A 71,191-nucleotide genomic window follows, 5' to 3' on the forward strand; every position below is an offset into this window, starting at 1 on the left:
TTTACTTGCAAATGCTTTATACCAACTCGCTTTATAGAGGAGGCTTGTTATGTAAATCATAATCAACCGTTCTTTTTTTTTTCTTAATGGCATATTCATCAACAATATCAAGCTACAAAAGCACAATGTAGATATAAAATGGTAAAATCCATAACTGTCACTGTTATGTATAATCTCCATTACTTATGTCCTGGACTCCCTAATTTCAATATTTGTGTTTAAATGTCTAGATTGAAAGTGTAAGTAAATCGAGATAAAATAGCCTTGGAAATTCTGAGAATTGTGGTTTCACTTTCAGATTAAAGTATTTGGGTGGTACTCCCAATCTTTAATCGGATAAGACTCAGAGAGACAAGAACAAAGAATGTTTGATGTTATTTTCGTATGTACCAGAAATGAGACCAAAAACCAACTTTAAGATCTTTGTCTGAAAACTGTCATATGACAGTTTTAAACTGTCATAAAACTATAAAAACTGTCATAAAACGGATATATGGATAAGGGTCAAACCAATGGTCAATTATCTGAAAAATCAATTTTCTGATGCATTTTTAATATAGCAACATACCCTATATAAAGGCCCAAACCCCCTCGTTCTGGGAGTTCAAGGCGGACGGGGCGTCGGAGTTCTTTGGGATCAGGGACCCCATAGTTAGCCGAAGCTGGGTGGCAGACATAGAGAACACCCAGCACACGAGTTCTTGCCCTGATGCGGAAAATGTGGGGTTTGCTTCATGTATGCTGAGGGATCGAGCCCGGGACTAGTGGGGAGAGGTGACTAGCCAGGTGGGGGCAGCCAGTGTGGCAGAGATGACATGGGTCGAGTTTTTCAGACAATTTTATTTGGAGTTTGCACCACCTATTGAGGTGAAACGGATAGTGAGGGAGTTTCATGAGCTTCAGCAGACCATCGAGACTGTGGCGGAGATCACCGCCAAGTTTCGGGAACGAGCACTATCGATCCCGCAGTATGTTGCAGATGAGGATATGAGGAGGACGAGGTATCATTCCATGCTAAGGGATGATATTTGTGAGTTTGAGAGATTTACAGGGTGCAAGACCCTGAACGAGATGGTAGAGAAGGCCCGTGAGCGGGAGATGGAGTTGGAGTTCCGCACCAAGCGGAAACCAAAGCAGGCACAGACAGCAGTAGGTCAGGCTAAAAAGCCTAAGACCTCTCATTCTTCTAGTAGGGGACAGCAGGGTTGTGGACGGTGTGCCAAGTGTGGGAAATCTCATGGTGAGGATTGCTGAGGGACGGGCGCGGTATGTTATACGTGTGGCCAGCCAGGCCACGTGAGTAGGGATTTCCCCAAGAAGGGCTTGATTTGTTTCCACTGCAACCAGACCGGCCACAAACGGGTCGATTGTCCGAGGTTGCAGGGAGGGGGAGGAGTAGTGGCGGTGCATGCGCCCGCCACATTGAGGATCACTGATGGCCGCCCTGCTAAGGCGGATGCTCCAACAATGAAGAGTTGCGCGTTTCAATTGACTACCGAGGAGGCTCGGGCTGCGCCAGACGTCGTGGTTGGTACGTGTCTTATCTTTCCTTCTTGATATTGATTTGTATTGTTTATGTATGTATGTATGTATGTATGTATATATATATATATATATATATATATATATATATATATATATGTGTGTGTGTGTGTATGTTTATGTATAGGGACCTTTTTGTTCAATGGTATGTCGGATCACGTCCTATTTGACTCGGGTGCTACCCGATCGTTTGTATCTCTTGCGCTTAGCAAGAAGTTCTGGGATGCGCCGGGGACCTTGGAGTCCCTGCTTGAGGTTGAGATTGTGGATGACCGCACTGTGAGTGCTGCGAGGGTGTATCGGGACTTTGTCCTGAATGTGCTTGGGGAGACGTTTCGTGTTGATCTAGTTCTGATACCGTTGCGAGGGCTGAAGGTGATCGTCGAGATGGACTTGTTGGGGGCCAATAGGGCCATGATCGATTGCGAGCGCCAGCTGGTGAGGGTTCAAACCCCAAGTGGGGGAGAACTGGTTATTCATGGAGAGAGGGCCTTGCAAGGGCCAGCCCTCTGTTCAGTTGCGAGGGCCAGGAGACTTCTGCAGCAGGGTTGTTCGGGATTTTTGGCATATATCTCTGATACGAGGGTTAAGGCCTCGACAGATTTGGGAAGTGTGCCAGTTGTACGAGATTTTCGGGATGTCTTCCCTGAGGAGTTACCTGGAGTGCCTCCGGAGAGGCAAGTGGAGTTTCACATTGATTTGGTGTCGGGTGCCGCTCCGAGCAAGGCATCGTACCGGCTAGCTCTGCCCGTGATGCAGGAGCTATCTACGCAGCTTCAGGAGCTACTAGACCGAGGTTTTATCCGTCCGAGCAGTTCCCTGTGGGGAGCACCGATCATGTTCATAAAAAAGAAGGACGAGTCACTCATGATGTGTATAGATTATCGAGAGCTGAACAAGCTAACAGTTAAAAAATCGTTATCCGCTTCTAAGGATCGATGATTTGTTCGATCAACTGCAGGGTGCGTCTTGGTTTTCCAAGATTGATCTTCGGTTGGGGTACCATCAGATGAGGATTCGGGATGAGGATATACCAAAGACAGCTTTCAGGACTCTATACGGGCACTATGAATTTGTGGTGATGCCATTCGGGATCACCAATGCCCCAACAACGTTCATGGATCTCATGAACAGGGTGTGTAGACCGATGTTGGATCGGTCGGTGATCGTTTTCATTGATGATATCCTGGTCTATTCTAAGACCAAGGAGCAGCACGATCAGCATCTGAGGGAGGTATAGGAGACACTAAGAACGGAAAGGATTTATTCCAAGTTCTCAAAGTGTATTTTTGGTTGCGAGAGGTGCAATTTTTGGGGCACATCATCAACCAAGATGGTATTTTGGTTGATCCAGCCAAGGTTGAGGCAATGATGCGATGGGAATTACCGAAGAATGCATATGATATTCGTAGCTTCTTGGGTCTAGCGGGGTACTATCGGAGATTCATCCAGGATTTCTCCAAGATTGCGGTGCCCTTGACCCGATTGACTAAGAAGAATGTGACATTTCGATAGGGCCCGGATCAGCAGTTGGCTTTCGAGAACTTGAGACAGAGGTTATGTGAGGCCCCGATTTTCGCGCTACCCGATAAATTACATGATTTGGTGGTGTATTGTGATGCTTCTATCACGGGGTTAGGCGTTGTACCGATGCAGAGAGGACATGTGATCGCGTATGCTTCGAGGCAGTTGAAGCCTCACGAGGCGAACTACCCCACTCACAACCTGGAATTGGGGGCAGTAGTGTTCGCCCTCAAGATTTGGAGACACTACTTGTATGGAGTTCAGTGCACCATCTTCATTGATCAGAAAAGTTTGAAGTATTTGATGGATCAGCAGAACCTGAACATGTGGCAGAGGAGGTGGTTGGATGTATTGAAGGACTGTGATTGCGAGATCTTGCGTCATCCAGGGAAGGCCTGTCACACCCCCAAACCGAGTAAAACAGCGGAAACATCTGGGGATGGATGACTTTCATGTACAATATCATAACAATTGAATAATAGAGATCAAAGCATTCCAAACACTATATTGATAATTTATAAGTTTTTACATTGTATTCGAATCATTGTTTGACTACAAAAAAACATACGATAAAATATAAGACGTGACACTGCTACGCTCCGTCTTCACAACACCTGTGTGGGTACCTGTTTACTGATTTCCTGAGAATACAAGTGGTTTTGAAAAAGTGTCAACATTTAAGTTGGTGAGTTCATAAGCATTTTGTATGAAAAAGGTATTCCATTATTCCTTGAAAATGATAGTTTGTTCTTCCAGAAAATCCAATATTTTCTTTTAAAGTGAATTGTAGTCTTAAACACCTTAAGACTGAAAATGTATAAGTATTGTTGTACTCTGAAGTAGTATAATGTAGTTTTATATCTTTATAAAACCATTTATATGCATGTTTCCAGAAATGTAAATTGTATTGTACTGAAAATAGTGTAATGAAATTTTATCTAAATAAAATCATTCGAATGTATACTAGCCCATAAACCAAATGTTTGTTAATAACCCTTGTGAGTTATTATAACCATGCTAATGACCTGATGGCCTGCTAAGATGTTCTTCAAGCGTTGGAATGGTATGATATTTGTCACCCCAGACCTATCGGTCCAACTGTAGCTAACAATTTAGGTTTGGGATTGTCAGTCATGTATAGATCTATACACAAGTGTCACGCTCTCCCTCCAGGAGACTCTGGTTATATACAGGACTTTTGTTGGCACTTAGATAAGTACTTGAAGACGTGTCTCACAAAGCCATATTGGCTGTTTATGTGTAGTATGATGAAAACTCATTTTCTTGTAAATGTATGTATCATCCTTTTAGAGTGTTTACATGTTATAAAATAATTATGCCTTTAAATAATTATTTTTGTATTGTATCTTGAAATGGTAAAAACAGTGTGTATGTCTCATAAACTATACCTATTATAGTTTATAAAAATGTTTCACTGAAATGATGAATCCTTTGTATATACGTTATCATTTTTACTATGATAATAAAATGGATGGAAATAATTATATATTTATTTTTATATAATTATACCCTTTTGCTCAACATGTTACAAAAGGGTTATAGTTTTATAAACTATATTTATATAGTTTATTTTTATAACCAAATTTGTACCCAATATATATATATATATATATATATATATATATATATATATATATACTAGTGGTGTACCCGCGCAAAGCGGTGGCAGCGAATAACTTCTTTAGGTGTTATTTTTCTTTTACAAAATTATTATTTTCCAAAGATTGTACATGTCTAAGACAATAAAATCCAACATAGGCATTAGTTGTGACAAAATTATTATGTTCCAAAGATTGTACATGTCTAAGACAATAGAATCCAACATAGGCCTTAGTTGTAACATGATACATCTAATAATCGATAAAAAGAAACGGTTTAACAACGCACAAGTTGTACTTAAAAGTAGCCAAAAAATCACAACATAAAAAGATATACATTGATTTAATTGAATTATATACCAACGGTACAAATTGTAGATTGACAAAAAGTTAATAAATAATAAAGTCTAATATTTTATTGCCATTAGCTTGTACTTAATGCAGCAAAAGTTTTAGATTACTAAAAGGTTTAAAATAGAGCCTAATCTTTTATCATTGTCGTATACCAAAAAAATTGTTGATGTCTACAAAGTTAGATCATTGTACAAATCTTAAGTTATGATATCCAACTTATAGCATGGTGGTTTAGAAAAAAAAATTGGTTTGCCCTTCTTTTAAGATTTTTAGAGAGAATTAAACACAAAGGACTTTATGATATAAAAGATCACTATCTTGCAAGAGTATAATAATTGGACAAGAGAACCATATAGTCTATTTATTCATGACAACTATAAGAAAACTACAACAAAATATTAATACTTTCACTTGAAAATGACTAAAAGACTCCAAGGGTAAAATCGTCCAAAATATAAGTTCAACAACATGTCCAGCCAAGCATACAACCTCTACTATCACTTTCAACATCTCTTCATCATATGCTCTAGTAAGGGATGTGTTTTTCTAGAACAAATATGTTGAAATTCCAACTCTTGTAACACCTGTGACATATATCATCCATTATTTAGATTAATCGTCAAAATTAGCCAATAAAACAAAAATGCTAAACAGAGTCAGATAGAGAAAATGCAATGCAGAACACCAACAGTGTGTATCCTGATATCATAAACAAATCACTTTTAAATCAACATTTAACAGAGATACTTATTAATAATAAAAATAAATTAATAAATACTAATATGAAGAACAATTGATCATTTCATGTTTGTGTGTATCCCTGATATCATAAACAAATCACAACCCTTTTCTTTCAAAATTGTAGATGGGTGATTTAATCCTTTATTAGTTTCCTGCAAGCAAGAAAATAATCAATTAACAAAACCAACAACATTTAGGGTGTTGATCCAATTAAAGTAAAATAACAAACTCATAATTTCTCACTATATTCAGCCATATTGAATTGTAATACCTCATTTATTATTGGAGCTTTCCCATATTAATAGTATATTGCACATCTTGGCAATACAATTCATTGGCTTTTAAAGCACCTGTAACAAATATGCAAAACCTTGAGGTGATAGCAAAGGTCATTTTGGGAAGAAATCATTCGTCTACTCTCGTTTTCAAATTGATTCAAGGATATCTACCTTACCAATCCAGCTACGTTTTCTACAGTCTCTTTAGTAACTACAACCCACACCATATAGAAAGAATAATTTTTTTTATCAAAAAAAAGGCATGACCCAACACCCAATTTTTTAAATAAAAAGAAAAAGAGGACATACAACTCTAGGGTGAAGCCAAACGTCTCCCTCTGTATCAGTAGCCTCTGGAGCATGTGAGCAGTGGCGGATCCAGCCCGGAAGTCAAGTGGGGTGCACAAATGACCATTGACCATTGACCAGTTCGTTGACCATTGACAATCCCAAATGGACCGATAACGATTACCCCAAAATCGATTTCGAAAACATTTTTTACGATTACCCCAAAATGAAAAAATGGAGTACATTTCATGTTGAATCGAAGCAACTCTTCTCTTTAACCATTCTAGCATAAGTAGTAGCTACGAAGCAATTTTGTTATAATCTTGATGTGAGTCGTATGAAAGGGGTAAGATGTCTTGATTTGCAGCCTGCGTGTGTGCCTGTGCGACTTGCCACACAACATTCACAACCTTGACTTCGTGAGCAGAAGCTTCCGCCAGCCTCTCCATGCGTTCTCTACTGAAAAACATAAACATAAATATGCATATTAAGGCTTTGTTCCTATGATGGAATGGAATCACAGAGAAATGGAATCTGTAAGGTAAAGAAATGGATGATTACCTATAATATCATGTTTGGTTGGCTTGTAATAAATAAAGAAAACACTAAGCATAGAGATCTTGTTAACACCTGTTCTCAACTTCACATTACCATTAAATATTAACTTTGGATTTTTCAATGATCCCCGTACAGTTCCTATAGTTTGACCACACAATAAAAAGTCAAGCTTTTTTCTGTATAATATTTATTACACATAAAATATGGTATATTTAGTTATTTACCTGAGAGTTGATTGTTGATAAACACATGCAAAGCATGCCCTGCTGACATAACTGTAAGCACAGGGAACTGTCTGTTCTTTAAAAATTGTTCATTCGGTGATACATGCACTCTGGAAAATAAAATAATCAAATTTAATTTATAGATATTAAATATTAATATATAATTAGACTTGAAATTATAATACCCACTCTGTAAGGTACCATAAATAATCAGATTCATCTCTAGTAACATTTAGTTGTTCATATAACCCCTCCATTGATTAAGTATCACTACTATCTGAAGATGGAGATTCTTCATTGTATGATTGGCATGAATATAATCCAACAGTGTGCTTGGAGCATTAACCTGAAAATTAAGTTACCAGTTTGAGTTTATTGGACAAAAAAAGGTAGAGGGTAGCATAGTAGTTTTATTATTACCTTTGCAGTGTTGCAAACTTCCGTCTTGTAGTCTTGGAGGATTCTAATAGACAAAGGAGGGAGGTCATATTGGGAATTTCTAAATGTCATTTTTGATGGGTTTTATGCATAAGAACAATCCTATGTGCTCATACAAACCCTAATGCTTGGATCTAGGTTTCTCTATTGTACATGCAATGAATCCAAGACTTATAAACCCTAACTAGCATACATAATTTCGAAATTAACATATAACATTAGATCTAGATGTTTACCTCTTCAATGGAAGCTTGAATATTCTTCTCTTGAGCTTAGAGTCACAATTGTAACTCCTCTAATGGATCACAAACACCACACAAGCAAGAAGGCAACTTGAGAGAGGAGGGAGGATGCTTAATTTTGGCCTAGGGTTTCTCTTGGGAAGCAAGTGGCCGAAAATTGAAGCCTATGGGTCTTATTTATACTGTAGGCTGCTAGGGTTTCAGTCTAAACCCTAATGGACAGCTTAATGACCAAGCAGCCCAAGGAACCTTCTGGAATAAGGCCCTTGGACGAAAATATGATGATCCCTCATCATAATTTCGTTCCCCCTTAGTCCATTAGGTTTCCAAGCCCAAAACTCAACTATCACACACTTGACAGTTTAAGCCCCTCTATTTAATTAATCTCTTTTAGTCACCAAATTAATTCCTAATTAATTTATGACTAATACTAATTAAATAAATATGATTTCTCCTTTAATATATTATTCTTATAATATATTAATAAACCATAATATCCTCTCTCTATCCTTAAATTACCTTGTCAAGTTGCTTTGGTGAAGGCAACCCAAAAGGACAATGCACAATCGGGTCAAGTACATACCAAATATAGTTACGGGCTTAGACACTAATCCAACAGTCTCCCACTTGGATAAGTCTAGTAACTATATCTCAAATACGACTTCAGGATCCGGTTGGCAATCGTAGCTCTTATACGCTTCTGTCAACTCTGATCAAAATCCTGTCCTTCAGATAAGGGATCATATAATCCTATGTTCTAGATATCATGCCGACAATACTTATTGTCCAGCATTTTGTTTCTCGATCTCTGATTTGTTCGACATAGAATTTAGTTGAACACATCAACTTCATCCTGACCGGACCCGACACATAAGTCAAACCAAATCATCGAGTGACCAAGATATCGCTTTTATCCTCTTAGAATAAAAGGAACAGATAAACTTCGACTTATATGCTTTTATTATCTACTAGCTAAGTTACACACAATAATACGTTTTATAACATCAAGTTACTGATGCGTTTTCGTATTATCAATATATAATCAACTAGCAAACAATAACCATATCTCTAGGTTTTAAGATTATATGATATTATCATCTTGCAATCACTTATGATAACTTTCAAGAAGTGATACTAGCAAGTGCGGGTTTATTCCAATGCTCAAAACATATTTCATAAGCACTCATAAACTTCGTAGCAAACCTTTGCTATGTCTAAAACCTTTTAGACAATCTACAAACAAATTTATGACAATCTTCATTCATATCTACTTCCAACATATGAGTGATTGTGGACCGTTCGAATAATCTTATTATTCAGGAAGTCAAAACATGCAAAATCGAAACAATAGATAAGTAATCAACACAAGATAATAACTTTCTTATAAATAACACACCTTTATTTAATCATCAAATGTTGAATACAAAATTATCCATTACAAGTTTCATACCTATCTAATCTAAACTAATATCGTCCTTTAGCCCAACGCTCCTAGCGTGCTTCAAATGCTTGACCCTACTCGGTCCCTTCGTAAGGGGATCTGCTGGGTTATCTTCTGACGATACCCTCTTCACAACGAGGAGTTCCTCTTCTACCCGATGTCTAATAAAATGGTATTTCTTGTCGATATGTCGAGATCTGCCATGATCCCTTGGTTCCTTGGTCAAGGAAACCGCTCCTTCATTATCACAGAAAATTTCCATGGGCTCCTTTATGGATGGCATAACTCCAAGGTCTCCTATGAAGTTCTTCAACCATATAGCCTCCTTTGACGCTTCGCTTGCCGCAATGTACTCTGATTCGCATGTTGAATCAGCTACGGTCTCTTGCTTGGAACTTTTCCAAGTCACTGCTCCTCCATTCAGGGTAAAGACCCAGCCTGACTGCGATCGGTAATTATCCCGATCCGTCTGAAAACTAGCGTCACTGTACCCTCGCACCCTTAAGTCATCACTCCCACCGAGGACTAGAAACCATTCCTTGGTCCTTCGTAGGTACTTAAGAATATTCTTGACAACAATCCAATGTGCTCTACCAGGGTTCCCTTGATATCTGCTGACCATGCTCAAAGCGAAGGCCACATCAGGGCGAGTACAGGTCATAGCGTACATAATCGAGCCAACTGCGGAAGCGTAAGGTACTCGGCTCATATCAGCTATCTCTGCCTCTGTACTTGGGCTCTGAGTCTTACTCAGCTTGGTATTGCATTGAATTGGCAACTCCCCTTTCTTGGAATTTTCCATACTAAAACGTTTTGGTACCTTTTACAAGTACGTATCCTGACTGTGTCCTATCAGTCTTTTACTTCTGTCTCTCACTATCCTTATTCCCAGAATATACGAAGCCTCTCCGAGGTCCTTCATAGCGAAACACTTCCCAAGCCAGGACTTGACCTCCTGCAAGGTTGGGATGTCGTTTCCTATGAGTAGTATGTCATCGACATACAATACGAGGAAGCTTACTATACTCTCACTGGCCTTGACATACACACATGACTCATCTTCGCTTCGCAGAAAACCAAACTCTTTGACTTTCTCATCAAAACAAAGATTCCATCTGCGAGATGCTTGCTTCAATCCATAAATGGATTTCTCAAGCTTGCACACCCTACTTGGGTGCTTCGCATCGACAAAACCCTTTGGCTGATTCATGTAAACATCCTCAGCCAACTTCCCATTTAGGAAAGCGGTTTTTACATCCATCTGCCGAATTTCATAATCATGAAACGCAGCTATTGCGAGCATTACCCTAATAGACTTTATTTTAGCAACTGGCGAGAAGGTCTCATCATAGTCAACTCCAGGAGTTTGAGTAAAGCCCTTCGCGACCAATCGCGCTTTATAAGTGTGCACTTTCCCATCCATGTTTGTCTTCTTCTTGAAGATTCACTTGCACCCGACTGTCTTACGACCTGGTACATTATCAACCAAATTCCAAACTTGGTTGTCATACATGGACTGAATCTCGCTGTCCATTGCCTCTTTCCATTTAGCAGACTCTGGGCCTGCCATGGCTTCCTTATAGCTATTAGGTTTGTCCAGATTTATTAGTGTACTATCACTAATAAACGTATCCCCGTCAGTAGTAATATGGAAACCATAAAACTAGGGTGGAACACTAACTCTATCTGAACGTCTAAGAGGTAAGGACCGGTCAATTGGTTCAACAAGAGTTTCCTCCTCAGGTTGCATGCCAGTGTTATAGGTTCCTTCATCTCCTGACTCTTGAAGCTTTTCAAGGTCAATCTGACTCCCACTGTCTCCTTGACTTATGAGTTCTCTCTCTCTGAAAACCCCTCTCCTAGCAACAAAGACAACATTGTCACTTGGTCTATAGAAGAGATAGCCAAAAGACTTCTGTGGATAGCCGATGAAATAACACTTCTCACTACGAGGTTCTAGCTTGTCGTGAGTCTCTCGTCTTACGAAAGCTTCACAACCCCAAACCTTGATATGTGCTAACGAGGGAGCTTTCCCAGTCCACATCTCGTGAGGTGTTTTGGCAACCTTCTTGGTGGGAACTAAGTTAAGGATATGGGCGGCAGTCTCTAAGGCATACCCCCAGAATGAGATTGGTAACGAAGCACGACTCATCATAGAACGAACCATGTCCAACAAGGTTCGATTACGTCTCTCAGCCACACCATTCAATTGTGGCGTTCTAGGAGGCGTCAATTGCGAAACTATTCCACATTCTTTCAGATAATCGTGAAACTCAAGACTTAGGTACTCTCCCCCTCGATCAGATCGAAGCATCTTGATTTTCCTGCCTAACTGATTCTCCACTTCATTCTTGAACTCTTTGAACTTTTCAAAGGTTTCTGACTTTTGCTTGATTAAGTAGATATATCCATATCTGCTATAATCATCTGTAAAAGTCACGTAGAAGCGACAAGCGTCCCTTGTGGTGGATCTAAAGGGTCCACATACATCAGTATGTATGAGATCCAATACACCCTCACCCCTTTCACATGTGCCAGTAAAGGGTGACTTGGTCATCTTCCCAAGCAAACAAGACTCACACACGTCATCATCCCTAAGGTCGAATGACTCCAAGACTCCATCCTTTTGGAGTTGGGCTATGCGTTTCTTGTTAACATGGCCAAGGCGACAATGCCACAAGCATTCTTTGTCCAAACTTGTGGACGAATCAATATTCAAAACATCATTTCCTAAATTATCTATAATTAACACAGATTCATAAATCCCATTACAAGGTAATGCATTGAAATAAAAAACACCATTCAAATAAGCATTGATAGAACCATTACTATTATCAAACGAATATCTGAAACCTTGTCTAAACAATCCATGAAAAGAAATGATGTTCCTTGCCATATCTGGCGAATAGCAACAATTATTTAATTCTAGTCCTAACCCATTACTCAACACTAAGGAATAAACTCCGATCTTGGTTACTGGTGAAGACTTCTTGTTTCCCATGATCAAGTTTATCCTTCCATGCTCCACTTCCCTACTTTCTCTTAGCCCTTGCAAATCAAAACAAATGTGGTAACCACATCCAGTATCAAGGACCCATGAAGTAGCAAGTGATGAGTTATTAGATTTAATTAAATACATACCTGCAAAGGTGGGCTTTATCTTCCCATCCTTAATATCCTGCAGATATTTAGGGCAGCTTCGTTTCCAGTGGCCCTTCTGGTGGCAATAGAAGCACTCTGCTTCCTTGGGGTTAGAAGAGGGCTTAACAGAACCTGCTTTGGTCCCACTAGAAGAGGAACCATCTTGGGTCTTACCCTTATGGTGGCTCTTAGAAGGAGCCTTCCTCTTCTTACCCTTTCCTTGGCCGATTGCCAACACAGGAGCAGCTACAGTAGAGGATGATGCAACATATTTGTCCTTGAGGTTGCTCTCAGCTGTCCTCAGGAGCCCTTGAAGTTTACTCAGGGTGACCTCTTCTTTGTTCATATGGTAGGTCATTCTGAACTGGTTGTAGCAGGAAGGCAAGGAGCGGAGGATGATGTCGATGGCCAAATCCTCATTAAACTTAACATTAAGTTTGAGAAGACGATCAACATACCTTTGCATTCTTTGCAAATGAGCAGTTAGGGATTCTCCACTCCCCATCCTAGCGGTGATCATGTTGGTAATGATCTCATAGCGCTCTTGCCTCGCGCTTTGGTGGTATCTGTCCAGCAAATCTTGATGCATCTCATATGGATACATGTCCTCATAGGACTTTTGGAGTTCGAGGTTCATGGTGGCCAGCATGATGCAATGAACTTTCGTAGCATCACGCTCGTGGGCCTCAAAGGCGGCCATCTCTTCAGGAGTAGCTTCTTCTGGGTTGATCTTTTCTAGTTTCTCATCGAGGACATATTCTTTGTCCTCGTAGTGAGTTATCATGCGAATGTATCTCATCCACTCGTTGAAGTTCGACCCATCAAATGTCACTTTTTGACACATGTTCATCAACGAGAATGACCCAGAAGTGTTGTTGTTTGCGTTTGCGTTAGACATCTGAAATAGAAAGAAAACAAAGTTTGATTAGAAATGAATCCCCAATTAAACACCCAAATGAGAAATTAGGGCTAGGATCCAACAACATTATTTACAACTTAGAAAAGGGATGCCGTAATCTAAAAGTAAATAATTTGAAGGTAAGTGAATGACGATTCACTAATTTTCACCATGAAAAACGAAAAGAGATTAAGTTTTAAATGTATTTGAAAATTCCTAGATTTCTTTTGAGATTCATTGAACATTTCAATGGCATGTTTAAATCTCGATATGCACTTCAAATTTGCGACTGGGATGCCGAGGATCGCAAACAAGTTGTGAATAACCATGCGAATCAACATGGTGCACTCAATGTCTTTATCACCTAATCAATGTGTCGGTTAGCCACGCACGCTCCATTGATCTATGATAAACATCGAGCCACCCTTTGTCACCAATGTCAATCCCAAATTAGTGTGTCGGTTAGCCACGCACGCTCCACTAACGTTTGACAAGGGTACAAAGTGTAATTCCATGGAATGGCATCAATTTTCACATTTTACCCTAAAGTAACTAAGATTGGGAATTTAAAAAACATTATAGTTACTTTGCAATATTCATTATACTTATAATGAGGAATTAAGTGCCCTATCCTATCCGTTCGGCTAACGACCCTCCACCAGTTAAGCAAGCGGTGGATGTGAGTGTATATCCATTAAGCGCCATTTTATAGGCAACAACCTTATACCCACCTTATAGACTGGCTTCGTGAATGAGGCCTACTAGCGATAAGACTAGCTTATTCTTATACATATATATTAATTAATCTTGTAATAATATAATAGTATAGGGTTGAATTTTAAACTTGTAAAATTCTAAGGGTTTGAAATTTAAATCATTCAAAATTAAACTTTTAATCACAAATTTAAATTTCAAAACTTGAGGACAAGTTTTGAACTTTTCAAAACACAAGAGATCAAATAACAAATAATATAAATCAAACAATTAATTTTGTGATCATCTATATTTGACCTAATTCAATTTCTTGCAAGATAAGTTATCCAATTAATTCAAATAATCAATTTTAATCATATAAGGAATTTATTATCTAATCAATTGGTAAATATCTTTTGTTTTTGGCAAGGATAGTCTCACAAAATCATTAAAATTCGAATTTTATCAGTAAAAACAGATTAGGCAACTATTCCATAGCAAAAACAGCAAGAAATCCCGATATTGCCTTTGTCAGACGATCCGACTCGCCGAGTCACTCATGGACTCGCCGAGTTGGGCCGACTCGCCGAGTCCATGAAGTGACTCGCCGAGTCCAGTCAAACAGAAGCTAGAAAAACGATTTTTAGCATGTTAAACACACAAAGCATCCATACAACAGAAACCAATCAAGGCTCTGATACCACTGATGGGTTTTATGCATAAGAACAATCCTATGTGCTCATACAAACCCTAATGCTTGGATCTAGGTTTCTCTATTGTACATGCAATGAATCCAAGACTTATAAACCCTAAATAGCATACATAATTTCAAAATTAACATATAACATCAGATCTAGATGTTTACCTCTTCAATGGAAGCTTGAATCTTCTTCTTTTGAGCTTAGAGTCACAATTGTAACTCCTCTAATGGATCACAAACACCACACAAGCAAGAAGGCAACTTAAGAGAGGAGGGAGGATGCTTAATTTCGGCCTAGGGTTTCTCTTGGGAAGCAAGTGGCCAAAAATTGAAGCCTATTGGTCTTATTTATACTGTAGGCTGCTAGGGTTTCAGTCTAAACCCTAATGGACAGCTTAATGACCAAGCAGCCCAAGGAACCTTCTGGAATAAGGCCCTTGGACGAAAATATGATGATCCCTCATCATAATTTCGTTCCCCCTTAGTCCATTAGGTTTCCCAGCCCAAAACTCAACTATCACACACTTGACAGTTTAAGCCCCTTTATTTAATTAATCTCTTTTAGTCACCAAATTAATTCCTAATTAATTTATGACTAATACTAATTAAATAAATATGATTTCTCCTTTAATATATTATTCTTATAATATATTAATAAACCATAATATCCTCTCTCTATCCTTAAATTACCTTGTCAAGTTGCTTTGGTGAAGGCAACCCAAAAGGACCATGCACAACCGGGTCAAGTACATACCAAATATAGTTACGGGCTTAGACACTAATCCAACAATTTTTGCTGAATATTAACACAAAAAACATTTTTCTATGAAATGTTATACATCTGTAACAATCAATAGAGTCCACAATCACGCTTCCGACTGGAAGTTGGTGGATGTACATCACCAAACGAACATAATACAACATACACAAACATCACCATACAAACACAACAAAACATACACACATAGGTGACTACCAGAGGCTGTTTCACCTCCTTTTGTTACATGAGTAGAAGATCCAAACTCAAAATCATATTTTTGTAAAGGTGAACTCATATAGGCTGCACAATAATAAGTCCAATATTTTGACAACAGTTTTACAAGTTGGTAAGCAGAGTAATACCTGAGATTTGACCACAGACCAGTACCATATGACTTTATTTCTACTATGTTCTCCGATTCCAACTATTTATGTGTGTTCCTTTGGAACCATAAATGCATCATGTTCCTTAACCGAAACATCTAATGGCATGCATTCTAGGTAAATAAACATGAAATGGGGAAAATGAAATTAAACCAACGGAAACCAATTTACACCCAAATCCAACCATAGCTTCGTTTATATATAAAAACAACATATATTGAAACAAATCAAACCATTTTCCTTTAAAACACAAAAAGAAAAACACTGAAATTCAAAAGATAAAAACTCGAGGAAATATGAGATCCAAAAACTTCAGTGAACAAGCCAGATGATTCTTTTTTGTGTTGAATCCATCAAAACCGAATATGGTGGAAGCAACAAACCCCTTCATTGAAGGGGAAAATGTGTCAATCAATCGTGAAAGTTACCGACAGAAGGATTGAATAAGGAGAGGGTGGTGGCATAGGAGGTGGTGGTGGAGAGAAAGATGAGGGGGTGATGGCGATGACGATGATAGAGACAGTAATGGGTGGTGGTACGCTCTCGATGTTATGTGCGACAAAGGGTGAGTGAGAAATAAGTTCGTTTGTGATGCCTGGTGACGATGGTGGAGCCACTTAAGGGTTAGGGCTTCCAGTAAACAGTGTGTGACGGTGGCATTGATGGTGACAACGAGATAGAGTTAGGGTTTCTCATTTCGACTTGAGGTAGAAGCGGGGCAGTAGAGACGCGCTGGTGGAGGTAACAATGACATCATGGGGGTGGAGGTAACGATGAGGTAGCGACGACGTCAGGAGGCTGGTGGTTACGGAGGCCTGCCGGAGATCGAAGAGAGCAAGGAAGGAGACAGAAGAGATTTGGAGAAACGGCGGTTGAACATGTGTAGAGGGTTTTAGGGTTTTCCACGTAAGGAAATCTAAGACCGTAAATTACAAATTATATATTTGCATTGCAAATATTGATTGTATATGGTGTTATAATAGTTGTACCTCTTAATTTTCAAGAAACATCTAATATGATTTATATAATAGTAAAGATGAAGATATATATATATATATATATATATATATATATATATATATATATATTGTAAAAACAACAAATGTAACGGTTTGTATAATAACACCAATATATATATATATATATATATATATATATATATATATATATATATATATATATATATATATATATATATATATATATAAGTGATTTGACATTTGCATTGAAATGTGTAATTTATCATATTGGTAAAAGTGCCACCATTTAAATCTGGAGATTTCGGCCTATCTTCTTTGATTTCGGTCCAATGTGCAACCGAGAACCAAGTCTTCGGTTTAGGGGATTTCGGTCTAGGTGGGACCTCGGCCCAATGATGATCTCGGTCTAAAGGTTCTCGGCTAAGGGGTTCTCAGTCAAGGGAGTTCTCGGTCAAGGGAGTTCTCGATTAAGAGGGTTCTCGGTCAAGAGGGTTCTCGGTCAAGAAAGTGATTTTGATTCTCAAAACCGAAAACCTCAAAAAGTAATGTGAATTTTCAGTATTAAATTTTAGTTTTAATTATTTGACTTTTGTTTGACTCGTTTAACTTTGGTTTGACTTGTTTGACTTTTATTGACCAGAAATAACCTGTTGTTACAATGCCAATGTGGTGGCCGATTCTTTGAGCTGCAAAGCGGCAAGTGCACCGATCGGGGATGTTTGTTTGAGGATGACGGTGATCTTTCCATTGTTGGATATGATCAAGCAAGCTCAGTTCGAGGGTGTAAAGAAACATAATTGGAAGATAGAGCGGATTCGGGGTCAGTATCCCTTGTTAGTTCAGGATAGCCGAGGTCTTCTGACACAGTGTAGTCGGGTGTGGGTACCGGTAACTGGGGGTGTGAGGCAGAAGATTTTGGAGGAGGCACACAAATCCAAGTTCTCTATTCAACCGGGGGCCACAAAGATGTACAGGGATCTGAGGTTGAGTTACTGGTGACCCTGCATGAAGCGGGAGATTGCATGGTTCTTGGAGCGGTGCTTGACCTGCAGGAAGGTCAAGGCCGAGCATCAGAGACCTCACGACAAGGTTCAGCCGTTACCCATTCCTATGTGGAAGTGGGAAGAGATCACTATGGACTTCATTACGAAGTTACCGAGGACATCGAGGGGTGTGGATGCGATATGGGTTATTGTGGATAGACTGACAAAGAGTGCCTACTTTATTCCGATCTCCGAGAGCATCTCCGCTGAGAAATATCCGCTGAGAAATTAGCGGATATTTACAGAAAAGCTATGCTGACTGGCGCCGATCGGATCTTGAGTTTCAGGTGGGGGATTTCGTCTTGCTGAAAGTGTCACCATGGAAGGGTGTCATTAGATTCCGGAAGAGGAGCAAGCTAGGTTCTGGAAGGGTGTCATTAGGATTATTGCCCGTGTGGGCAAGGTGGCCTATCGCTTGGATCTGCCGGACGAGCTTAGCCAGATACACAACACCTTCCATGTGTCCCAGCTTCGGAAGTGTGTCACAGACGAGGCCGCGGTTGTTTCTCTGGACGACATTCAGGTGGACGAGAGCCTGAACTACATTGAGAGGCCTGTTGCGATTTTGGATAGGAAGACCAAGGTTCTTCGGAACAAGGAGGTGAAGTTAGTAAAGGTGCAATGGCAGCATCGAAGAGGCCCCGAATGGACATAGGAGCCGGAAATGGAGATGCGAGATCACTACCCGGATTTGTTTGCATCAGCAGACTTCAAGGATGAAGTATAGTTCAAGTGGGGGATATTTGTAACGCCTGTTCCAGGTATCATTTGATTTTCTAAGTTATTTTTAGGGTTTTAGACTGGAACTCGACGAGTTGGGGAGCTCCAACTCGTTGAGTAGAAATCATTTTTGGACAAGGGACTTAGGATCTACTCGATGAGTTGGAAGGCCTAACTCGACGAGTAGACGTTGTAAAGGGAAACCCTAATTTTCAGGGATTTGTACTCTATTTAAAGAACTTATGGCTCATTTCTAGCCTCTCTCATCGTCCTTACAGCCCAGAGAAACCCTAGTTCGAGCCTTATACCTTCTTGAGTGTGTGAGAGAGCTTTGGAGAGTGATTTTGGTTTGGTTGTGAAGGATTTTGAAGCTTGAAGAATGTGGAGTAAAGAGAGAAGCAGTAGATCCGACATCTACTCTATTTTGGCAACCATCTTGAGGTATAAAGTTGCTACCTTGACCTTTATTTTCTTAGATCTCATCTCATGAAAGTAAATGGTCACTTTTGGTGCATAAAGGTGTCATTTTCGGATTTGAACTTGTCATGAGGATATGGTTTCAAATCTAGACACCTCTAGGCCTCCATGGACATAAAGTTGCTCACTTTATCTAGTTTTAGCCCTCCTCCATGCCTAAACCTTGTATAAACCTTAGTTTTGAGTGTTTTAGCCTCTTAAGGCCTTGCATGCACGTAAAGTTGGCAACTTTACGTGGTAACTACACCCTAGGGGACTGGATATGTAGTTTAGAGCCTTGAATCTCACTGGAAAGGACTGGACATGAAAAGGGCTGAAGGGACTCGATGAGTTGCTTAGCCAACTCGAGGAGTCGGGCAAGGTTTACCCGTTTTCGGGATCCGCAGTGATCTCGATGAGTTGATTAGGGATTTTGATCTAGAGATTTCGGTTTAGAGTTTTCAACCCTTGCACACTGAAGAACTCAACGAGTTACTCGGGTAACTCGGCGAGTTGACTCGAGATTTTAGTTTTATGGACCTTGAAGGAACTCGACGAGTTGCTAGATGCACTTGAAGAGTTGGGGTCAACATGGACTGTTGACCTTGACTTTGACCAGGGTTGACTAAGTTTGACTTTGAGGGTATTTATGGTATTTCGGGATTTTGACAAGTTAATCACACGATGGTTATAGGCAGTTGAGTTGGAGTTGCGCGTTGGGACTTATTTGATCTTATCTTATCAGTTCAACATTCATGAGAGGTGAGTCTCCTCACCATACCAATGGGTCGAAGGCACCAAGGCCGACCCATTAGTTGTTATGGGACATGCTAGTTGGTTATGAGATATGTGGTATGCTAGTTGTAATTGTAGTACTTGCATGAAAGATATTGGGGGGTTCCCGAGGCACTTGGGTGTAAGACCTTGAAGGGTTTCCATGACATCCTTAGTAAAGACGGGGGGGGGGGGGAGGGGTCCCGAGACACTTGGGTGTAAGACCTTGGAGGGTTTCCATGGCATCCTTGGGCTAAGACCATGTGGGGGTTCCCATGGCTCGCAGAGTAAGACCATGGAGGGTTTCCAGGGCATCCTTATATGTTTGTATGTCTGATTTATATAGTAAGGGGCTAAGACCATGTGGGGGTTCTCATGGCACCCGGAGTAAGACCCTGGAGGGTTTCCAGGGCATCCCTATATGTTGTATGCATGGCTTATGTGGTTTATGTAGCTTCTATAGTTAATATGGTATATGTGATTATGTGGATTGTGTGGGTATGCTCTGGGGAACTCACTAAGCATTATCTTACAGTTTGTTGATTTGTTTCAGGTACTTCTGAGCCTAAGGGCAAGGGCAAGGGCAAGGGCAATGCTTGATGGCGCGGCACACACTCTCTTACGCAGTTTTATGGGGACACTCTGATATTTAAAGTAAAATGTTGATGTTATGAATTTGAAAAATAATTGCCATTGAGATTTTATGGTTTATGGAAGTGTTTTGATTGCTTTAAAAATGAAAATTTTCTTTTGAAAATTTGGGTTGTTACATGTCAATGTAGCTAATAGTTTTTCATTATAGCATTTCAATTTGATTTTGTATGGATCGTTGGTGTTTGACTTTATTTGTGTTATTTATCTTTTGAACATGTTATTTAATTATTATTTGTACACTTTCTAAGTATGTACTTTTTATGTTATCAATGTATGGTTCGTTTATTTATGTTGCTACGCATGTGATAATGATCAAGGAAGAACAAGTTGGTAAGAAAAAACAAATAAAATGGACAGATAGAATGGATTATTGTTTTATTCAAGCTATGTTGGCACACCAAGATAACGGAAGAAGGATTAGTGGGACATTCACCCCACAAGCGTACACCAACATGGTGGAGGAGCTTAATGCACTGTTTGGGAAGAGTTTAACAAAAAATCATTTAGAGAATCATCTGAAAACTATAAAATCAGGTTTTTCGTAATGGTGTGACATGTTTCACGAAACTTCATTGAGTGGGTTCGGTTGGAATTATGAAATACGACGAATTAAAGTGGACGAGGAAGTGTGGTCCAACCTGATTAATGTAAGTTTTCGTATTGCATTTTACTTAGTTCTATATACATTTATGTTGTTTTTTCTTAACAATAATTATATTTGGGATTGTGTGTTACAGTCAAAGCCCGATGCAATTTTGTTAAAGACCAAAAAAATGCAAAATACAATGAAATGATAGCTTTATTTGCGAGAGATAGAGCTTCGGGGGAGCATGCTGAAATCTTGAAAGAGAAGAATGCTCGGTTGAACAGGATCAGAGATATAAAAGTAGAAACGATTGAAGAAGTTGATGAGTTACTGGAAATAAATGACATAACACTTGAGAAACAACAGAAAAATGATCATGATGGTGATGATGATGATGATGATGATGATGTTCAAATTTTATCTCTTACATTCTTTTCACTGGTGCAAAATTCAAGTGCAAAGAAGTGCAAAAGTAAAAAACAAAAAAAAGGAAACATGAAATTAAAGATGAAGATGAACCTGAAGCTGAATCTGAATCGTTGGAAAAGGTTAGTATGAGTGCAGTTAAAGATGTGGCTTTTGCTATGAGGGAAGGTAACAAAATATTCGAAAACTCTCATCATCGGGTGTATACTGGTGATGAAATTTATAAAGAATTAAAGTCAATGGATTTGGAACCCAATGAATTTGTAGAAGCCCTCATGTTTTTGTCACGAAATCAAGCTGATGCGGGGACATTATTTAGATTTCCATTTAAAATACGAAAAAGTTTGCTAAAAAATGATGGGTGCAACCGTGCAAGTAAATGACTTACTTAGGATGATAGTTTTTGATTTATTATCAGTTTTACTTTATACTTTTTGGTTTTTGGTTTGACTTCATACATTGGAATTTGTTTATTATTCTTGACTTCAAATTGGTTTCTTATTGATTTGTCTTTAACCGGTCATCTTCTTGTTATGCTCTATATATACTTCATGTTATGTATCAGGTTATGCATTTTGGGGTTTTTTTTTTGTCTTTTTTTCCATTTTGTATTGGTTTTGTTTGAAAGAGTAATACAAATGAAGAACATACTTGAAGTTTGATTAATAATGACTGAAGCGTTGATGATTCTTGTATAAATAATCATGTGAAAAAAAAGTAAAGAAGTCGAGAAGCAGGCAGACAACAGGTGGCAAAAAAAGTTTAGGCATAATTTTGTTTTCAAGAGAATCGTGTGGTATATATTTGAAATTGTGGTAAAAATGTGACAAGGGTAAAATTGTCCGCTTTTAGTTTTCATTTCTTTTCCCCACAACTCGGAAACACAAAAGAAAAATAAATATTGTTTCCTTTCTCTCGAACTCGGGAACAAAAAAATGCACTTCACTTTCCTTTCCTTTCCTTTCCTTTCCCTTCCTTTCTTTTCTTTCCTTTAATGAAACTCGGGAACAGGGTGTAAAAGAAACGACACTTCTCTCCATGTTCTCCCTTCGTTCTTTAACATAGAGCTGCTTGATGCAGCTCCTCTCTCAGGCCACTTCGATCCATCTCTCTCCACAGGTAATTGGTTCGACTTTTTTTTTTTTTGTTTTTTTTCTGAAATTAGTGAGTTTATGTATCAACTTTGTCAGTAGTTATTAGAAGAACAATTTTTTTTCAAGTTGTAGTTGTAAGCTTAATTCTCTAAAATCGATGTTATTATGTTTCTCAGTAATTCGTGGTCAATTTTTTGTGCTCAATTATTAGATGTTTTATGTTACCATTTGGATATTTTTCATATTATTGTTTGTTATTGATGAAACTCTTGGTGTTTGTGTTTGTGTTTGTTATTGATGAAACTCTTGGTGTTTTGCAGTTTAAGAGATTATATGGTTATCATACAGTTCTATATAAGGCTTACAATCAAGCTTTTAAGGCCTTTTGATACAATGTAGTGAATTGTTTTGTGGCCCCTTTGATGTTAATGTACCTCATGTCTATACTTCAATTAAGTTTGAAGTGAAACTGTGGAATAGAGGTCTACTAGGTTTCTTTATCATTGGATGACACATCTCATGTCTCTAGGTTCTGATGGTGTAAGAGAAGGGTGGAAAAAAAGTTAAAATGGAATTTATGATGCAAAAAGGCTATTAAAGGCTCTTAAAGATGGAATTATGGAGCAAATGGTCTATGGATGTGTTATGTAGGTTATTGCAAATAAACTTTTAAAGATGCAATGTCCTTTTCTTTCTTTTTCATACATGCATTACATAGCAATGTACTTTAGTTTTATGGTTAGTTTCTTTTTAAAACCTACACTAAATGGCAATATACTTTTTCTTGGTGTTCGACTATAATATTTAAAAATAATTTTTAATTCCACCTAGTGAGGTTAAAAGAAAATGCCTCTAGGCACAATTCCGTTCTTTTAAACCTTCATTATAATACTTCCTACAAATCTATGGTCATCGATTGATCGATCTTGCATAAAAAAGTTTCTGTTCTGATACATTTGTTGGTATATCAAAATTTGCAAATAGAAAGTGAACCACGACTTTTTTCAAATCCAAAAAAGATAATATAAGAAGTTTTTTTCAATAAATACCAAAACCACTACTCTATTCGAAAGACAAATCTTTATCTTTTCAATCTCACTTTTTCTTCTCAGCACCTCCACCAGACCTACAAAAAGATGACCCAATATTACATCAAATCTATGTCAATATCAGTATTTGTAAAGCTTTAAAGAATGGAGTTACCTCATCTTGCGAAGAACACTGGACATCTCCTCACGCTTCTTCTTTGCTCTCTTGTGGGTCCCCAACTTCCTCTTTGCCACTTTGAGGGCACTTTTGTCCTTTCCAACCTTGAGAAGCTCAGTGATTCTCTTCTCATAAGGAGCAAATCCAGAAACCTCTCTGATAAGGTTTCTCAAAAAGTGTGATCTCTTGCTTGTTTTCTATATATAATTCAAAGAAGCACAACCATTAATTTAACCAAAAGAAACTCAACACAAATTAGATATCATGATTTGTTACTTACCCCTTTCCTGTCAGAAGGACGAGGTGCTAATTCCTTCTTGGTGACAATTTGCCCTTTGTTTAGACCCACAAAGAGTCCTGTATTTGGCTGTTTTGGAGCCATTGGATCCTGAAACATAACTCATATCAGCGCAAAGCAGCATACACTTACAACAGATCATCAACTTAGCATATGCAGTTTTGATTCAATATGCCCTGAAAAACTTACAAGCCTCAGACTACAAGCAAAATGCGCAGTATATTCTTATTAAACATGAAGCTAATTACAAGATATAAACGAGTTTATGCGTGCCAATAAGTTCGTAAACACGAGTAAGCTTATAAGAACATGGAAAGCATCTCGGAACTAAAAGTAAAACGAAGTGATAAGCAATTTACAGCACTCCTGCTTAAACAAACATACGATTCATTCAGAAAGCTCGAAATGTACAGAACTTAAAATTTGCTACAAGCATATCACATCAGGTTTACATTGAAACACGCATGAATTCGTGCAATGAATTGTTAGAGAACAAACCGTATAGTTTCTTCCCTCCGGCTGTCGCGTTTTACCGATGCGGCTGAGGAAAAATGAATCCCTATTTCAAGTTTTATATGGGAGGTTGGACTTTTTATTATAGCAGACTCTTATTAATGGGCCATTGCTCTATTCATGGGCCTTTTAAGAATCATCTATTCACAGTCCAATTGATTATCGAGTATCGAACTACCGAAGGAACTTAAGATCAACATCTGAACTCACTGTTATTCCAAATTGCAATTCAACGATCGATCGCCAACAACGTATCCATCGTCTTCGACGACGAATCTCGTCAAGAACTCTCAAATTGCTGGCATCATTACTGTACGAAACTCTAGAATCACAAGTCTCCATCTCTCGATACCTATTAATTTTGCTTAGCAAAATCCCTATCCTAATCCAAGTAATTAGTTGTTACTATTATTAACACAATCTTTCATTAATTTTACTTAACTTTAGTCTCGAATCTTATTCGGTAAAGGTATAGCAGTTTTTGATGCGAATTGATGTTGCTTTGGAGATTTTAAGTAGGAGAAAGCTTTGAATTTCTAAAAATATTATGAGCACTTTGTTATCTAATATGTATCTGTTCTTGAATCTCTAAATTGTATGCGCACTCCATGAGTTTTTATTGTAATTCCATCCTGGTTATCACTGATAACAAAGTAACCCAATTGAGTAGAAGAAAGCTTTGAATTTCTTTGATATCGATATTCCAGCATTCTTATTCAAATTTGTGCTTACACGACATGTTTCAGAGTTTTTCACTTGGAGTCTTGGAGTAATGATATTTGGTATTTGTGACTGACGAGTAGAAAAGGCAATAATGGAAGATCAATGTTCTTTTAATAGCCCTAGAAGGACTCTTTGTTATTCTAGAAACAGGGGAACAACTTTCTCTGTTTTTGAAGCAGACAACAAAAGGGCTTCAGGTGTTGGTGTTTAAGGAGACCATGGTCCTAACCCTTCTGAAGTTTATGGGTTTGTAGGAGCCATTTCAATTGTTGTTGCCACAGGTATTCTTCCTTCTGTACAATTTTTACTAAATCTTTTTATCAAATATTTTTGAATGATGACAAACTAAAAGATTCTTGAAAGGTCCTCCCTTTTCTCAAAATTTTGGTTAGGTTTCATTTTGTGTTCAGAGAATCCTAATATTATGTTGCTTTGTTGTTCCAACAGTTATTTTCATGGTATGGGCATATGTTCCTGATCCTTGGTTACATTCCATTGGTATCTTCTACTATCCTAGCAAGTAAGTAAGTGTGCATTGGATAAATGATGTTACATTTTCGTTTTTACATAAAACTTATTATGAAATTTTGTATAATTAATGTGCTTCTTTTTTTTTATTTAAACTTTTCAGGTACTGGGCATTGGCACTTCCTGATTATGCCATGGTGATCATTGCAACAATCTTCATATTCTACATCGGCCTCAACTTTATGGCAACTCCACCTCCATCATCATTCAACTCAATAATCGGTGAGTTAATCTCCCATAAGGCTTCTTATTTATGCAACCATGTTTCACGAGTTCTCAATTTATGCAACAAAGTGGTCTTTAGATGAAATATTTAACCATGTTAATTGTTTTAGTGGTTAAAACATGGTTGCATATTTTGTGTCAGTTTCTTAAATTGGTAAAAGAAAGTATAATTTTGTAAGTATATTTATGACAGATGAAAACAACAGAGAACCTGTGTGTTTTGATCCTGTGTTAGAGGAAGATGATCGACCCATTGAGCCTTACTCTGATATTGGAATTGATCAGATCAATGAACTCATGTTCAAAGACTGGAGATAATAGTTACCAAAAAGATAAGATGATTGATTGTTCTTAAATGTATGCAATTATAATTATTGAATTTCTAATGTATTTGAAGGTTCCTTTCCTATATTATGGAAATGGTTATTTTCATCATACAAGTGGATTGATTGCCCATATTTTTACATGTTATATGATTATTTTATGGAGAATTTGAATATAATTTTTTTCGGGACATTGCAGGTGTAATAAATAGGTAATTTTACTTATACATCAACGGAAACTTCTCATTACAACTTTCATTGTTACATTTGTATTATACCCTTTGCTTTGGTTTATGGGTTCATGTACCCTTTGTCTTAAAGTATGGATTTATACCCTTTGCTTTGTGATTTTGAAGATGTACGAGTTTATACATTTGTATATATATTGAGCGTTCATTTGTCTAATATTTATTAAGACTAATCGTGGGGTTGTACTCACTAGGCTTCTTAAAATCTAATCCACTATGTTGACATTCTTTTTTAGGTTAATAGTTGTTTGTAGAAGCGTAGAAGATTATGAAGCTAGTATTTGACATTTAGAAGAGGATTAGTTGTGTATGAAATACTATTTTTATTTGAACCATTATTTTAATGTCTACATACATTCACACATGTTTTTCTGAACTAAATTTGGAAGTTAAATTTTGGATCGTATTCCACACTTAGATTTGAAGTTTATTTACTATTTTGATGATTGAAATTTTGGGACTTTTTTCCTGTAAAATTTAGAACTCAAGAGATATTTTGAAATTATTTAATAAAGGTTATTTAAAATAATATATGACATATGTTTCAAAGGTGGGTGGGATTCATTTATTTAAATAATAATATTAATAATTGTTTTAAAAGTTTAAATCAGAAAAAAATAATAATATTAATAATTGTTTTAAAAGTTTAAATGAGAAAAGAACCTTCTAAGGAAATATATTCATTTCATGTACCAAAACCTCGATAAAAAAAACATCACAGGAACTAGGGGTGAGCAAACCCAAACCAAGAAACCGAGAAACTGACTAAAACCGACGAAACTGAAACCGAAAAAACCGAAACCGTAGCAAAACCGACGGTTAGGGTTTGAACTTTTTAAAAACCGGAAAATCGGGTTCGGTTTCGGTGTTTACCTAGAAACCGACCCATCCAACCCGAGAAACCGATCCATCCAACCCAAGAAACCGACTCATACTTAAAACCGACAAACTACCCCAAGAAACCACTCCATCCAACCCGAGAAACCGACCTATAATTGATTGTGTTTTGGTTGTAATGGACTATTTCGGGCTTTGGTTGTAACTTGTAATAGACTGTTTGTTGTAAGACTCATGTTTTTTGAAGTATTTAACTTAAATTTGGTGTTTTTTGAAGTATTTAACTTGTTGCTTCATTTATGGAAAATGGGTTAAAACCCAAAACCCGTGAGTGTATGGGTTGAACCCAAGAAACCGAAAAACCGACCTCAGAACCCGAGAAACCGAACCGATCTGAAACCAATCCTATTAGGTTCTGAAAACTAGAAACCGACCATTTATGGGTTGGGTTGAGTTTGGGTCCAAAACCGACCCATGCACAGCCCTAACAGGAACAATCCGAATTAAAAAAAAAAAAAAAAAAAAAAAAAAAGTTAAAGGACGAAAGACATATTAAACTATATGACAGGACGATTCGTGTAATTTATTCAAAAGTACAACAGCCTAAATATCTTATGGCTTGTGTCATTCTCACCCCACAGGAATGTATAACTCAAAAAGTGACCCTAACGTACCAATACTCATCGATCCGTTTTCATTTTTACATAATCAGAAAAGGGATCAGGGTTCCGAAAAACTCGATTTTGGAAGAATCAATCCGAATTGATCAGTTCCAAGTCAACGCGCACCTGATTGTAAGGTTTTGCTTTCTAATCTCTATCTCATTTTGATATAATTTGTTCATATCGAACTGCGATTCGTGTTTTTGTAACCTAGGACTTAATCTGATCTAGATACTCGTTCATTTCACTGATCGTAAATTGGAACATATGCCTTTGGTTGAAAGGCGTTTCTCATTCAATTGATGCAGATATTATGCCCCAGTGGATGAAATTTAAGGTTATATCACCACGAAACGAATGAATTTTGATAGGACACGCAAATGTGTCGTTGCAATTATGCAGTTATGGTACTTGATGTTATCTCAAAATCGGTGTAATCTAATGATTTTGAAATGGACATGAATTTTGTTGTTGCAAAACTTTCTCTGCTCTTGAAGCAAATTTATTCAATTTGTATGATGTAAATTGAATGAAATTCCATAAGTAAAATACAAAAAAATTATGTGTTATATAGAATTGATCTATATAAACAAATTTGCCTGTGACCAAGTTAGGCTTCAAATTGATCAATGATCTAGACATTCTTTGCATTTTACAGGGATTTAAATTGTCGCAAGGGTATGAAACATTTTGAAAGTGAATCAGAGGGATCAAATCAAACTGTTTCTACACAATCATCATTGATCAATGGTCTCCCAGATGACATTGCTCTAACCTGTTTAGCAAGAATTCCTCGTAGATATCATTCACTTCTCAAATGTGTCTCAAGAACATGGCGTGATTTGGTTTGCAGTAAACAATGGCAATCCTATCGTGAAAAGCATAATTTGACTGAAACTTGGATTTATGCTTTGTGTAAAGACAAAATGGAGCAACTTTGTTGTTATGTGTTAGACCCAAACTTACCCAAAAAAGGTTGGAAGCGTATCCCTGATCTTCCACCTCATTGTTTGAAAAGAAAAGGCGTAGGGTTTGAGGTTTTGGGGAAAAATATTTACTTTTTGGGTGGATGTGGTTGGATTGAAGATGCTACAGATGAAGTTTACTCATATGATGCTAGCAGGAATGCATGGACAGAAGCTTCTCCTTTGTCAACTGCAAGGTATTATTTTCATAGCAATTTACTTGTATTTCTTTATCAATAAGAGCAACATACTTTTATTCAGGTGTTATTTTGCTTGTGAATCAATGGATGATAAAATGTATGCAATTGGTGGACTCGGGTCAAAATCAAGCGACCCACATTCATGGGACACATTCGATTCCAACACAAACACATGGACATCTCACATGGATCCCAACGTTGTTCCCGAAATAGAAGATTCTGTAATCCTAAACGGAAAAATCTATATAAAATGCGGCTCTTCTGCTGTGTCTTCACATGTTTATGCAGTGGTGTATGATCCATTAAATGGCACGTGGCAGCATGCAGATTCTGACATGGTGTGTGGGTGGCGGGGCCCAGCTATTGTAGTGGAGGACACGCTGTATGTGTTGGATCAGAGTTCAGGGACTAGAGTGATGACGTGGCGGAAAGATAGGAGGGAGTGGGAAGCTTTTGGGAGGCTGTCGGCTGTACTTACTAGACCACCTTGTCGGGTTGTTGGAATTGGTAAGAAGATATTTGTGGTCGGAAAGGGGCTGAGCACGGTGGTTTTTGATGTGGATAAGGCGGCGAATGTGGATGGGGTGTTGGTTACGACTTCTGTGCCTAAATTGCCGGCGTCTGATGATGATGTAATTAGCTGCAAGTCTCTTTCTTTATGACCTTTTTATTTTTTTTCTCCTTGTATGAATTCAATTGAAGTTAAATGTTTATTTTAATTAATTGGGACATGTCTTTATAATTAATACAAAAAGAACGGAGAAAGATGACCATGTTGCATTATTATGGATTTGTCAAATCGTTGATCAAAGTCGGAGAGATGCTTTTACATGAGGAAGTAGATGCTTGCTAAAATATTTTATCGGATTAACCTATAAGGCTATAACTGAATGTATTTTTTTAATAAACATTTTTAGATAATTATTATTACTATGAAATGATGCCTAATAATCTAAGATTAAGCGGTTTAGTTTAGGATAACGAATTAGTTATATTTGATAGGATTTGTAAAATTATCATTTAATATTATCCATGTACATGATAAATTTTAACAACAGAAATTAATAAAATAGAATTTCAATTTAACAATTCCACACGCCAGCTAATTGAATCTCTAATTCCAAGTTCGTAGAATAAAGTCGAATTGCGTCAAAATTCTCCCCCAATTTTCCCACCAAAATATCAATTTCATTTGCTCGTGAGAATGTTCCCCACCAATCAACCATGGCGAAACACACTATGTTTTTCTTCTTACCCTTTTCCATTTCTTGGTAAATCAGTATTTTATTTGTTCTTATTTGTCTATTCCTTAATCTCATCGGCCATAAAATTATGTGGGTTTATAAATCTTGATAGCAAATCGTCACACAGTTTCGTTCCAAACTTCAACAACAGAATCTTGGAACCAGAGTTGCCATGGATGCTTCATCATCACCTAGTTATGTGAGTTATTAGTGTTTTAATTTGATTTTAGTATCTATCCACTTATGATATGTGTTTTGTGTATGTAAGCGATTGAACCTATAAAACGTGTGTTCTAGTGAAAATTTGGTAAAGATATGATCTGGGTATTGTAATATGCATTTTATTTCCTATGTCATCAAGCTTTGAGATAAAGTTTGAATCTAGTGGTGAAGCATTTCATTTTTTTTGATCCCAAATGATATGTTCAAAAAAATTTATTTATTTTATTTAATCAGATTGTCAATCTCTATTTGCATAATTCAAGACAGCATTTTTGCTTTTATCCATTTCTACATTCTATTTTTTAGGATTTCTGATGGTTACTCATTTGACCAATTAAAGTCAAAGCAAGTCCACAATATTGACTTTTTGGTTAATTTTTAAATGTCTTATTTGTTTGAAGAAATGTTTAATTCTACAAGAGTATGCAAACCTACAATTTGTGCAAGTTGGGAGATTTAGGGGAAAATATGACTTCGATTTTTGTTGTAGTGCATTTTACTACCTCCATTGTTGAGCTCTGAGAAAAGATTGCATATCCAAAAATGGCATGTTTTTATTAATAAATTTTGAAGTTTAAATGAGTTTTCTTAGCAATAGTTATTGCATAATTGAAAGTAATAAACTTCTTTTTCTCTATATCCAAATTTACATCTCTATTGATCGATCTTAATTGTGACTAATTTGACCCAAAAAAAAGTCAAAACATGTCTCCACCTTTCACGTTTCAATCAAGTTTTGAATTTTTCATCTCTCTTATGAAATGTGTACAAATTAAAGTAGATGATACTAGTTTCTACATATAATTTGTGCAAAACTTAGATCATCACATGTTAAAAGGATTATGATATTTTACAATGGACTAAAGTTGCATTCATTTGTGTATTAAAGAATCATACTTTAATTTCATTCTATTACAACATTGTACTTTCCAAAAACAGAAAAGTCTTATTGAGATGGGGTACTTTAAAAGATCTACCTAATTATCGTAGTGAAAATTTCCTTGTATTTGGATAGCATTACTATAATTGGGTAGATTTGTCAAAGCATGATGCTATAACAGTAAGAAATCAAAGTAGGATGCTATAATAAACAAATCAATGAAAGTACATTGCTATTTTTTTCCATAGGTTTGATGAATTTCATATTCATGTAGGAGCAAATGCAAGTGCAAAAGTCGGACTCAGATGGGCCATATCGGCTTCTATATTGTTCGGGTAAAGGCAACAAATGGGGTGTGATGCAAGAGCTTGAAAAAGGAGTAGAACCGAATGTAGGAGATTATGATAGAAGAACAGCACTTCACTTAGCTGCTTGTGAAGGCTGCACTGAAATCATTCTTTTACTTCTTGAAAAAGGAGCTGATGTCAACTCTACTGACCGTTGGGGTCGCACAGTAAGTTTCATATTTTTAATATGTATATACACAGTGTGCCTGATACATACTATATATATATATATATATATATATATATATATATATATATATATATATATATATATATATTGTATGTATGTATCAGGCACACTGCTAAAATTCACGGTTGTTTCAAGGTTTGTTCCTTTTGGTTTGCAGCCACTTTCGGATGCACGTAGCTTAGGTCACTTGGAAATATGTAAAATCCTCGAGGCACATGGAGGACTTGATCCGGTAATCTATGTTTGACCCTCAAGCCAAACCTATTACTTTTACAAATTTAATATTAATTCATTTCACATAAAGTATCTTTTCTATAGGTTGGACTCGATTCCCAAACTCCATGTTACCAAATTCATTACACAGAAGTTCGCATGAAGGAATCAATTCTTATTGGCGAAGTAAATACTTTATATTTTATAAGAAAAAAAAAAAAATCTTTATTAAAGGAACTTCATAACCCGCGTGTCAACCATGTCACATGACAGCAGGGTGCGTATGGTGAAGTTTATAAAGTAAAATGGCGTGGCACAGAAGTCGCTGCTAAAACAATCCGGTCTTCAATTGCGTCAAGCGAAACTGTGAGGTGAGCTTTGACCAACAAAAGTCAAACCTAGTACTTTTCGAATCAAGAATGTAGTCTGTTTGAGTTTGACCCTTGAAAGTCAAACATGTTACAGGAAAGCGTTTTTGAAAGAACTTGAGTTGTGGCAAACGCTGCGACACCCAAACATAGTGCAGTTTCTTGGTGTCTTGAAGGACTCGGATCGCTTGATTTTCCTAACCGAGTATTTAAAAAATGTTAGTCTTTTTGTTTTTAACTTTTTATTTATGACGTGTATTTGTATTAGTACCCTTTTCAGTTCTTTTCTTTTATATATGGACTTTGATATTTGTTTATAATTTGGAATTTTGTAGGGAAGTTTGTATGACATTCTAAAGAAGAAAGGAAGACTTGATTCATTGACAGCTGTCTCTTATGCTTTGGATATTGCAAGGTATTTTATTTCATCTTCAATGTTATCATCAAACTTTTCTCGAGTCATTGAAGAATTTTTATGAAAACTTGAGTTGCATTGTGCAGGGGTATGAATTATCTTCATCACCATAAACCTCATGCTATAATACACAGGGATTTGACCCCAAGGTATATATGTACTGTATGCATTTATTGTTGTAAAGAAAAACAAGGGAGATCAAAATCAAATAATGGGTCAAGATTCTTTTTTCAAGTTTTAGACTTCCAAAATGAAATGATGATTTCTTCATATTTTAGAAATGTATTGCAAGATGAAGCTGGGCGTCTTAAAGTGACAGACTTTGGGTTGAGCAAAATTGCACAGGAGAAAGATGTTTATGGTTACAAAATGACTGGAGGAACTGGATCATGTATCAAAATCTACCACTTTTATTACAATAATAGCAATAATAAAGTTTCATGAAATGTTATTGATTTTATGATCTTTTTTTTTAGATCGGTATATGGCTCCTGAAGTATATCGGCGAGAATCTTATGGCAAGAGTGTTGATGTTTTCTCGTTTGCTTTGATTGTTCATGAAGTAAGTCCTACCTATCACTTCTCATATAGCTTTTGACTTTTATGGTCAAACTAATTCAAGATTTGGTGTGAGTTTTTGTTACTTGAACAATAAAGTTGAAATCATCTTGAAATGACTAATAATCGGAAATGTTTTTGAATCTTCAAACACAAAATTAATCAATGATACATTTGAACAACTTTTTTGCATTTGTTATGTGACTTGAAAACTTAAAAGAATTCAAATTAAAATCTTGCATGGATATGTGGGTTAGATGTTTCAAGGAGGACCATCAAATAGAGAAGAACCACCCGAGCATGTGGCGGATAAACGAGCATATGAGGACTCGAGGCCGCCTTTATCTTCATATTTGTATCCGGAGCCCGTAAGGATGTAAGCTACTTACTCTGTATTAAGTCGATCTTTCTGCATTTGTAAATATATAGCTTACCAGATTAAGTCATGTTTCCTCATTAAATTAATAACATATACTAAATATTCATATGCGGAAGCCAAAAGTCTTGATTCCTCCCTCCCTTTTGAAATTGAGTTATTTGGCTTTTTAAGTTCAAACAAACTTTATAAACTTAAAATTTTGATATGAATCTTTAAAATGTTTATGTATTTGGATAAATAGATTAAACACCCATAACAAGTATAATAAGTATGGCAATAGAACGATGTTGGTGTTGAATTCCTAACAAAAATCCTGTCATATATGAACTTGAAAGTTATAGATTTGACTTATTAAGTCAAAGTAGCTTGAAAATAATATTTGACTCTTTCTAATTTATGTTTTTTTTATTTTTATTTTTAAATGGGGACAGGCTTCTTAAAAGATGTTGGCACCGCAATCCTGACGCGAGGCCAAAGTTTGAAGACATAATAACAGAACTGGAGAAGATTTTGGAGAATGAAGAAAGTAAAGTGGGCATTAGGTTTTGCTCTTGCTTTGTCATCGTATGAAAGCTGAGCTACTTGTTACACTTACACAAATATACGTATATGTATGCAGTATATATGCATACTTTTGTATGTTCTTCATGTCGGTTTATTGCGTTGGTATATATTATGATATGTTACGTGTAATATGATGTGGAGTATGAGAATATGAAATGCATTAGTTCATCTAACTAGATGACTATTGCTTGTATTTATAAATAAAGTTGTTTTTTTAATCCATAGCTACCATTGAAACGTTGAAAATTACTTTTAGAATGCCTAAATTTGTATACAAACTAAAATTGATGTTAGTGTGGCTATATTTGCTTTCCATAACTATATTCATAAAAATTACATAAAAGGACTATTGTATGAAAGTTAAAATTCTATAAAAGACAATATTGTATGAAAGTTTGATTATTATTTAATTTTTAAATTGATTATTATTTATTTTTTAGGAATCAAATCCAACCCAATTTTACTATTAAAAAAACTAATTTCTCTATCTTTCCGACAATCAAAATTTTCACCACCATTAGCAACACAACATGAACCAATATTTATTTAATAAATATAATTTATGTTTATGTTTTACTCTATTAAAAACTATTATAAATATTAAAAATAATTATTTATTTTAAAACAAATAATCTTAAAAATCATCCAGGAAATTTAGATATGAATGATTAATGGTAGCAAATTCGAAATCAAAAGAGATTATAAGTAAAGAGTTGAGCATGAATATTAAAATGAAACTAATTTTATTCTAAAAAATATTTAATCCACCATTTTATATGTTGAATGTAGCACAAAAAATCATAAGAGAAAATTGGGTGAGCAAAGCGGGTCTGTGGGCATGAACCAGGCCACGAGAAATAATCTATTTTTTTCTTCTTCTTTGAATTTGTTGAGGGCATGGACTAGGCCATCTTCAACCTTGACTCACTTCTAATGCACTATCGAGATTTGAGATTCAAAACCTATTTAATCTCTAAATCGGGTGACATCGTCCTGGACTTCAAATTCACAAGTTGTTGCTGTTGGAGTTTTCATAATGTATGCCCAAACACTTCCAATTTCAAATTATAATCTCAATCCCACAAAAACCTCATCTTCGTTTCGCTGCTTAAACCCTAACCCACCTCCAACCCAATTTGTTAAATTTCAATCCTTTTCGAATTATAGATTCGGGTTATTTAATTCAACCAGAAGGGTATCTGATTCACCAAACAATATGAGGAGGCACGTTGGATTAGGTGGGATTACATGTGAAGAAGCGTCACTAGGGAAAGATGATAAGAAAGATAATGACGATGGATTTTATATAAGAAGGTGTGTGGAGCTTGCTAGAAAAGCTATTGGGCATACAAGCCCTAATCCCATGGTTGGTTGTGTTATCGTTAAAGATGGGAAAATCATTGGTGAAGGATTTCATCCCAAAGCTGGGCAACCTCATGCTGAGGTACTTACTTTAATATTTGCCTTTTCTGCTTGTAACTTTCACATATATGATATACGACTCACTTTTTTTATTCCATTTGACAGGTTTTTGCTTTAAGGGATGCTGGGGAATTGGCAGAGAACTCAACTGCATATGTGAGTTTAGAACCATGTAATCACTTTGGAAGAACTCCTCCATGTTCTGAAGCACTAATCAAAGCAAAAGTGAAAAAGGTGGTGGTGGGAATGGTTGATCCAAATCCAATTGTTGCCTCAAGGGGCGTTGCTAAATTGCAAGATGCAGGAATTGATGTAACAGTTGGTGTTGAAGAAGAACTCTGCAAAAAGCTTAATGAGGCATGGATACATCAAATGAAAACTGGGAACCCTTTTGTGACCTTAAGGTAAGTTTTATTTTGAGGTCATTAACTGCAGTATGGATAAGTTGATGTTTCAAAGCGTATTTGAGAAAATGACAACACACTTGGGGGAAATGGAAGTAAATAAGTAATAAGGGTAAAATTGTAAAAAGTTAGTGCTTAATGGGAAAGTCTCATTTTCATGTCTTTTTATGTAACATAAAGAAACAATATATATATATATATATATATATATATATATATATATATATATATATATATATAGCTTACCAGATAAATCCTATATATAAAGTTTGTTTTTTTAACCAAATAAAGAGTCTGAATGAGACAAAATCTTACACTACAACAAACAATATTCACAATATTCATCAGTTTTAACAATTAAACAAACAAAAGCAACAACTCACATAAGTACATAACAATGTCTTGATGAAATACAGATACTCTCTCACGATCGATGGGGGTCTCTCGGATGATCTTGGGGAAGAATCCATGGAGGCTGGTGGATACTACTCAAGGCTATTACAAGAACACGATGCAGTTGTGCTTTCTTCAAAATCATTACAAAAGTATTCAGTTCCTGAATCCAAAGAACCCAAATCAAACCAACCGATGTGTGTCATAATTGCAAAAGATCCAAATCCTGTGATCCAGATTGAAGAATCAGCTTCAAAGGTGGTCATATTCACGGATCAACAGACAGGGGTGGGATCTGAAAAGGGGATCGAGACACGGGTTTTTGATGAATTGAAGTTAGGGACAATCTTGGAGCATTGTAAAGGTGAAGGACTGTGCAGTGTGTTGCTGGATTTAAGAGGGGGTATTGGTGACTTTGAGGAGATTTTGAAGGGGGTCGAGGGAAATTTGGCGCAGAAGTTGGTGGTGGAAGTTTTGCCAATTTGGGGTGGGAACAAAGAAAGTGCCTCCCTTGAGGCTATAAAGATTGGCCAAAAAGCAGGCTTGAACAAGTTTGAACCCAAAATAGTGGGCAAAAGTGTAATATTGGAGGGTTACTTTTGATACAAGCATCAGACTCTTTGCAAAATGCAAGAAATTGAAATTGGGAGATTATAACCCCGAATGGATGACTTGTTGACTTAGTTTAATTGACAAGTGATTGTTGATTTAACAATCTTGTTTGTATTGGTTTTTGACTTTTGATGATTGGCATCCAACTTTAAATAATTTGCTAATGTATTACACGAAATTATGGACTTGTTTCTCCTATAAACAGATATAGATATATATACAGATACAATAATAATGGAAGATAAACATCTACAGTATTAGACATCGCCTTTTAAAACATATTATTCCTCATTCAGATAAAAGATACGTCAATTGTTTATACTATTTGAGGAATTATTAGGCCAAATACTTTGTCCACCTCCTGAAGCTGGGTGCCCATTTGCTGCGTGCTTTCTAGAAGAAACAGCATCCTTGATTTTGGTGTTAAGTAATTTTCGAATCTTTTTCTCACTTTTTAATGTTTCTTGAACATTGTCATAAACCAGTTTGCATAGCTCATCCAGAGCAAGCATCGGAAATGGTTCTTCAATCAGAACCCCCACCTACAAATATAAATATAATAATTAAAAACAAGCTTTTCAAATTTCAATGCTAAGTTTGACTTTTAAAAATCAAATCTAGTGATTTTGAAAGTACAAAAATGGCAATACTATGTACAATTCAACACCTACAAACCCAATCTTTTTCTCAATAGTTTTGGAAAAAGGTTCAAAATTTGTATAGAAACTTAAGTTTGAAAAATGGAGGGTTTGACTTCAAAAGATAATGTTTTTAAGGAAAAACAAACAATGAAACAAACCTCTTCGATGCAGAATAGAGAAGCAGCGCTGATGAAAGTAGCGGGGACTACAATCCAGTGACAATCGTCCCACAGAATTATCGGAAGGGTGAGATGCCATAGAACAAGAAATCTTGAAGTCAAACGAGTGTAGGAAAGAGGGATAGGTATGCTTGTGATTTGTTCACAAACACCAATTCCTTCATGGAAACACGTAACTTTTGATTCCTGAAACGTAATCCACAACCAAGATTTTACTATTGAGCTCAAAATTACGAGTTTGAAACATTTTTAATATCTTACTAGCGTGGTTAGCGTTGATGATTCCAAATTCAGCAACTTGAGACTTTGAGAGATGAATTGGATAATGCAACGTGGACGATGATTTGAACTCAGAACTAGATCTAAATCATTATCCTCCAGAAGATTCTTGAGGTCTCCTCCTATGTCGGATCCATGAATCAAATGGCACTGTATTGGATTTGATTGCAAAAGGTCAGAGCATATATCTCTAAACTGGAAGCATTGATATTATTGCTGGATTTAAAGATTACAAACCTTAAGAGCGATTGGGAACGCCAGAATATACTGCAAAAGCGCCGTTTTCAACACAGAATCTGTCTCCACACTAACAATCACTTGTCGAGCGAAGTCATTTGTCCCTGAAATCACCTTCGTCCAAGCCTTCCTCCCTTCCTCAAACCTTGAATACGAAGCTTCCGTCCTGAAAACCAACAAAAGCGCCAACGCCGGAGCTGTCAACTGGTAAGGCAAAGAAGAAGCCCTCAAAGTCGGGAAAAATTCCGGCAACAAATCCCAAAACACCGCCGTGTTGTAACTCGCTATCACCACAGCCACCGTCGTGAAGGCAATAACCGGTGGGACTAACGATAAAATCACCCTAGAACTCAGACTTGACAGCAGATGCCTGAGATGTCTCAAAGAGCTTCGGTGTTCAACCCAATCTTCGTATTTGTAAAGTGGCCTCTTCTGTTTCAAACGACTCTCTTGTATTGCATCGGCCCAATCGGGTATTACTCGGAGAATTGAGATTATGTTTATGGGTGCTGGAGGAGAGGGTGGATTAGAGTTTCGAGAACAGAGGATTTTGGAGGGTTTTGATGGGATTTTGAAGGGTGTCCATGGAGGGAATTGTGAAGAAGATGATGGTGCGATACGAAAGGAAGATTTTGGTGTGGCCATGGAGGGAAGTTACAGTTATGTAAATGAGGGAACGCAGAGAGAGGGGACATTGTGTTGGGAGCTTCTGTGAAGTGAAGAGTGCGGAGGTTTTTAGTGAGGGAGAGAGAGAGTGGATGGTTGTTTGACAGGTATGTGAATGAGATTTTTTCAAATATCTAATATTAATTTAAAAAAAAATATTATCGATAAAAAAAATAGGGTTAAAATATTAAGCCTGAAAAATACTACAAAAATCAACTATATTTATCTTTTACACAAGTTATAAAATACTCATTTCACAATAAAATATGCCCTTATATAACAAACAAATCAAGAAAAATAAATATCTACAGCAACTTAATATCTATAAAAAAATTGATTATTTTAGCTTCTTATTAGAAATTATTGATCTTGACAAATATCAAATATTACAAATTATTTAGCTATTTCAAAATTAGCAGTTTCATGTAATTTTATTCCCACAATATAATATAGCTTTATTATATAAATAGAAATAGAAATATGAGAGATCTCAATTTCATAAAATAACAACTAAAAGATTGATTTAGCGTAAATATCCAAAAGTGGATTATGAAAACCAAAAGTGGAATTTGATTTAGCGTAAATATCCAAATATAAAAAGAAATAGACAAAATTGCAAAAATGGTCCTTGTGGTTGTCAAAATTATGCGGTTTTGGTTCAAAAAGGTTTGGTGGTGCACTAGTGGTCCAATTTTGGATACCTTGTGCGGATTTGGTCCCTATGTTGTTAACTTTAACAGTTTGACTGTTAAATTTTTTAAAATGACTATTTTACCCTCAGTGACCATCTCTGCAATTGAGTCTTTTTACCAAACATAGGGACCATTTCTGCATACCTTCTTTTTAAATTTATTGAAGTATTATAGTTTTTTTTAATGAATTTTTTATATTTCTTTTTATTAGATTATTATATATGAATAAATATTATTTTTAATATATAAATTTAATATATTAACAATATTATTTTATTGGAGCATTGATTTTTTTTAATTTCTTTTTTATTGGATTAAATCTTTTTATTGGATTATTATATATTAATAAATATTATTTTTAATATAAAATATTTATATATATTAATGAATATTACTTTATGGGATCATTAACTTCTTTTAGTTTTTTTTTTAATTTCTTTTGTATTAATTCTTTTTTGTCGGACCGAGTTTGAAACATATTTTGGATAAAACCACAATTTTCGGATCGAGTGATAGTGGTGGTGTTATCTAAAATATGCTATCGTCCGGAATGCCTATTCCGGACGAAGTTGTTATTTTTGCTAAAAAAAATTGGTTATTTTCTTCAAATACACATTAAAATGTTGTTAGATTACTTAATTACTCGTTTATTAATGTACAGTAATTCAAATAAATATTAAAAAACTAATTATAAATATCAGTAGTCCAATAAAATAATATTCATTAATATATTAATATTATATATTTAAAATAATATTTATTCATATATAACAATTCAAAAAAAAAGAATTAATATAATAAAAAAAAGGTTTTAAAAAGAAATTAATCCAACAAAATTTCAAAAACAATGCCTAAAAACTCACCTCATCGAATTTATTTTAAATATGTGAGAGATAACATATTTTGGACAACACCACCACTATCGATCGGTCCCAAAATGGTGATTTTGTCCAAAATATATCTCAAAACTCGGCCCGAAAAAAAAAGATTTAATACAATAGAAATTAAAAAAAAATTAAAAGAAGTTAATAATCCCATAAAGTAATATTAATTAATAAATATAAATATTTAATATTAATATATATTAATCCAATAAAAAATATATTAAAAAGAATTAATTAAAAGAAATCAATACTCCAATAAAATAATATTATTAATATATTAAATATTATATATTAAAAATAATATTTATTACTATATAATAATCAAATAAAAAGAATTAATCAAATAAAAAGAAATTTAAAAAATTAATTAAAAAAAACTAATATATAAAATTTCAATAAAGTTAAAAAGAAGATATGCAGAAATGGTCCCTATGGTTTGGTAAAAAGATTCAATTGCAGAAATGGTCCCTGAGGGTAAAATAGTTATTTTAAAAAGGTTAACAATTAACCTCTTAAAATTAACGACATAGGGACCAAATCCGCACAAGTTATCCAAAATTGGACCACTAGTGCACCACCAAACCTTTTTGGACCAAAACCGCATAATTTTGATAACCACGGGGGACATTTTTGCAATTTACCCAAAGAAATAAGTTTACCCAAAAAAAAAAAACAACCTTGAGTATCCAGATGTGAACAAATAAATTGATGACAAATTCAATCTAAACCAAAAATCAAATATTGTTTTTTTTTTTGTTTTTGTTTTTGTTTTTTTTTTTGGTGCTCATCAAGCCACTTGTATTGTCGCTTTTTACCACAAATGAGGCACTATCCAAGTATCCATTCGTATTACAAAGAAGAAATCAATTTACAATTAAATCCATTTTTCATAGACAAAATTGGGATTTGGGATCCCTCATAGAATCCATATACACAAATTATGCACCTTGTGTACACAAAAATCCCAAGGCTACAGAATCAATATACACGAAAAAGTAAAATACATTAACACTAGCATATGAAAGATACATACATGAGGTTAAAACTGCAAATAAAGTCCAAGAGGAAAAGACTATATAGAAATAAAAACACCAAATATCATACAAACAGAGAAGAAAGAAAGTTCCTAATCTTTATGAGAGCCTATTTGGGAGTTGTTTCCTTTGTATTCTGCAGAAGAAAAGTGAATCCAAACACTGTGATCCCACAAGATATTCAAGATTCACATTCTAAAGATCAATCAAAGGCAAAAACATCAAAAGAAAACCTGGTTGTGTTGTCAGAAAGATCATGAACGTTTCTCTGTTGGCTTTTTGGGTTCTTGAATTCCTTGTTTAGATCCAAAGATGAATCTCTTCACTGATTGTTCTGCTGATTGTATGCGATTCTTGATCTATTATTTGAAATGTGTTAGGATTGACAGCAAATAACAATGGCCAAAACCCCAAAGATAACATGAACCAGAAAAGCATCTAAACATTAAAAACCCACATTTGGAGATCATCATATAAAACCCCACAGTAGCAAAATAACATTGACAGTTGCTAATCAGATTACAATTTAGACAAGCCATGTTACAATCTAGTAGTTTTGGGGTTTAAATGGCTATAAACATCGGCCCCAATTTTATAATTTGAGAGAGAGGCCGGGTTAGGATTATGAAAATTAAAAGTGGAATTTGATTATCGAATAAGAGATCAGCGAAGCATAAGTTAATTGCAATAATGAAGACCTAATCAAAATTACAATATCAGCGACCAGGAAATCACCATGGAAGCGATGAACAATCTAAAAATGTAAGTACAACTCATGACACGCCGCAACATGCGAACCCACAAAATACCACTAATTGTAACTGAACTAAAATCCAGAACCTGAATTAGCAAAAAGAAAACCCTAGATTAAGTCAAAGAACAGTAAATCGTATTGAAAAGCTTACGGGATCAAGAACATTAGGTTCGGGACCATAATCAGCAGTTAGGAGGAAATAACCAGCAGTAACCGTCGCCACCATTGTTGTTCTTCTCACCAACTTGTCAGTGCTCGGATTCATAGTCGAAAACTTGAAAGATGAGAGAGTGTGAGATTAACGAGAAATAGATAATTCAATCGCTGAAGTTTCCGGATTTTCCAAATTGGGGAAACCTTCGAAGTGTATAAGTCCAATTGCACTTGCACACACAGGGTATATATATATATATATATATATATATATATATATATATATATATATATATATATATATATATATATATGGTTAACTTCGACTGAAATTTTATTACCGCTACTGAAAATCTTTTGGCGAGCCATCTTCAATGTAGTTTTTTTAGAAGTATTTTATTATTTGAAAAGCTTTTAAAAATCTTTTTGATATTGAAGAGATAAGTTTTTTAATAGGTTATTCAAATCTGGTTTTGCCTATGTGGCATTTTTACCAACCGTGATTGCTATTAATAGCGCGCTGTAGCGTTTTGTGGTGTTACTGAACCGCTATTTTGAAATACCGGTGACACTATTAGCATCGCTATTGACCGCTATTTACCGCGAACCTCATCAGCGCTATAGCGACGCTACACCCCGCTTTTATAATTTCGTACATATTGGGCTACTTTGACAAGAAAAGAACGATCGTGTATTATTTCAATATTAAATCTTTATTTTTTTAACTAGTCCACTACACTTTTTGTCTTAATAAGTTCAAATAATAAATATAATTAATTACAAACTACAAAGCAACAAATGACAACTTTCCTTTCTCGTCTGTTTTTAGAAACCACGAACGACTTGAACTGTAATGACATTTTGACACTTTTTAGTTTCCATATTACTATATTAGAATATTATATATAAATTATGTTATGTTTTTTGTCACACCCCCAAACCAGAACGGCGGAAACGTTCGGGGCGGAGGACGTCATGTACAGTATCATAACAATGCACAATAACAAAACAAGCAACAACATCATCCATTGCATTAATAATATAGTTAATACAAGTGTGTTCTGTGTAAAGTTGTTAGACACCAAAAATATGAAATCAACAAAATAAAGATGAGTCTTGAGTATGCTCCATCTTCTCAAAACCTGGTCATCTGTACCTGTCTACTGGTGACCTGAGAATACAAGTTATTTTGAAAGAGTAGATCAACATTTAAGCTGGTGAGTTCATAAGTATTTTTGTGTCACATGTTTGCATTAGTTTTATGAAAATGTTTGCAAGTGTTTTGATGTAAATGTTTGTATACTTCCTAAAAAATCCTATATTTTATACTAAAATGGAAAGTAGTCTTCTACCAAGACCCGACTGTTTTGTATGTTTGTTTTCTCGTAAAAATGTATGTTTTCCCAAGTTTATGACTATCTTTACTAGAAAATAGTTTGCATTACTCGATGTGCGAATATCACTATATGAATGTAATGGGGGAAAATAAAGATGTACAGTAGTATTGTATAGAATACCTACTGAAGTACAAACTACCTTAAAACCAATAAGTTAATTTAAGGTAAAATGTGATGAGGTTATAACCATGCTTGATTGACTAGTATAAAACACGACGATCTAAAGACGTCGAAATGGTATGACATTTGTCACCTGTAGACCTGCAGGTCCCACTGTAGCTAGCAGCAAGGTGTAGGTTGGTCAATCTCGTATAGATCTATACACAAACTCATGCTCTCCCTCCAGGTGACTCTGGTTACAAAACGTGACACAACAAGTATATTGTTATGCCATGAAGTAGTGGCTCACATTATTGTTATCTTGTTCTTGTTATAGTATATATGTTCCTTCCTGTTCTAGTTATAGTATGTATGTTCCTTCCTGTTCTAGTTATAGTATGTATGTTCCTTCCTATTCTAGTTATAGTATGTATGAACTGACTCATGTATGAACTGACTTATGTAAGTTTCACTGATCTAGAAGTAGTAAGTAGTAATCCTCTAAACTATACTTATTATAGTTTACTAGTATGATTGTTTGACTGTTACTGATTTGTAGAAAAGACTCAATTACTAACCATAAGCAACTAAGTTAAGTATGTACCTTAAAAATGGGTTTAATATTCATATATGTATTTAATAAGTATAACTATGATTTAACCGACATTCGGACTAGTGATCCTACCCCAAGCCCACAACCAAACAAGGAACAGGAGTCAAGGTATCTAGCAATAGTCCTAAGTCTGTTAAAGCATACTTATACGTAAATAGATAGATGAATATGATTTGATATAAAAGAAGTCTAAAATAATTTAAAAGAGTTTTAACAAGTTGTTAAGTATAAGAAATCATTTTGGATGTTGTTTTCACATGTAAATGGTTAACACAATTTCATTGTGTTCTACTTGTATCCCCCCTAAAAGCATTTAAAAGCATTTAAAAGTGTATTTGTAGGGGTATGAACTCACTTGTAGTGAGTGATTCGAATGAAAGATCGATATAGGATTGCTTGGTATCACTAGTGAAGTCCCGAGCACAAATGGATCCTATTTAGCATATAATAATACATATATGTATGGAATTAGGGCCTATAACAACTAATAAGTATAGGAAACAACCTTAGGAACTAGGAAACACTTACAAAGAGGTGTTAGAATCGAAATTAGGAGGTTGAATGGTGTTCACGGCCACACATGAGGTGTTCACGGCCTAGGGATGGTTCACGACCCAAGAACACTTGAAGTGTTCACGTCCCTAGCTTGGATCTAAGAAGGGTTCAGGACCCTTGATGAAGGGTTCACGACCCTTGATGAAGGGTTCACGGCCCTATGAACACCTTGAAGATCTTGAAGATGATGATGAAAAGTGATGAATCAATGATAGGATCCAAGGGTTTCTAAGTATAAACAAGTAAAGGGGATGAATGCTTATGTTTTTGAGGAGAAAAGAAGCCTTTGTGTGGATGATACTTGAGAGAGAAATGATGTGTTCATGGCTGGAAATGGAGAAGTGAAGAGAAAAATGTCACACCCCAAAACCGGAACGGCGGAAACGTTCTGGGGTGGAGGACGTCATGTTTAGTATCACAAATCATGCATCATAGTAAGCAAAGTAATAAACAACCATTTCATTAGAAAGAAAGTGTTTACAAAGTATGTGATTCACATAACATAGAATACAAAGTAAATAACAAAACAAGACTTGAGCTAATATGCTCCATCTTCTGAATCCCAGTGCGCGTACCTGTCTACTGATCTCCTGAGAATACAAGTTATTTTGAAAGCGTAGATCAGCATTTAAGCTGGTGAGTTCATAAGATTTTAGTGATGTAAGTAAGTAGTAAGAAAGTTGTAGTAAGTTGTAGTAAGTTCTGTTTAGAAAAGTTTTCCTGTTCCTCCAGGAAATCCTATATTTCCTGCTTTGATGAAAGATAAGTAAAAATGACTCTACAATCCTTTCTATGAGTACTAAAAGGATACAAGTTATATAAAACTCAGAGTAAACAAACAATCGGTTGTGTGTATCTGCCCTAAGCCCACAACCAAACAAGGAACATGAAATGAGGCGGAAGGCACACATCCCATTGTTTGTTAGATCATCGTTGTATATAACCCTGACGTATTTACTTGGTACTCACGGATTTAACTGTAATAGTTCCTTTATAATTGATGAAAAGATTCTTTAAGAAAACCCTTATTTCTTTTAATAAAAATGGTAACCACAGTGGTTCCTTCTATAATCACTTAGTTTATACTAGCTATATATAATCTAATATCGAACATATAGTTAATTGTGTGAATCTGCCCTAAGCCCACAACCAAACAAGGAACAGGGAATGAGGCGGAAAGCACACATCCAACTACCTATCAGATGTTAATTATATATAACCTTGATGTATAAACTAAGGTATTATAGAATTAACCACCTAAGGTCCTTTAAGTTGTACTGGTTTAATAAAATGGATTAAACCCTTTACTGGTAAGTTTCTAGTTTTGTATACCAAAAGTTCTTATTTGAAAATTATGTTTTGTACTAGAAAACGGTGCATTGAATTAGTGTCCTATGACCTGGCCCATACCTGGTACCCCTTATGATTACTTGGTCTATACAGAACATATATATATCTAAGATCGGATAGATAGTAGGCTGGGTGAATCTGCTATAAGCCCACAACCAAACAAGGAACAGGAAATGAAGCGGAAAACACACATCCTACTACCTGTCGGACCCGATTAATATATATCCCTGAATGCATACACTAAGGAATCATAAAGTTAGTATTATTGGCCCCCCTTTCTACTGAATGTACTAGACTCGACTGTTCGGATTGTCGATTGTAAAATGAAAGTTTTCCCTAGTATATAACTATCTTGACTCGAAAATAGTTTGCATTAACTTTCAAGTGGAACTGTCACAAAATGAAAGTAATGGGAAAATATAAGTACACAGTTGTCTTTTGAATTGACAACCTGCAGTACTGATTACCTTAAAACGTTTTTGTTTTATTAAGGTCATAATGTGATGAATAGTCCCCATACTATACGCTCTCCCTGCAAGAGATTCTGGGAACCAAACGCGACTTCAACAAACTAGTTGCTGAGCCGTGAAGTAGGCTCACATTAAAGCTATACAATCATGTATACCCAATTTTACTATCACCTTTTGTTTAGAACAATGAGTTAGTGATTCATTGGTATACTTAGATCCTGAAGTGTTCTTATGCTATAACATCTTAGTATGTTTGTTCTGTTATAGTATCTTAGTATGTTCTTTCTGTTATAGTATCTTAGTATGTTCTTTCTGTTATAGTATCTTAGTATGTTCTTTCTGTTATAGTATCTTAGTATATTCTCTTTGTTATCGCGTATTGTTTCTACCTCCCCGTTTCTCTTTATAGTATGCTCTAGTATCTAGTATGAACTGAACCCCTAAACTATACCCCTTATAGTTTACTAGTGTTTTACTTGAACTGTTACTGAAAAGACTCATTTTTCTACTAAGTTATGCTTGTACTTTAAAAACGGAGTTTTGTTAAACTATAAAGTAACATAACTTTAAAAGAGTTTTTGAAATGTTTTGATCACTTATAAAAGACATAAGCAATCTTTTTAAAGATGTTTATAAAAAACATTTACACAATTATCATTGTGTTCAACTTGTATTCCCCCCCTTAAAAGCATTTAAAACAATTTAAAAAATTGATTATAGGGGTATGAACTCACCTTATGTTGGTGATTCAAACGAATATGCACATAAGGATGAGAAGTTCCACGAATGAATTCGCGAGACACAACGAGTCCTAAATGACATATAATGGTATATATTGGCATAAATATAGTGTTTAGAAACAACTAAATGCAGGGAAACACCTTTAGGGACTAGGAAACACTTTGACCAAGTGTTAGAATCACATGTGATTCCTCTAAGGGGAGTGTACGGCCACATTGAGGAGTGTGCGGCCATGGGTGTACGACCATGGAGTGTACGACCGTACACTCATGGTAACAAGTGCACAAAAGTGTTTTCTAATGATAGGGAAGCTTGTGGGACTATTGTTCATCAAGTGTTGAAGCTAGAAATGCACTTTGAAGGCCCTTTAAGGGTGTTTTGAGGGGTGTACGGCCATACAAGGGTGTACGACCGTACACTCCTTATGTTCTTGAGTTCTAGACGTTTTTAAGGTGTTAAACTAGTGTTCTTATCAAGTACTAAGGATAGGGAAAGAGCACTTACGATCTGGAGGCTCAAGAAGGCTCACAATCACCAAGAACAAGTGTGTGTTCTTGGTGTTCTTGGTGAAATGGATGAAGATTTGAAGATCTAGCCAAAATATGATTTCCATGGATGAAATCAAAGGGTGTTACTAGGGGAAGAAGGATTCACAACCAATCAAGGGAAGAAAGCTTACATTCGTGAAGATCGGCATGAAAATTCGGATGATAGTTGAGAGAGAAATCCGATTTCTTGTCAGTCTCTTCATCTTGTCGGTTTCTTTGATTGGCAGGAAGTGTGCGGACTTAATTAACCTGTCTACGATCACCCAAATGGTATTTAGACCACCCGTTGTCTTGGGCAATTTGGTTATGAAGTCCATTGTTGTCCGTTCCCACTTCCACTCAGGTATTTCCGGTTGTTGTAGTAAACCTGAGGGTTTCTGGTATTCGACCTTAACCTTGGCGCAAGTAAGACACTTACTCACGAAGGTAGCAATCTCTGCTTTCATGTTAGGCCACCAGTATAACTTTTTGAGATCCAGATACATCTTATTTGAACCTGGGTGGATGGAATATCGAGTATTGTGCGCTTTGTTCATGACCACGTCTCTGAAACCACCGAGCTTCGGTGTTCAGATTTCTAAACGTTTAGTTATGATATTAGAACTGACATGTAATTTTTCGAAGTAATAATGAGGAATACGCGTCTAAAACTTCCTCTATCTATATTCTCGTCTCGATACACCAAACGACTGCTTTGGTGTGCAGAACATCATGGTGAAGACTCGTAGCGAATTGAGTAAATGGAGGAAATGAGAAGGCTTACGATACTGAATGGTACCTATCGGAAGATATCGTAAGAGTGATATCTTGCCTTTAGAATGTGTCTAATAAATAACACGTCTAGTACGGGAGAAGTACACTTTCAATTAGCAGAAAGAAAGATTTTTGGTATAATCCATGAAGTTATCCCATCGTCTGACATTTCCTTCACCAACTGAGTGGAAGCAGAATTTATGATTGAAGATACGCATTGAAGAAGTCCTAGTAGAGTCTAGGGAAAATTATATGATTGTTTGGACACATTTGTTTGTGTTAAAATTGTTTTTGTGATAATGACTTGGAGAACTGCGAGACAATACTTGGGACGAGTATGCGTAGGTGTGAATGGTAGTAGAGGCCTATACTACCGAAAGCACAGGACTCGCACTTGGATAAGGGAAAGTCACAAGGTTACCAAGGCACTAGTAATTGATTCTGTTTTGTTCATGTATGTCGTTACCATATCAACTACATGAGCAAGGAATGCATGACATTCCTTTCATAAGTACTTATGGGCTTGTATACTTGAGATGATATGAAGGTTCGTGTTGGGTTTGTCTCCATAGATAACTAGGGTTTCATTAGACGATAGATTAGGACAAACGACCTTCTCAAAACACATGATGTCTGCACGATGAAGACTCGACCAATCCATGCCGATAATGACGTTGAAACTTTTAATTGAGACATGCATGAGTTCGATTGGAAATGAATGGCTATCTAGAGACAGGGTACATCCTATGTACATATAGCTAGTGCTCTTAGTCTTTCTGTTAGCCATTTCTACGGTGAACGGTTCTTTAAGTGCTCGTGGTTTTTGTTTAAGTAAGTGTGCAAATTTTTGGTTCACGAAACACCTCTCCGCTCCACTATCAAATAGTATGCATGCATAAGAGTTATCGAGGAGAAACGTACCAGTGACCACTGTAGGGTCTGCTACCGCTTCCTCATGGCCTATCGCCAAAACCCTTCCCACTCCGCCATCATTCCCTGCCTTCGGGCATTTCCTTTTGTAGTGACCAACATCACCACACCCGTAGCAGGCCTGGCCTGCTCCAGTACCAGGGACCTGGGTGATTGGTCTTGCCGGAGCTTTACAGAAACGGGCTATGTGCCATTTCCTGTTGCACTTGGTACACTGCATCTCCCGGCAGGGGCCATTGTGATGGAAGCTGCACTGGTTGCACTTTGGCAAGCTCCCAACGTATTGTTTTGCCGACGCAGTGGTAGCAGGTGCTGTTGCGGCATGAACGGCCACGATCTGCTGCTTCTTGGCAGAGTTCTACGCTGCATTGCTCTTCTTCTTGTCCCAAAAATTCCGCTTGTTGTCGGCTGTTTTGGTTGGTTCTGGGACAACAAGGTTTGTTGTTGGTGTGCGGACTCCATGATCAATGAGTCGTTGTGCCAATCGCTTGGCACTGTCGAAGGTAGTGGGGTTTGAAGCTAGCACATTCCCCTGAAATGGAGGTACCAGCCCCCAGATGTACATCTCGATCTTCTTCCCCTTAGTGGGGACCATTCCTGGACATAGAGCCACCAGATCACTGAACCTGGCAGTGTAGGCTACTATGTCGGAGCCCTTCATGGTTAGGCTCCAAAGTTCCTGTTCAAGTTTCTGAACTTCTCCCCTCGGGCAGTATTCCTCAATCATCAGCTCCTTCAGAGCTTCCCAGCCCATCGCATTAGCCACTACGAGAGTAAGTGACTTGACTTGGCTATTCCACCATGTGAGGGCTCTGTCCGAGAAGGTGCAGGCGGCAAATTTTACTTTGCTTCCTTCCTGGTAGGAGCAGATCTCAAAGATGGACTCAGTTTTCTCGAACCATTGCGACAGAGCAATGATTCCTCCGCTGCCGTTAAAGGCTCTGGATTTATAGTTGGTGAAGTTTTTGTACGAACACTCCCTAGAGCACCCATGAGCATCACCTTGGGTAGAATTAACAGTTGTTCCACCCCCTCTAGTATTGATAGTGTTGAATTGAGCTAAGGTTGTCGTAACAGCCGCAACCACTGCAGCTTGGAGAGCTGCTGGATCATATTGTGGGGGAGGTAGTGGTGGTTAAGTTGGAGTTATTGGAGTAGTGCGTCTGTTTGATCTACGAGGAGGCATCTTGTAGCTATAAGTTCACAAAGATGAAGATAATTGTAAGCATTCAATAGTGAGAACAACGAGAGTGGTCCATGAACTAAATCACCATAGTTCAACAATTAGATGAGAAAGTGATTGCAATAGAGATCTATCAATAGAAGGATGAAAGCATTTGGACAAAGATTTCCTCGAGAGATTAGATGTCTGTCAATATCATTGGTATTAAAGATGCAATAAGTTCGGGAAAAATTGACCTTAGAGAAGGTCTTACATCATACCAGAAATGAGAAAATTTTGACAGCACGAAGACCTAACAGACTGAAAGTTCAAGGTCTTAACATAAGCAAGAAATTATTACTAGAGTCTATACATAAACCTAATCTATATCCAAAAGAGAGAGTAGAGTAGGCTCTACTTGCGAGGAGGGTTGTTATGGTTGGTACTTGATTCAGCCCTAGATTCAGCCAGCTGCTGTTCTGTTTCCCATACACGCCTTTGCAGTGCCACCTGGTTCTGACGAAGATCCCTAACTTCGGATTGGCAGGCATTCAGCTCTACCTATAGGGTGTCAGTGCGAGTCCTTTCTAAGTTCTGGTCATCGGTAAGATGACGGAGACGAACTGTGTTGACTCCGGAGTTAGCACGGATCTCCATGACGTGGTCGAAGTTTGCTCTTCCCTTCTCAGCATTGCGAGCAACACGACGCACCAAGACAGGAAGGACTCTGTCTGCTGATCCTCCCTCATTCAGATTGTAGAAGCTTTGGTTTCCATTATAGGGAGGTGGTTGTCCCTGATCGTGGCTCCACCTTCCCAAGTTCACCGCCCATAGAGGCGTCGCGCCTTGAAAAGCCGGACGAGGGTTAGGATTTTGAGCAACTTGGGGTGGATCATAGACCTCTGTTCTGAGTCCGAGTCTTCCTGGACATCCTCTTCATTCTCTTCATCAAAACTTTCCTCGAGGTCTTCTACTGCTGGGACCACCGGGTTCTCTTCTTCAGGCTCCGCTTCAAGCCATCCACCGTGCCCTTGATCGGGAAAGTATGGGTCGCCAGGTAGATGGAATCCAGCCTTGTTATCTAAGAGAGAAAAGGGGTGTAAGAAACAAATAATAGACGTACTACTTAAGATAATTATAGGATGATCCTTACCCGTTACTTTAATATTTGCATAGTGCATACCAGTCATATGTAACCAAGATAGAATAGACCTTCGAATAAGTTACCCTAACTCTAAGTCCACAACCAAACAAGGAACATGAAGTAAAGCAAAGATCACAGATTCTAAGTCTATAACACCTTAGTCACATATAACCTTAGCGTATCCACTCAACAACTATTGACCTACTAGTAAAGACCTTTTAGTTCTCACACAAGTAATTATAGTACCACAAAATACTCCTATAGTATTTTAAGTTTATGTTATGTTCTAGAGTTTTGATTGTAGTAGAGTTGGTAAGTTTTTAGACTTGCTGCAACACCACAACCATTCCTAGGCACATGCTAATCACTTCTCGGATAGATATATTTGATCAGGCTATGTCATTCCCAGACCTGATTATATGTCCCCAAGCCTACTTGTGCTGTCCAACAACCGCAATACTTTTGTTCTGTTCTAGTATGACACTGATCCTAGTATGAATGCATGTATGTATACTTTAGTAAAATATTTTATTATTTTAAAAGTATAAACTATTGGTCAGAGTGTTTTAATCCCGATGTGTTTATAGTTGTATATCTTTTATGGGTTGATATACTTAATTCACTATAAACAAAGCTCTGATACCAATCTGTCACACCCCAAACCAGAACGGCGGAAACGTTCGGGGGCGGAGGACATCATGTACAGTATCATAACAATGCACAATAGTAAAACAAGCAACAACATCATCCATTGCATTAATAATATAGTTAATACAAGTGTGTTCTGTGTAAAGTTGTAAGACACCAAAAATATGAAATCAACAAAATAAAGACGAGTCTTGAGTATGCTCCATCTTCTCAAAACCTGGTCATTTGTACCTGTCTATTGGTGACCTGAGAATGCAAGTTATTTAGAAAGAGTAGATCAGCATTTAAGCTGGTGAGTTCATAAGTATTTTTGTGTCACATGTTTGCATTAGTTTTATGAAAATGTTTGCAAGTGTTTTGATGTAAATGTTTGTATACTTCCTAGAAAATCCTATATTTTCTACTAAAATGGAAAGTAGTCTTCTACCAAGACCCGACTGTTTTGTATGTTTGTTTTCTCGTAAAAATGTATGTTTTCCCAAGTTTATGACTATCTTTACTAGAAAATAGTTTGCACTACTCGATGTGACAATATCACTATATGAATGTAATGAGGAAAAATAAAGATGTACAGTAGTATTGTATAGAATACCTACTGAAGTACTAACTACCTTAAAACAAACAAGTTAATTTAAGGTAAAATGTGATGAGGTTATAACAATGCTTGATTGACTAGTATAAAACACGACGATGTAAAGACGTCGAAATGGTATGACATTTGTCACCCGTAGACCTGCAGGTCCCACTGTAGCTAGCAACAACATGTAGGATGGTCAATCCCGTATAGATCTATACACACACTCATGCTCTCCCTCCAGGAGACTCTGGTTATAAAACATGACACAACAAGTATATTGTCATGCCATGAAGTAGTGGCTCACATTATTGTTATCTTGTTCTTGTTATAGTATATATATGTTCCTTCCTGTTCTAGTTATAGTATGTATGTTCCTTCCTGTTCTAGTTATAGTATGTATGAACTGACTTATGTAAGTTTCACTGATCTAGAAGTAGTAAGTAGTAATCCTCTAAACTATACCTATTATAGTTTACTAGTATGATTGTTTGACTGTTACTGATTTGTAGAAAAGACTCAATTACTAACCATAAGCAACTAAGTTAAGTATGTACCTTAAAAATGGGTTTAATATTCATATATGTATTTAATAAGTATAACTATGATTTAACCGACATTCAGACTAGTGATCCTACCCCAAGCCCACAACCAAACAAGGAACATGAGTCAAGGTATCTAGCAATAGTCCTAAGTCTGTTAAAGCATACTTATACGTAAATAGATAGATGAATATGATTTGATATAAAAGAAGTCTAAAATAATTTAAAAGAGTTTTAACAAGTTTTTGAGTATAAGAAATCATTTTGGATGCTGTTTTCACATGTAAATGGTTAACACAATTTCATTGTGTTCTACTTGTATTCCCCCTAAAAGCATTTAAAAGCATTTAAAAGTGTATTTGTAGGGGTATGAACTCACCTGTAGTGAGTGATTCGAATGAAAGATCGATATAGGATTGCTTGGTATCACTAGTGAAGTCCCGAGCACAAATGGATCTTAGCATATAATAATACATATATGTATGGAATTAGGCCCTATAACAACTAATAAGTATAGGAAACAACCTTAGGAACTAGGAAACACTTACAAAGAGGTGTTAGAATCGAAATTAGAAGGTTGAATGGTGTTCACGACCACACATGAGGTGTTCACAGCCTAGGGATGGTTCACGGCCCAAGAACACTTGAAGTGTTCACGTCCCTAGCTTGGATCTAAGAAGGGTTAACGACCCTTGATGAAGGTTTCACGACCCTTGATGAAGGGTTCACGGCCAAAGAGTGGTTCACGGCCCTATGAATACCTTGAAGATCTTGAAGATGATGATGAAAAGTGATGAATCAATGATCCAAGGGTTTCTAAGTATAAACAAGTAAAGGGGATGAATGCTTATGTTTTTGAGGAGAAAAGAAGCCTTTGTGTGGATGATACTTGAGAGAGAAATGATGTGTTCATGGCTGGAAATGGAGAAGTGAAGAGAAAAATGGCCAAAACTCATATATATGGCATGGGTTCACGACCAAGGAAGGGTTCACGGCCGTGAACCTAGTTTGGGCCGTGAGCTCCTTTTGATGGTGTTTCCGGCTCGATTACAACTCAATTATCTCAAGCTAACACTTCCTAACACACAATCCTTGAGTGTACTAGGCTTAGAAACTCCCAAACAGACCCTTAACACAACATAAAGGTAACAAAAACAAGTCTGACTTTTGATTGAATTGATTGACTTTACAAGATAGAAATTTCGGGTTGTCACATTTTTATATGATTTTTTATGATATTAATTCTATATAGTATTAATAATCTAATATATAAATTTTGTATAAATATATAATATAAATTATACATAATATTAAAAAACCGCTATACCACTGCTATACCACCGCGATAACCGCGATTTCGAATAGCTGTATGTGACCGCTATTGAATTTTCGACCGCGATAACTGCTTAGACGGTGAACACTACACCATAATTTTTTTCTTCTTTTACATGGGTGAACTTCCCTTAATAGCAAATTTTAATAGTAAATTCTTTTTCGTTTCTTGATTGATTATTGCAAATTTTTTTCTTTTAACATAAATATCATTATATATACCATTGGTAAAAAACCATCACACCTCATTCATAGCTAAAGTGTAGCAAAAATTATAAAAGCTTATTTGGCCTCTATATAGCACCATTTTACCGATAAAAACATCATCACACATTTTAGCCTTATATCCCGTTATTTGAGTTTTTTAAGGGAAAAAAATATGAGGAAACTGTATTTTGAGTTTTTTAAAAAAGGAGAAAGGAAAATAAATAGAAAGAATCGTGAGTTTTACTTGAACATATAGGAGAAAAAATGGAATGAAATAGGAGTTTTTTTCCCCTTAGAAATATATCATTCCAAATGGGATTTGTTTAGGAAAAATAGAGGGATAATGACAAAAAAAAACTTTTAATGAATTTTTTTTAAATATGGTTTTGTCTTAATATCATTTTTGGTGCGTTAAATTGACATTTTACAAGTTTTTTTTTTCTATTTTTGTTCTTGTTACTTGTTATTACAGATTTTCAGTTTATTATAAAATAAATGTGAAACAAAACCTTTAAATTTATAATTTTTTTTATGTTTTTGCCCTAAGTATTTTTTTTTCTTCATATTATATGTATTTATACACGAAAAAAATGTTTAGTTAAACATTGTATATGTTTTATTTTTTAAACATCTATTTATTTATATATTGGTTTTCTGCTTATTTATATGGCTTGTAACGTAAAAATATATTTTTAGAAGTATAAATACGTATTGAAAAGTATAGATACAATTTTAAAAGTATAAATACATATATTTATGTTCTTTAGAGGTTTTTTAGGGATAATAATATGTTATTTAGAAGTATAAATACGTATTTTTACGTATGTAGAAGTATATCAGTCAAAAACATGTTTATATTAAAATAAAATAAAAAAGATAATGTGATTGTTGGGTAATAATGTTTCTGGAATTGGTTTAATTGGTCCCTAAATTTATTCTCTTGCATTCTGAGGGCATAAGGTGTATATCGTAGGGTTTTAAAAGGCACTATCCACATTTCAAAGGGCATCAGGTGTATATTGTAGGGTTTTAAAAGGCATTATCTACATTTCGAAGGGGTAAGTTGGTTACCCCAGGTTCCATGTCATTAACTTAGTTGTCACGTCATTAAATTCTAATTTTTATTATCTATCCACATTTCAAAGGGCATCAGGTGTATATTGTAGGGTTTTAAAAGGCATTATCTACATTTTGAAGGGGTAAGTTGGTTACCCCAGGTTCCATGTCATTAAATTAGTTGTCACGTCATTAAATTCTAATTCTTATTATCCACGTCATTAAATGATTGTGCGTTCTTCAACAGTTCAAAAAAATGATTGTGTGTTCATGAGGAGGATTTAAACAATTTGTTTCTTTTTTTCTTTCACCCTCTTCTTCGACTGAAAATTTCCATTTCTCCTTCTCTTCTCTTCAACCAAAAGTTTGTTCGATCTAATTCTTATTATCCAAAAGTGTGGTGGTGCCACGTCACCACAGTGCAGTTGTCATTTACTGGTCATGATGCGGCGCCGTTATATGCATAAAACCCTAGGTTTCGGGCCTTAAACCCTATATAAGGAATGAGAGGGCTAGGGTTTCGTCCACCCTCAACCTCCATCACCGCAAAGATCCTCTAGCCAAACCCTAAACCCTCCTTTTATGCATTTTGAGCCATTCTTGAGTTGTTTCACACTTTGAAGGACGAAAGAGCACATTAGAGAGGAAGCATCAAAGCAAACACATCACAACTCCTAGAGCACTTTCTGGACTCTTGTAAGTCTTCAAAACTAGACCTTTGTGGTTCATTTCTCTTAGATTCGAGTTTTAAGCAAGTTTGTCCCATTTTGTGAGTTTTGAGTGAGAGATAGGAATAAAGTTTGCAATTTCATTACTCTCTAAATTCCCAAGAGTATTATATATTATAATCTGCCTTTTTCTCATTATTTGGTGCCATGCATGAAGTTCGGACCATATTTCTACCTTTTTTTACCTTGTTTGGGGTGAGACTTGCATTAGGTGTGTATGTTCATAAAGTTTCAATATTTATGAACCTTAGTATGGTATTGAAGCCTCCTGAGAAGTATGAGGTTTGGACTTAACAGATTAAGAACTTAATGAAGAAGTTTTTCTTCCAGACTAACCGTGACACGGTTATAAGCTAACCACGACGCGGTGTTTGTGGGTATCGTGTCTGTCTTTTCGGATTGGACCACGGTGTGGTGGGCTGTTAAACCGTTAACTTTTTGACTAGTTTGACTTTTGGTCAAATGTAGTAAGAGTGTATTTCAGACCATTGAGGAAGGGCATGATGGTCTTTTTCCCAAAGACAAGGATTAGAAAGAAAATGACTCTTCTCTAAAGAAGAAAGTTAAGTAGTGTACCTCAATTACTAAATTAGAATTAATTGTTGTGTAGTGGTTCCAGGCAGTACCAGTTCCACCTAGCATTGTATGTAGAATTGCTTATCAATCATTTCAGGTAAGTTCTCACAAACTTTCTTATTATGTGGATGAAAGATCTATATGCTCAAGAGTCATTATAAAATAATATTGCTAGATAATATATGATCCTAAAGGGTCGCACTAAATACTTGATACAATTGATTATTTATTAGAAATTGATTTTAATAAATATTCAATAAACTCTTATAATTAATTGAAAATTATTTATTTCTTGGAAATAATAATTTTTATTATCAAGTGACATAATATATCATAAGGTATGATTTATTAAGTCATGTAAATCTTTTTGGACTTGAAAGACATTTGTCTTTTAGCTAAAGGGATAAGGTATTATTATTATAAAAGACTTGGAATATTTTTATAAAACTTTGTCTTCTTTCTCCTCCAAAACCGTAGGTATGCTTGAGGAGGAAGGAGACATGTCTTTTGATTATAATATTTTAGGGAACATGCTTTAGAAGTATAGGAATTAAATATTATAAAGTTATAACATCCGCACTTTCAGGCATATTATTGTGTGGTTGATCTTGAGATTCATGGAGTGACTCGGCGAGTTGTGATTCCAACTCGTCGAGTAGAGTCGAGTGTCCACGTGGAATTAATGAGTGAACTAGACGAGTCAGAGAACTGACTCGCCGAGTAGGTGCTGGGCAGAGAAACCCTAATTTCCCGGGGTTGGGGCCTATATAAGGGAACTTATGCCCCCATTTACGTCTCACCAGTTACCCTACACCCCTGTGAACAAACCCTAATCGTCATTAGAGCTAGAGAGTGAGTGAGGAGCTAATTGGAGTGGTTTGTGCATCCTTTGAAGGATATTTGGAGAGCTTTGTGTATTCAATCAAGGAGGGGTTGTAGATCCAGAGTTCTTCAGTGGTTAGATTCAGTGTAAAGGTAAATAGCTCCTATCTTGACCTTTCCTTTGTGAGACCTTAGTTAAGGGAGATTTTGAGGGTTTTCTCCCATCCATTGTTGGCAATGAGTTAATTGAGCATATCTTGAGGTTGAAACCTCAGATCTGGACTATAGAAGGACTTGAGAGACCAAAGATCCAAGCTTTATTGAGTTAGAGACTAGACCTTGAGCACCAAATCCTTGAAGGGATTTGTATTGGCATTTTTGAGGCATTTATGCCATGCATGAACGTAAAGGTCGAGATTTTATGTGACTTTTGTGTCTTAAAGGGCTAGATCTAGGGTTTGGAATGATAGATTTGACTTTGGACGTCTGAATGGGAAATCAGATCGAAGGAACTCGCCGAGTCCATAGGCTGACTCGACGAGTCGGTGAGGGTTTGTCCCGATAAACTTGATCATGTGATAACTCAGCAAGTTGGGGATCACCTCGACGAGCTGAGCTGGACCTTCACGAGACTTCTGAGGATGTGAGTGGACTCGACGATTTATATGAGTGCACTCGACGGGTCGGGTCAAACAAGGACTGTTGACTCGAGTTCAACTTCTGTTGACTTTAGGGTTGAGTCAATCGTGAGTAATGGAGATCATGGGGGGTAAAATGGTCTTTTACCCACTTCCAGAGTTAGAGAGGGAAAGAGTAACCTTTGTTTTACTTAGAGTCGAGAATCGAGTATTAATTAGAGAATATTTACCCTATGTGTTAGGCAGTGGTTAGTTCGAGATTCGAGTACATGGATAATTGCTTGCGTGCCTCGAGGTGAGTCTTCTCACTATACTTTATCATGAGTGGTATTTGTGTCTAACTGAGATGTCTTATGTGCTTATCTGTGTATTGCGATATCCTGCATTATTTCTTTGTGATTTATGTTGTGTATTACTCAGAGCTTACAGAGTTAGGACCGGAGGGTCCACAGAGTTAGGACCGGAGTGTTCATCAGAGTTGTGGTACTGGAGGGTCCCACTGAGACTCATTGACCGAAGGGTCTTACAGAGCTATAGGATCGAGTGGCTAATATGTTGTATGTGGTATTTTGGGGAACTCACTAAGCTTCGTGCTTACCGTGTTATGTGTTATGTGTTTCAAGTTCTTATCAGGATCGCGGGAAGGCGCCGACTCGATTGTACACACATCTGAGTAGAGATATTTTTTTGGAGGATCCTGGATTTGTGATAAACAACTTTTGAAATATGTTGATAAATTGATACTTGTGATTTTTAGAAAATGTGGCATGTGTTTTATTGTGTTTTTAAAAGAAAATTTTATTGAAAATTTTGCGGTTACAAGTTGGTATCAGAGCCTTGGTTTGAGGGATTTGGATACACCTTCGGGTATGTCTGGACTCAAACTGAGGATTTGAGAAAGATTTTCAATGGAGATAAATTTTTCTAAAATGAGAAAGAGTTTAAGAGAAAACGAGTTGGAGCAGTGTGTACAATCAGCCAGAGCCCGAACGGTGATTTCCCTAAATACCCTTACTTTTGTGCTATGAGATATTTATGAGATATTTTATGAGATATTATGCATGCTAGAGATAGGCCAGATATTTCATATTTTAGGACTAGAGTTGCCTGATTTGTGATGCCTTAGCCTAGGAATTGCTGCTATCTGTGATGTGCTTTTGAGTATGTGCTGAGAAAGAGTATCTAGCAGGAATCACCTAGAGAGAGAGAGTTCTGAGTCGAGAGATAATTTAGGAGAGACACCTAGATGAGCATTTAAGGAGTCTACTGAGAAGAGTAGTTAGATACCTCGAGAGGTAGTATTGCCTGAGTCGGCGATGTCTTTTGAGTTGTGAATAGAGCAAGAGGAATTATATGCCAGAGTGGCCTTATGTTTTAGTGGAGGTTATTCGATGCCCGAATGCTTCTTGCTTCGTGCTTTGTGGAACTCTTGATGATGGGAGTCAGCTACTATGTGGATATGACGATATTCAGGAGGTAGATGGTTGGCATCATGAGGAGTTCCTCAACAGCTGATGGCAGAGGAGTGTGAGAACCTAGGAAGAGCCTAGGGAGTAACTTTAGTTAGATGAGTATGCTGATAAGAGGGGAGTTTTCGCTGGAGAGCAACCAGGTATAACGGGATTGGTGATCGGGAAGGTTGAGCAGCTACTTAGGAAATCTGGGACGATCCGTGTGGAAAGTATATATGGGTAGATGTGGCATGTAGTGTGGGCCCGTACTACTGAAAGCAGAGGACCCATACTCAAAACAGGGAGAATTCCAGAGGTTCTAAGTAGCAGATTGAGAAGAGAGATAACATGGTTCGAGTACCATGACTCGTAGCAGATTGAGAAGAGAGATAACATGGTTCGGTTACCATGATTCGTAGCAGATTGAGAGTTGATCACATGGTTCGAGTACCATGATTTGTGGCGGTTAGTGCTTCTGGTTTTACAAGTTATTCCGTTGGGATTGATTAGACCGAGATCAGATGTGATAACGTGTGGGGGCCGGAGGGCCATGTCGAGTGAGTCTTAATGGAGCCTACCTTGAGAGGGATATCGAGTTAGTTTCTGGGAGATTTATTTGGTGAGATGCCAGCTGGAGTCGTAAAACTCAGGGATGAGTAGAGGTGATGCTTATTGGAGGATCACAGTCTGAGTTGAGCAATCGACCGATAGATGAGACGTCACCTTCTGAGATAAGAGTTGCGATGTCCCCATTTCTGGGAGAAGCGAATGAGATAAGAGTTTCCAGTTTCAGAGTTTGAGGTAAACCCCGCGGGGTTGCTTAGGTTTGCAACCTTTCACCAGAGTATTTGGGCAGTATGTTTGCTGTGAGGTAGTCCTTAGGCCACGAGAGAACTATTAGTGGAGACTGAGATGAGGAAAAAGAGATGCCTTAGTTGAGTCAAGTATGTTTTTAGCAGCGGCTCCAAGTGATCAAGAGGAGTATATTGGGGCAGTGGCCCTCGTCGTTATGTTGTGTATCGGCCATGAGAGTGAGGTCTCGTGATTTGATGATGATTCCCGTATTGGGAGGCTGGTCGAGGAGTCAAAGACGATGTGGGTAATAGTGCCGTATTTCCGGACCGAGAGTCAGGATTATTTCGGAACAGTTGGGGTATCCGACGGTGTGTCGGTCTGAGGCTTCGAGATGACTAGAGACAGTCACGTCGAGAGGCTTCTGATATTTTTTTTCTGAGTTAGGGGATATTTGGAGTTGCTTGGTTTCCATTGGGAAGATCATTGATGTGACTATGTGGTATATTCCAAGAGTTAAGTATGATGTACCCGGTGAAACAGTCTGTGGAATAGACTATTGGTATGTCAATTGGTGATGGTTCGAACCCTGAGTGGGGGAGAACTGAATAATTTATCGAGAGTATCAGAGATTTGTTCAAGAGCAGTTAGAGGACTGGATGTAGTGGCCTGCGGTATGGATACATGAGACCAGGGTTATTGGTTGTCGAGGCGAGGTGCAGAGCGAGATAATGCATGTTGTGCGTGTTCAGGAAGGGATGAGTGTCTCCACGGCAGATGGCCGTTGGTCAGAAACCTTGTGGTGGTTGGGAATTCTTCAAGGTTGTAATGGTAAATTCGAGGTGGTTGGCTCGTAAGGCTAGTTTCGGCAGTTGAGAATTTCTGGTTCAATGTATGGGTGGTGATTGGGCAACCAACTTCAGGGTCAGTATGTGCATTCTTGCATGGGTTTTGAGCAATAGAGGAGGGAGTTTTGGATTTTCGTCAACGTGTTCTGAATTATTGACGATTCCTCTGTGTTTCAATTGAGAGTTGGAATAATCCGAAGTTACGAGTTGTGTGAGAGGAAGATCGATGGTGGCGTCGAGATATTGTGAGATTCTGGATGGATACATTGCGGTATCCGAGTATGATGCCATGGGTGGCAGATCAGTGGTTGAGGCAAGAAATCGTGAGATGCTATGATGCTGTACCGAGGTACCCGAGTGATTTATTGCTCCAGTGGGAACCCAACTGTGAATTGTCGTCGGAGTGGGACTGTCTGAGGGTGTATCTGTTCTGAGAAAAGTGTCTTGCCTACGAGAACTTACATCAGGAGTGGTGGTGCATAAACTGAGTGGGTGTGTGTGCTTATCTATGTTGGGTTGTGGGGCATGAGTTAGTGAACTCAACGTTGTGATGACTTGATGATGACATTTTGAAGTGATAAGAGAGCGAGTGGATCCGAGTGGGGGTAGTCACTTAGGATTATCGGGGAAAAACCATGGAGTGAGCTCATGGCGATTCAGTGAGTAAGAGAGTGTTGTAAGACTACGGGGAGCCGTAGCATCCATGAGTCAGCGAGAGAAAGAGTATCGTGTGACTACGGAGAGCCGCAACATACGTGAGTCAGAGAAAGGGTATTGTGATACTGCGGGGAGCCATGGTATTCACTAGCCAGCGAGAGAGTATCGTGATACTGCGGGGAGCCGTGGTATTCACTAGTCAGCGAGAGAGTGTCGTGATACTGCCGGGGGGGGGGTAGTATTTACTGATTAAAGGGAGAGTGTTGTGATACTGCGAGGAGCAGTAGTATTCACAATTCAGTGAGAAAGTGTCATAGGCCAGCGGGGAGCTGTAGCCTTCACAGAATAGTGAGAGGGAATGTTATGATACTACGGGGAGCCGTATTATTCGCTAGTCAGAGCATGACCCAGAAGAGTTTTTAGGCTTGGGTAGCCTTATTCTTTGAGTTTTAGGGAAACCTGGAGGTCGGACCAGGGGCGAGACTGGGGTCTCCTTAATGACCGGGAATAGTTATATTCTGAGTTAGGGTGTGGTTATCACAATCAGAAGAAATTAGAGAAGTGATGTACGCGTGAGTTGCGGGTCATAGGTCATGAGTTGAGTGCTTCATTGGGACGAGTGGTTCCAATTCTGAGTCTGACCAGACTCTCGAGTTAGAGTTTGGCTCTAGTGATGTATTGAGTAGGCGAAATGAGATTCCAGATCGAGAGAAGAGGTTCCATTTTGAGGGGCATTGTTTGTCATCTGATGACTTAGGCCTGAGTGGGTCAGTTCGTTGGTACGGGAGGTATCGCGAGACGCATGGAACCAATGAGTAGTAAACGACAGAGGTCGGGGTGAGATGATCTTCAGTTGGGATTGTAGTAATCGCTCGGGGTATAGCGGACTTCATGACTTGTGTTTCGACTGGGCCGAGATAGTTAGTGTGGGAAGGAAGTCAGTGAGACATTTTGAGGTATGCAAAGGGTAACCTTTGGGGGTTCAACTGCTAGGTCGGGAGATGACCTGGTGCTCAGTGTTGAAAGGGATATTGGAGAAGGGAGATGGGGTTTATGATTGTTAGATGTCAGAGGATAATTCTGAACAAACATGATCATTGTCTTGTGTGTGAGGACAGGGTGTTGAGAGTTCATTGTTCAGATGGGTTTTGATTGCAGTACAGTGGATGGTTCCCTGGTGTGATGTGATCCTTTCATTCTTTGGAGTATGATCTGAATTGTTTAACATGTCTAGTATGAGCGATCGGTAGTCAATTTTTGGGCATTGACTTGTTTTATCAGTCGCAACGAGAGAATCAGAGGGGCAGTGAGTTGTCAGGGTCTGTTATTCAAAGAGTGAATAACATGGTGATATCTTGAGAAGGCGGTCTGGTAGTGAGATAGGCCACTAGAGTTTCCAGATTCTGGAGAGTCAGAAGGGTTATCATAGCGGCAGAAGGGTCTGTCCTTTTCTGAGTGGGAGTTATTGTTTAGATTTAGGTGTCCATGGAGGGAGATAGTTGTGTGGTATGAGATCCTTTCGGTGGTGCTTTTCGGTTATTGGGTTCGACTTATATGTTGTTGAGGAACGATTTCGAGGGCGAAATCTAATTCAAGTGGAGGAGAATTGTAACATCCAGACTTTCAGGTATATTATTGTGTGGTTGATCTTGAGATTCATGGAGTGACTCGGCGAGTTGTGAGTCCAACTCGTCGAGTAGAGTCGAGTGTCCACGTGGAATTAATGAGTGAACTCGACGAGTCATAGAACTGACTCACCGAGTAGGTGTTGGGCAGAGAAACCCTAATTTCCTGGGGTTGGGGCCTATATAAGGGAACTTATGCCCCCATTTACGCCTTGCCGGTTACCCTACACCCCTGTGAACAAACCCTAATCGCCATTAGATCTAGAGAGTGAGTGAGAAGCTAATTGGAGTGGTTTGTGCATCCTTTGATGGAGATTTGGAGATCTTGGTGTGTTCAATCAAGGAGGGGCTGTAGATCCAGAGTTCTTCAGTGGTTAGCTTCAGCTCCTATCTTGACCTTTCCTTTGTGAGACCTTAGTTAAGGGAGATTTTGAGGGTTTTCTCCCATCCATTCTTGGCAATGAGTTAATTGAGCATATATTGAGGTTGAAACCTCAGATCTAGACTGTAGAAGGACTTGAGAGACCAAAGATCCAAGCTTTATTGAGTTAGAGACTAGACCCTGAGCACCAAACCCTTAAAGGGATTTGTATTGGCATTTTTGAGGCATTTATGCCATGCATGAACGTAAAGGTCGAGACTTTATGCGACTTTTGTGTCTTAAAGGGATAGATCTAGGGTTTGGAATGATAGATCTGACTTTGGATATATGAATGGGAAATCAGATCGAAGGAACTCACCGAGTCCATAGGCTGACTCGACGAGTCGGTGAGGGTTTGTCCCGATAAGCTTGATCTTGTGATAACTCAGCAAGTTGGGGGTCACCTCGACGAGTTGAGCTGGACCTTCACGAGACTTCTGAGGATGTGAGTGGACTCGACGATTTTCATGAGTGCACTCGACGGGTCGGGTCAAACAAGGACTGTTGACTCGAGTTCAACTTCTGTTGACTTTAGGGTTGAGTCAATCGTGAGTAATGGAGAGCATGGAGGGGTAAAATGGTCTTTTACCCACTTCCAGAGTTAGAGAGGGAAAGAGTAACCTTTGTTTTACTTAGAGTCGAGAATCGAGTATTAATTAGAGAATATTTACCCTATGTGTTAGGCAGTGGTTAGTTCGAGATTCGAGTACAAGGATAATTGCTTGCGTGCCTCGAGGTGAGTCTTCTCACTATACTTTACCATGAGTGGTATTTGTGTCTAACTGAGATGTCTTATGTGCTTATCTGTATATTGCGATATATTGCATTATTTCTTTGTGATTTATGTTGTGTATTACTCAGAGCTTACAGAGTTAGGACCGGAGGGTCCACAGAGTTAGGACCGAAGGGTCCATCAGAGGTGTGCGACTGGAGGGTCCCACTGAGACTCATTGACCGAAGGGTCTTACAGAGCTATAGGATCGAGTGGCTAATATGTTGTATGTGGTATTTTGGGGAACTCACTAAACTTCGTGCTTACCGTGTTATGTGTTATGTGTTTCAGGTTCTTATCAGGATCGCGGGAAGGCGCCGACTCGATTGTACACACATCTGAGTAGAGATATTTTTTTTTGGAGGATCCTGGATTTGTGATAAACAACTTTTGAAATATGTTGATAAATTGATACTTGTGATTTTTTAGAAAATGTGGCATGTGTTTTATTGTGTTTTTAAAAGAAAAATTTATTGAAAATTTTGCGGTGTTACAAGTTGGTATCAGAGCCTTGGTTTGAGGGATTTGGATACACCTTCGGGTATGTCTGGACTCAAACTGAGGATTTGAGAAAGATTTTCAAAGGAGATAAATTTTTCTAAAATGAGAAAGAGTTTAAGAGAAAACGAGTTGGAGCAGTGTGTACAATCAGCCAGAGCCCGAACGGTGATTTCCCTAAATACCCTTACTTTTGTGCTATGAGATATTTATGAGATATTTTATGAGATATTATGCATGCTAGAGATAGGCCAGGTATTTCATATTTTAGGACTAGAGTTGCCTGATTTGTGATGCCTTAGCCTAGGAATTGCTGCTATCTGTGATGTGCTTTTGAGTATGTGCTGAGAAAGAGTATCTAGCAGGAACCACCTAGAGAGAGAGTTCTGAGTCGAGAGATAATTTAGGAGAGACACCTAGATGAGCATTTAAGGAGTCTACTGAGAATAGTAGTTAGATACCTCAAGAGGTAGTATTTCCTGAGTCGGCGATTGCCTGAGTCGGCGATGTCTTTTGAGTTGTGAATAGAGCAAGAGGAATTATATGCCAGAGTGGCCTTATGTTTTAGTGGAGGTTATTCGATGCCCGAATGCTTCTTGCTTCGTGCTTTGTGGAACTCTTGATGATGGGAGTCAACTACTAAGTGGATATGACGATATTCAGGAGCTAGATGGTTGGCATCATGAGGAGTTCCTCAGCAGCTGATGGCAGAGGAGTGTGAGAACCTAGGAAGAGCCTAGGGAGTAACTTTAGTCAGATGAGTAGGCTGATAAGAGGGGAGTTTTCGCTGGAGAGCGACCAGGTATAACGGGATTGGTGATCGGGAAGGTTGAGCAGCTACTTAGGAAATCTGGGACGATCCGTGTGGAAAGTATATATGGGTAGATGTGGCATGTAGTGTGGGCCCGTACTACTGAAAGCAGAGGACCCATACTCAAAACAGGGAGAATTCCAGAGGTTCTAAGTAGCAGATTGAGAAGAGAGATAACATGGTTCGAGTACCATGACTCGTAGCAGATTAAGAAGAGAGATAACATGGTTCGGTTACCATGATTCGTAGCAGATTGAGAGTTGATCACATGGTTCGAGTACCATGATTTGTGGCGGTTAGTGCTTCTGGTTTTACAAGTTATTCCGTTGGGATTGATTAGACCGAGATCAGATGTGATAACGTGTGGCGGCCCGAGGGCCATGTCGAGCGAGTCTTAATGGAGCCTACCTTGAGAGGGATATCGAGTTAGCTTCTGGGAGATTTATTTGGTGAGATGCCAGCTGGAGTCGTAAAAATCAGGGATGAGTAGAGGTGATGCTTATTGGAGGACTTTTCGCGATCTGACCAGTCAACAAGGGAACTCGACGAGTTGAGTCAACTCGGAATGTTGACCTTGACCTTGACCTTGACTAATGTTGACTCTTAGAGTTTGAAGTATTGAGTTGAATCTAAGGAGCTGTTTATGTTTAGGGATTGAGTAGAGCTGATACTCGGAGGCAGGACATATTCAGCTACTGTCAGTATTTGAGGTGAGTTTCCTCACCTTACCAATGGGTCGAAGGCACCACGGCCGGCCCATATTATTTAGTTGTAATGATTATTTGTGGATTTTCTATCTACGTGATATGTACTCATGTGAAGACCATGTGGGGGTTACCATGGAAGTTGGTTAAGACCATGTGGGGGTTCCCATGGCAGTTGGATAAGACCATGTGGGGGTTCCCATGGCATCTGGAGTAAGACCAAGGAGGGTTTCCATGACATCCTTATATGTTTTGTAACATCCCAAATTTTCAAGCCAAAATTTTTTGTTTAAAGTATGTAACTTATAAAATCATTTGCCAACACATAGTCGATAGCATAACAATTCATAAAACTATAAGAGTCATTTCACAAAATCATATCATCAAGTAGTAATAAAATCAGAGTACAATCACATGAATCACGTAATGCGGAAATCTGATGTGCGTGTGATGTGCAGCTACCGCGCCGGCTCTTTCCACTTCGCTGAAGAGGTACCTGAAACAGAACTGAAAACTGTAAGCACGAAGCTTAGTGAGTTCCCCCATCATACCACATACCAGACAACATACATAGTGACAGACAATTCTAGGGTGCCTGACCTACCCTGCCAGGCAATTCTGGGGTGCCCGACCTACCCTGCCAGGTTATTCTGGGGTGACCGACCTACCCATGTCGAGCAGTTATGAGGTGCTTGACCTACCCTCCAGTTTATCCCAACTGGCTATGGGGACTATTTCACCCCATACTACTACCATAAAATAACATAGCATAACATACTGTCAGGCATATCCGGGGTGCCCGACCTACCATTCGGTCCTAACGACCGAACTCGGGGACTACTCCCCCTCCTACTACTATCACCTAACATCATATCAGGATAGCACATAAAACACATTAAGTAGTAGCAAACCTAGATAATTATCACAAAGACAATCATCTAACATACAACTCCTACTAGTGGGCCGGCATTATGGTCATAGACCCACCACTACTGGAAGGTAACTCACCTCGATGTCGTGTAGTGTTTGCACAGTCCTCGGTACGGAATTCCACTCGTCTCAACTCCTCAACCCCTACACAACAGCCTTCCTCGATTACTAACTCATACTCACAACTTTCCCTCGCAAGGGTCAACTCAAGTCCAGGTTAAAATCAAAGTCAACATCCAGTTGACTCGACTCGCCGAGTTGGTCCGCCAACTCATCGAGTACCTGTCCTTTCAAAATGCTTCAACCCCGATTCTACTCGTCGAGTCTAGCAAGAACTCGACGAGTTATCCTTCTATCATAGCATAAGGACCATCTTCAACCGACTCGCCGAGTTCGTCCTTGAACTCGTCGAGTCCATCTTCATCCGTATGAATGTGTCCAGTCTATGACTCGTCGAGTTCTCCTTGAACTCGTTGAGTCCGTCTTCATGGGGTTCGTACATTGCCTTTAACTCACCGAGTTGGTCATACACTCGCCGATTTCCATGATTTCCAGGTCCCTAATGAGCCTAGACAACTGAGGGTCCTTGTCACTTAGCATCTGGTCCATCAACAGAAAGGGTTTGATGGGAAATACGACCCGACTCGCCGAGTCCCATGAGCGACTCGCCGAGTCCCTCCTTGTCCAAAACTATACAGCCGATTTCAATGGGTCTTAATGCATCCAAATCATAGATCTGACCTCCTAAGGTCCATATTATACGTAAAGTTCCAATCTTGACGTCCATGCATGAGGTTTTTGGCTCAAAAGGCCATAAAAAGGGGTTTATAAGATGCATGGGTTTCCCATGGCCATAAAGTTGGCACCTTTATGCCATGGGAACCCTCAATGGTTCCAGATCTAAAGTTCTTATCCCAAAATCGTGGTTGCATCCAAGAATGGCTCCAAAATGGCTTCCAAAACCCTAAGTTACTCCAAAATGAGTATCTAATGAATGGAGGAGAAAGGTCTAGACTTTTTACCTCCAATAAACAGGAAATGAAACAAAACCTCTGGATCTACTTGCTCCTTCTGAAATCCCAAGCTCCTTCTTCTTCTCTTCAACCTTCTAACATGCACAAAATGGAACAAAGAGCTCAAAATCACTCAACAACGGTTAGAGTTTTGTGGGGATGGTCTGAGGGTGTTGGAGGCTGTAAAGGGATCCACTTAAGGTGTTTAAATAGGGTGCAAACCCCAAATATTAGGGTTTCATCCAGATAGCCCTACTCGTCGAGCCGGTCCCCCGATTCGTCAAGTAGATCACTAAAACCCCTGCACAATGTCGAATCTACTCGACGAGTTGGGCCTCCAACTCGCCGAGTCCCAGTGTAAAATACCAAATTACTTGAATTTAAATACGTACCAGGAACCGGATGCTACAAATCTCCCCCACTTATTTTAGACTTCGTCCTTGAAGTCTGCTGCTGGATCCGGAAAAAGTTCGGGGTAGTGCTCTCTCATCTCGTCCTCCGGCTCCCAAGTCCATTCCGAACCCATGCGGTGCAGCCATTGCACTTTCACCAACTCGACCCTCTTGTTCCTCAGATACTTCGACTTCCTGTCGAGGATAGCTACTGGCCGCTCGATGTAGTTCAGGCTGTCATCCACCTGAATATCCTTTAAGGGAACCACATCTGAATCGTCTACTAGGCACTTCCGCAGCTGGGAGACGTGGAAGGTGCTATGAATCTGGCTAAGTCCGGCTGGCAGGTCTAGCCTATACGCCACCTTGCCCACCCG

General features: G+C 37.6%; 6 protein-coding genes and 1 pseudogene across 10 annotated transcripts; 4 read left to right on the plus strand and 3 right to left on the minus strand.

The window, feature by feature from the left end:
• Positions 1-23,463: 23,463 nt before the first annotated feature.
• Positions 23,464-24,669, minus strand: LOC145105191 (large ribosomal subunit protein eL36y-like). The gene is made up of 4 exons (XM_079042322.1): positions 24,560-24,669; positions 24,044-24,151; positions 23,761-23,960; positions 23,464-23,683 (listed from the first exon to the last, which is right to left on the minus strand). The coding sequence occupies exons 2-4, from the start codon at positions 24,143-24,145 to the stop codon at positions 23,653-23,655; spliced, it is 333 nt and encodes a 110-aa protein (XP_078898448.1). The 5' UTR covers positions 24,146-24,151; positions 24,560-24,669; the 3' UTR covers positions 23,464-23,652.
• Positions 24,670-24,738: 69 nt separating this feature from the next.
• On the plus strand, positions 24,739-26,566 carry LOC145105190 (phosphatidylinositol N-acetylglucosaminyltransferase subunit P-like; annotated as a pseudogene). The gene is made up of 5 exons (XR_013707257.1): positions 24,739-24,965; positions 25,321-25,578; positions 25,745-25,817; positions 25,929-26,047; positions 26,244-26,566. The product of XR_013707257.1 is annotated as a phosphatidylinositol N-acetylglucosaminyltransferase subunit P-like (transcript).
• A 1,523-nt stretch (positions 26,567-28,089) lies between these two features.
• Positions 28,090-30,008, plus strand: SKIP4 (SKP1 interacting partner 4). Of its 2 annotated transcripts, none has more exons than XM_079042323.1 (3): positions 28,090-28,257; positions 28,779-29,282; positions 29,347-30,008. In XM_079042323.1, exons 2-3 carry the CDS (start codon positions 28,801-28,803, stop codon positions 29,945-29,947), a joined length of 1,083 nt encoding a protein of 360 aa, XP_078898449.1. In that variant the 5' UTR covers positions 28,090-28,257; positions 28,779-28,800; the 3' UTR covers positions 29,948-30,008. The 2 variants fall into 2 exon arrangements, with proteins under 2 accessions (XP_078898449.1, XP_078898450.1); XM_079042324.1 differs by having other exon boundaries at positions 28,090-28,252.
• Positions 30,009-30,416: 408 nt separating this feature from the next.
• Positions 30,417-34,889, plus strand: LOC145109803 (serine/threonine-protein kinase VIK-like). 3 transcript variants are annotated; one of them, XM_079046956.1, is made up of 13 exons: positions 30,417-30,556; positions 30,642-30,728; positions 31,906-32,145; positions 32,326-32,400; positions 32,487-32,567; positions 32,655-32,752; positions 32,847-32,967; positions 33,085-33,164; positions 33,251-33,313; positions 33,443-33,555; positions 33,641-33,726; positions 33,980-34,098; positions 34,533-34,889. In XM_079046956.1, exons 2-13 carry the CDS (start codon positions 30,702-30,704, stop codon positions 34,669-34,671), a joined length of 1,242 nt encoding a protein of 413 aa, XP_078903082.1. In that variant the 5' UTR covers positions 30,417-30,556; positions 30,642-30,701; the 3' UTR covers positions 34,672-34,889. The 3 variants fall into 3 exon arrangements, with proteins under 3 accessions (XP_078903082.1, XP_078903081.1, XP_078903083.1); XM_079046955.1 differs by having other exon boundaries at positions 30,417-30,728; XM_079046957.1 differs by having other exon boundaries at positions 30,417-30,728; positions 32,658-32,752.
• Positions 34,890-35,470: 581 nt separating this feature from the next.
• PYRD (Cytidine/deoxycytidylate deaminase family protein) lies at positions 35,471-37,681 on the plus strand. The gene is made up of 3 exons (XM_079042325.1): positions 35,471-36,109; positions 36,193-36,491; positions 36,908-37,681. The coding sequence occupies exons 1-3, from the start codon at positions 35,702-35,704 to the stop codon at positions 37,485-37,487; spliced, it is 1,287 nt and encodes a 428-aa protein (XP_078898451.1). The 5' UTR covers positions 35,471-35,701; the 3' UTR covers positions 37,488-37,681.
• LOC145105195 (voltage-dependent chloride channel 1, chloroplastic-like) lies at positions 37,665-39,579 on the minus strand. Its single transcript, XM_079042326.1, has 4 exons — positions 38,833-39,579; positions 38,578-38,745; positions 38,296-38,502; positions 37,665-38,038 (listed from the first exon to the last, which is right to left on the minus strand). Exons 1-4 carry the CDS (start codon positions 39,475-39,477, stop codon positions 37,805-37,807), a joined length of 1,254 nt encoding a protein of 417 aa, XP_078898452.1. The 5' UTR covers positions 39,478-39,579; the 3' UTR covers positions 37,665-37,804.
• A 2,425-nt stretch (positions 39,580-42,004) lies between these two features.
• LOC145109805 (uncharacterized) lies at positions 42,005-43,244 on the minus strand. Its single transcript, XM_079046958.1, has 3 exons — positions 43,014-43,244; positions 42,342-42,467; positions 42,005-42,244 (listed from the first exon to the last, which is right to left on the minus strand). The coding sequence occupies exons 1-2, from the start codon at positions 43,125-43,127 to the stop codon at positions 42,363-42,365; spliced, it is 219 nt and encodes a 72-aa protein (XP_078903084.1). The 5' UTR covers positions 43,128-43,244; the 3' UTR covers positions 42,005-42,244; positions 42,342-42,362.
• Positions 43,245-71,191: the final 27,947 nt, after the last annotated feature.

This window comes from Lactuca virosa, chromosome 4 (genome assembly GCF_052849685.1).
Source record: "Lactuca virosa cultivar CGN04683 chromosome 4, Lactuca_virosa_CGN04683_v6, whole genome shotgun sequence".
NCBI lineage: Eukaryota > Viridiplantae > Streptophyta > Magnoliopsida > Asterales > Asteraceae > Lactuca > Lactuca virosa.

Coding starts and splice junctions, on each gene's coding strand:
- LOC145109805 (XM_079046958.1), bottom strand. CDS start 43,127: ATGAATCCGAGCACTGACAAGTTGGTGAGAAGAACAACAATGGTGGCG. Junction 42,468..43,013: donor AACCTAATGTTCTTGATCCC/GTAAGCTTTTCA, acceptor TTCAAATAATAG/ATCAAGAATCGCATACAATC.
- LOC145105195 (XM_079042326.1), bottom strand. CDS start 39,477: ATGGCCACACCAAAATCTTCCTTTCGTATCGCACCATCATCTTCTTCA. Junction 38,746..38,832: donor CGTTCCCAATCGCTCTTAAG/GTTTGTAATCTT, acceptor AATCCAATACAG/TGCCATTTGATTCATGGATC. Junction 38,503..38,577: donor CATCAACGCTAACCACGCTA/GTAAGATATTAA, acceptor ATTACGTTTCAG/GAATCAAAAGTTACGTGTTT.
- SKIP4 (XM_079042323.1), top strand. CDS start 28,801: ATGAAACATTTTGAAAGTGAATCAGAGGGATCAAATCAAACTGTTTCT. Junction 29,283..29,346: donor TCTCCTTTGTCAACTGCAAG/GTATTATTTTCA, acceptor ACTTTTATTCAG/GTGTTATTTTGCTTGTGAAT.
- LOC145109803 (XM_079046955.1), top strand. CDS start 30,702: ATGGATGCTTCATCATCACCTAGTTAT. Junction 32,753..32,846: donor GCGTCAAGCGAAACTGTGAG/GTGAGCTTTGAC, acceptor AACATGTTACAG/GAAAGCGTTTTTGAAAGAAC. Junction 33,556..33,640: donor GACTGGAGGAACTGGATCAT/GTATCAAAATCT, acceptor CTTTTTTTTTAG/ATCGGTATATGGCTCCTGAA.
- LOC145105191 (XM_079042322.1), bottom strand. CDS start 24,145: ATGGCTCCAAAACAGCCAAATACAGGACTCTTTGTGGGTCTAAACAAA. Junction 23,961..24,043: donor GTCCTTCTGACAGGAAAGGG/GTAAGTAACAAA, acceptor AATTATATATAG/AAAACAAGCAAGAGATCACA. Junction 23,684..23,760: donor AGTGTTCTTCGCAAGATGAG/GTAACTCCATTC, acceptor ATCTTTTTGTAG/GTCTGGTGGAGGTGCTGAGA.
- PYRD (XM_079042325.1), top strand. CDS start 35,702: ATGTATGCCCAAACACTTCCAATTTCAAATTATAATCTCAATCCCACA. Junction 36,110..36,192: donor CTGGGCAACCTCATGCTGAG/GTACTTACTTTA, acceptor TCCATTTGACAG/GTTTTTGCTTTAAGGGATGC. Junction 36,492..36,907: donor AACCCTTTTGTGACCTTAAG/GTAAGTTTTATT, acceptor GATGAAATACAG/ATACTCTCTCACGATCGATG.